A 53,122-nucleotide genomic window follows, 5' to 3' on the forward strand; every position below is an offset into this window, starting at 1 on the left:
TGCACAGTTTGACTTGATTTACATGATTTTCAAATTTTTGCACCGCGGACCGGCTGGCCGATTTGCATCGTTTTGCCAAACAGCGCTCGTACGAGAAAAAAAATAATTTGTACATTGTAGAAAGAAAAATAATTTGAGTTGGTTTCTAGCAACAGCGTTGTTCGCAGTATGCTGCATGATAGAATCGATTTGCGTAGTATTTAGCGGGGTATTTCCAGGAAAACCTTTAAATGTTTTGCAGAGGTATGAACTACACGTTCCGAGTAATTGCACGAAACAATTTTGGACCGAGTAATGTAAGTGCGCCCGCTCATGATACATGCACTACGCTTCCGGACGTACCACACAAAAATCAGGGGAGACAAAGATCGACCGACCAGAACATCGGACAACCCGGACAAACCCTAGACGATGGTCCGGCTAACGATACGGTAGGTGATGCAGTGAATAATCTGTCGCATTTCGTTATAAGTACAAGTATGTTTCTTTTACGTTTATGTGTAGCTTAAACTGAAACTGGAACGCCCTCAATTGCGGCACCTTAATTCAAGCCACCCCATCCAACCGACATAATATACCGATTGATGCTGAGTCTGCTGACCAGAACCTCTGCCAAAAGGAACAATCTTATTACTACAGTAGAAGACTTTAGAGATTTTTAACCGAAACTCTATGCCTCCCGATGTAAGTTTAGGTATTCTATTAAACTAAAGAGCATGTCTTTGGCGATCACTGATATGTTAATGGCGAACAAAAACGAGAAAAGTTTCTCGGGCTACATTCTTCTACAGCAGTGTTTAAAGATACTGGTGATAACAATAACAATCGCATTCGCGTCCAAACAATACGATTTTCATACTAAAGAAATGGTTACATGCCATTATAGACCACTCCTATTATGAAGTTAACGCAAGCGTGTAAAACGACCAACAAAATTAATTAAACGTTTATGTGGTATCTTACGACCGAAAACAATAATGGCCTAGTTACCAAACATTATTTAAAATAAAAATACTCGCTATTTACAGCAAGCCTACATAAGCACTGCAAGAAACATGTTGCAGTTTAAGAAACAGAAACCTTGCTGGTACGCGTGTCCATAGTCGCAAGTACTGAATTTAATCCATGATTTGTACAGATCTGTAGTACTTACTATTAAGACTGTGAAATCTTAAATTTAACTGTTTAGCGTCCTTACTCACACAGCAAAGCACTACCGTATTGCGTATTACGATAAAACTGTAAAAGAAACTTCTACATACAATCAGTTTGCAAAACATACGCAATCGTAACTCACAACAATTAACGAACACCCTCTACATGTAATCAAATAAAACCGAGAAAGAAAATCTACTGTTTCCCACGTCTATGTATTTACGCTTACGTTTACGGATTCCCCAAGCGAATGAGTGTACGTAATTCCGTTTTTGTTGCTTCTTAATGGCACCATAAGGCATAAAATCGGTTTGCTCCGTACGCGCATTCTCCTCCCAAGGCAAGGTGTTTCAGCCGAAAGCAAATTCATTGCAGTTGCAACGAGGTGGCTGACCTCCGCATGTCCGTGGGTTTTCAATGTTGGCGATAGTACACAGCCACCAGGTGGTACACAAGACTGTGCATGACACATCTAAACAAAGACATTTTTGAGACAACCGTAGGAATTTTTCATATACATTCTCGCTTACCAACACCGCGAACCGGTCCGTTAAAAATGTTTCCGCTGCTTTGTAAACTGGCTGGCGCATAACCTAGGCAGGAAGTCCACATTAATGATCTTTTCTTTGCCTGTTCTTAGATCCAGTTTGCGTAAGCGGCAGCGAGACAACGAAATTTCTCTGTAGTAGCTATTTCAACGCCAAAAAGGCTCCTTAACTGTGTTGCGCTGACAACCAAAAACTGCAAGGATTTTAGTATGTAAAACGGAGAATCGTGCGAGTACCTAAGTTTGGAGGCGATTCTGTGGTTGTAGTACGTTTTCTCGTGCTACTCTTCATTGTCGTAGTACTGCGATCCGAAGTAGCAGTAATCCTAAACGAACTGGCTTCGTTTCCTGCAATTATAATCCGCTTGAGTAAGAATAATAATCCGCTTGAGCAAGAACGCGGGTCCTTGCTGATGCCCTTAGTTTTTGCAACGTACAATTTATTGAAGCTACAATGTTTAGCAGATCAAATATCTACATCAACGGACACTGCACCTGCACTGTCCCTGCACACTGCAGGCGTCTGCGGCACTTTCTCAAAGTTTTCATCGATGCAGCCGTACGCTTTCTTGATTTTGGTCTCATCCTGGCTACTCAGCCGTCTGCGCTGACCAATCATCTTGTCTTTCCCGAATCGCGGCAACATTGCTGGCCGTTTCCGGCTGATGGCGAATTCGAAAGGGGAATAGTGCAGAATGGAGTCGAAGTCGTACTGCACCCCGTGTGTCGACATATTGGGCAAGATACGGTAATTCATGTTGTACATTCCGGGCTGAATATGGTCGACAAACACTAACCTGAAAGATGTTAGCGACATGTTTTGGTGCATGTTGTTTATACCAGCTAACTGTAAATACAGTACGAGTATACGCACAAAATACCTAATCATGTGGCGTTAGAAAAATAGTACTTACGTAGGTCCCAGTACCAGCTAACTGTAACAGTACCAGCTAACTGTAAATACAGTACTAACTGTAAATACAGTACGAGTATACGCACAAAATACCTAATCATGTGGCGTTAGAAAAATAGTACTTACGTAGGTCCGATGCTTATTTTATATCGTACTTTCCGTGTACAGATTATGATACAACTTGCACCGTACCACTCCTTTCATTTTATAAAGCTAGTGTACTGTACTATGACCTCATTTTAGATGATTTTAGAAGAGATTATCCTTTCGATTCTGTTATCGTTGATCAACGTACCGTTTAGCAAAAGTTTCCTTTACGTAGTTCGTTGTGCTACGTATTCAAATTAAACCTGGCGTTTTAGTTTAAGAAACAGAAGTATTAAGAATTAAGAAACACTCCTACAGAAAAAATAAGCAAAGCAAAAAAGCGGGACTCCTTTGCGGTTTGGCTAAAACTAGAAGTTGGTGAAACAGGCCTGAATGAAGAAGCATTACTGTGCTACCTGCTTAACTAACTGCAAGCTTTGAAGGAGTCACAGAGGTGTGAGCAAGTCGGTATAAATGGTATCTTCCTGCTGGCCAAAGCCAGTGAGGCGGCTCAATAAAATAAAAGTTTTGCGGCTCAAAGGAACAGCTGATTGTCCAACCCTTTATTAAAAGAATATTATCGACGTACACGTACGTTACTGTGCCACACTGTCCCCTTTATTACTATAAGTAAAAATAATCCAAATTTTTAATTTAACGCGAAAATTCCCTGTTCCCCGTCGATTTCTTGTGACCGTTCGATTTCTTTCTGGACTTAACACCCATGCTAGTAGCGGTGGCCAAGTTTTAACGTACTGTATGTTTTCTGGATACATCCAGGTGTTGCGACGCTTCGAGTTTTCTAATATATAATTACTATAATAGGCATGTGCCGCTTTGATAAGCACTTTATTATCTGTAGTATCGTATTTGCGGAGTTGGCTGGTATAAGCGGGGAATCAGTGAAAGAGCGCACAAACATCACCCAGGTTCGAAAGGGTAGTCGTTATTAATAAAGAACTACTCTAATATTTGCTTTCAGTATGATCCACAGGTTCTTTGAAGCCGGAAACGATGTGTCGGTTTTATTGCAGGCGTTCCCATGATCTACTCTACTAGAAGGGGTGTGGTAGCGGCTGTATGTCGTTGGAATTACTGAGCAGGCGAATGCATCACGGCCTTTTTCGCGGTTAACTGTATTGCTGTTTTCGCTTACTTTGGAGTAGCTTCACTGTATAGTTAAACTGATAACAGACGTTCTACCAAAACTGGCGTATTAAATTAACGCCCGATGCTGTGGGGCTGTGGAACGCCATACTACCTCATTACTTGTGCAGAAAATAATATGACGCTGGTAATGTACTCGTATTTTTAAAATTCTTGACATAATAAGCCGACCGCTTGGAACACTGCTTTCCTGTTAGTACTAAACGTGATTTCCTTTTCTAAAGTTGCTACAGCTCAATTTTATCCGCACAGCGGTATTTCAAAATTGTTGACAAACGAGACGGCATTGCGTGAACTGCTTCCATCATTTTGTAAAAGTGCTTGAGTGTTTGCTTGCAACAGGTAATGTACAGATAACAACAGGTCTCGGGTTCACTGATTTTTAACCATCAAAACAATGAAACTTCTTGCCGCTACCAGCCTATCACCAGTACTTCTATATAATCCACAAGCGAGGCCGCAGTATATCAGATTGCAAATACGAGACCGATTCTGCACTTAGCCACTGCATAGTAATATCTGCAGGCTTGCAGCTTTATTTTTTTTAAAAACCCTTGTAATTTGTATTTAGTATTTAATACTATTCATAAAGCTCCTAATTTAAGCTCGCTTTGGTGAGCAAACCCTCTTAAAACAGGCACGACCTACCCTGAGCTGGAATGTAGTTAGCGTGACTAGCTGGTCTCCTTTATGAAGTGCCTCCATTTTCTGGTATTAGCAAAACTAAAAGTACTGAAGTTATTGATTACGCATGCTTTTTTTGTAGTGGACACCGTATAATATAATCGTGATGTGTCAGTATTTGCGACAAACAAAACTCACAAGTACTCACCAACAGACAGTTTGACCTGCTTGAATACGAGACTCTGCCGGTAATACGCAGACACTCTCTGCCAAAGCACTGTCTACACTGCTTGATCGTGTGGCTACAACTTTGTGCCGTTCCAGTTACATATAGGATAAATTGCCTAGGATCTTGGACATTTAAAGTTTGTATTTGCGGTGACATTTGGGCGTGGAGAAAGTCCCATCTGGATCGATAGTTTCGCATCAACTGATAACCGTTGAATTCAAAGTGCAATGATGAGGGGTAGACTAATTCCTGCTGGGCAGAAAATCACGTCATGCGAAGCGTGGGTCTGGTCATTCGAGTGGCACGATCATGAAACACGTTGTGCGTGTTGCTTCCGCGAATCTGCAAAACTGCGGTCCTGCCAAGGATGCCGGTTGTATCGGTACTGTAATGAGAATTGCCAGGTACGAAGCAATACAGGCTTTTAAAATGAGTCAGCGGCTGAGTCTGTCAGCCAACCAACAACAGTTGGCAGATTCTGTCTTAATTTTTTGTTTGACTGTTTACTTATTTTAGAAAGACTGCGTGCTCGTTTTGTTTCTTATACCTTATGCCTTATGGATGTTTCGTTAGCGCGCTGACTGGAAGAAAGAGCACAAATCCGAATGTTCCTTGTTGAAGCGTATAAAAAACTACAGACAGGAAACAGAATCACAACATGATGTAAATCGGATGGTGAGGATGATGCGCTTAGCTTGCGACATGCAGGGCAACACCTCTCGAATATTTTCCACCAATTCAATCATTCTTCTCAAGATTATGAACAAAATTTTTGTAAGTATGTTTAGTATTATTGTAAGAAACTTGGCTTGCAGACAACGCGTTATTGTCCCAATTGTTAATTTTGTTAGTAACTGTACTCATATGTGTTTACAGAATATGTCCAAAGACACAGTCTCCGAAAGTGAGAAACAAATGCCAGCACAGCAAATTCTCAAGATTTTTCCGAGCGTTAACTCAATAACACGACAGTTGGTTTAACACTGCTTGCGCTTGTCTTGTGAATTTGTTCAAACATCGCGTTTGTTTTTACAGAAAACTGGAGTTGGTTAGAGAAAAATTGTTTGAAGGTTTACTGGAAGCCGCGTTTCCCACGGCGGTCGGTGGCCACTCTCTGCTGTCAGATTCCGATATTGCGGACATCATAAAGAGAATTGAATTACATAATCATCTTATTTATGAATACGATGGAGATCGTCCTCTTTTCTTTGGAATGGGTCTTTTTCCGGATGCCCCCAGTGGCTCGATGCCCGAAGCATGCTCCGATCAGAATGCCCTGGTTTCGTTCGATGGACGGACGCTTTTGCTGCACGCTCTGGATGACATTCCGGATTACAGCGGGCTACAAGACGTAAGTAAAAACGGCAGTTTGACATGACCGACAAAGTACTTATTTACTGAACTTGGCGTTGTTTGTATTCAAGCGGAAGAAGTATTGTGTTAATCGATTCACCATGTTCGGCAATCTGTTCTGAAGCTGGTCATGCTCATTCTAATCTTTAACTTTAGTCTCTGTTCTCTCTTTGTTACGTACGAGACGATTTAATGAAATACTAGTACATCAAGCTCGTAAACCGATGTTTTTTCGATCCTGATGTGCGCATTCGTATCTGCAGTGGTGACCTTGCATTTTAATATTCACAACCAAAAGTTATCTTTTATGCCATGATTTCGCATTTCTTGAGTTAAGATGTTGCGGCACTATAGCAGCATCGTTTGTTGTACAACTGCTGTGAATGCCGGTATTTTTGTTCTTCTGTGCAGGTGCTTTTGTACGATCTGAAAGACTTCCCCTTCCGATGGCCAGTGAAAGAACGGAATAAAATTTACGCAGATAGACTGTACGGCGACGTAGAGTGCACGTGTCGTAAATGTTCGGATGCATACGTAAGCGCATTATTATACTTATTCATAGTAAAGTGTTTGTGCGTCTCTAAGCATGGTGGATTAGATAAATTAATATTTTCTAAAATTTTTTATGCTGCAGGAAGCCATCATAAATCCGCTGAAATGCGCCACAAAAGGCTGTACAGAACGCATACCAAGCGATCACCGCGCGCTGCTGCCCTGTGCACAGTGTTGTGCTGTCAACGAAGTTAATCTCCGTAAACTCAAAAGTTTTTACAAAATCACGAAAATGACTTCGCCAATCACCTTGACATGTGGAACGCACGGGACAGCCAGGCGATTATGGTGAAGAAATTTCCACTGTGGAAGGAACTGGAGAAGGCTGATATTCTGCAGCCGGAAGCGCAGCTGCGCTTCGTTCTGGGTTGGGATGTGGCTCGAACGTGCAGCGAATCGGGGCGGTACCAGGAAGCATGGGAACTGTATCGTGATATGATCGTCTGTGTCCGGTAAGTTGATGAGGAAAACGGTTTGCAAATTCCATAATTATAATTTCTGCTTTGAATTTGTGTAGGAACGTGTCTCCTAAATACAGCTTCTATCGGGCGCAGTTTCTTCGCGAAGCGTCAGCGTGTGTATTAAATTGGGGAACGGAATTTATTGGAGGAAATAAGGAACAAAAAAAGCGGCTATTACCGCTGCTCCTGGATGCTGTTCCTTTAGCGATCGAATTAATGAAAGACGCTCTGGATACCTATTCAACATTATGCAAGAAGAGTGTTGTGACGGGGAGGATTGCATCGTGGTTACTGCTGCAAGAAAAACTTCAGGCCCTTGTTTTAGAATTTTCAGAAAAATCTCCCATGCAAACAGCAAAATAAGGACCGTGTTGTCAGAGCGGGACTCTCCGCCCTCCAAACTTGCTATTGCTATTTCTGGGAATCTCCACCCCGTACATTTCCTCGCTGTTTTGACGGATCTGCACCACAGTTTCACTGGCTGCAGATTCCGCTTTCCTCAGTTGGTGGTTTTTTGTGTGGCGGCAACATCGCCAATGAAGTCGACGTTTCCGGGTTGTTCTGTCGAGGATAGGCGCGGCGTTCCATACGACCCCGCGTTATAGTGTTTTGTGGTCGAATTCCTTGGTCTCCCGAATTCTAGTTTGCAATATTTTAACAAAAAAACTATACCATCCTGGTTTTTTTAACTATATTTATTGAACTTTATTCCGATGCGATATACAATCAACATGCTGTAATAATCAACATGCATGTAATCAACATGCTGTAATAAGCGCAGTGCAGATGATAAAAGGCGCATTAAAACACAGAAAACCATAATAACGCCAATAATATTTATGTAGCGCACATTGCACATTTCGTGGCACAGGTCACCATTCGGCGTTCAGCAGTACTGGAAAATCGTCGACATCGTCACACTAAAAAAAAATCGGGTCCGCAACCTTCGGAAGCCTAGTTGCGGCCCAAACAATTGGCTTTGAGATTGAATGCTCGGATTTAGGCGCCACTGAAATGAACGCAGCAGCGAACATATAGAGATAACAAAGATTCAACGCTGAACAGTCATCTAAAAAGTGCAATTTGTGCAAACGGTTATTTACCCTACCTGCATTACCTCAGGGCTCGCAGTGGTCGTTCTTATCCGCACCTCCGTCGCGGCATTTTTTACAGTTTGAAATCGGTTCCACATTACGGCCATCTTTGCACTTAAATAGCATATTTGACAAATATTCACCCTCTCCGACACTATAGCCTGTAAAGCATTAATAAAGTGGTGAAACGCTGAAACATTATGCACGCTTTAGTTTATAGTATGCGCGGAAACGTTTATGTTAGTGCAGATCAACTATCTGTAGTAACGCTGCACGCGCGTATACGGTATATGTAAGGGTTTCTACCTAAAAAACGTAAAAGCTGCCCGCAGTATTGGAGATTTGTCTTGCATTGTGACGTTGGCCCCGCTGTGACGTCTGCGAAAGCTGGGCGGACTTCTGGTGGGCCGCTGCCGGTGTATGTGATGTTGTCGCCGCACGTCATCGTGATGTTGCAATCGTTATCAGCGCCGCACGATGCAAAGGATTTTAGCCCGCCTGGAACACCCACCGGCTGTGTCCAGCACCAAGGGTCTCCGATTTTCATCGCTTCCCAGTAAGCGTACGCCCAGCACCAGCCATGAAAACAGCCGCATTTCAGATGGTCCGAGCATGCCATGTTGGTCCTCACTGAAATACAAAGTATCAGTGAAATTTACCTTTTTCTGCAACCGTTTTCTACATGATTGGGAATTTAGGGCTGAATAACATCATTCAGAAATTAGTCATTTATTTTCGCTAAACATACATGTTCTCTGTTCGGCAAAAAAGGCAGCAAGGTTCTGACTCGATATGCTCGTGTTGAGAGCGGAAGGCGCTGTGGTTACGGTTGTGGACGCACCCACAGGGCTTTGCGTTATTTTTTCAAAGTTATCATCGAGACATCCATAGGCTTTCTGCAGTCTCACGACATCCAACGGACTCATCCATTTGCGCTGACCCATTCTCACTGAGGTGCGGATCTTGGGAATTATGGCTGGCTTATCGCGTTTGATGGCGAAGTCCCAGGCTGCATAGTGCAGGATGGATTCGTAGTCGTACGGAATGCCATGTGTGGGCATACTACGCAAGATGCGGTAGTTCGTGTCGTACATTTCTGGTTGTATGTTCTCAGGATACACCTGCACAAACTCATCCCGATCTGGCCGGTTTTGCTCGTGGTAGAATCCGAGGGCATGTAAGAGTTCGTGTATAATAATGCCTTCTTTCATGCAGTTCCTGCTGAGTCGGACTTCGGTAACGCGGCGAGGAGTCCGTCCCACGTGAGACAGGCAACTAGAATTGTAGAAATGGATATCGATATAAGGTGTGCGAACGCAATACTTGGTTCTGCTATCCGTATTCTAAGTAAGCAATCAATATGTAGCATCATAATAGTACTAAACTAACAGTAATATTAAGGTCAGTTTAATAATATTTCTGGTAGTATGTATTGTACATACACTGATGATACACAAACAACGTTTCGTTTCATATTTGCCCAAAATTCGTGATAAACTGTTGGCAGTGTAATAGTTACAAGCATCCCTGCTGTAATACTAGTATATGTAGTTCAACCTGCTGCCAAAACATACAACGGTGTACGGTATACTGTAGTTACTAGTTACCCTCGTCCATATGGCACGATTGAAATGTGCTCCTCTTCATTTGCACATACTTTGAATTGTACACAATTATCTACTCGGCGCTCTATGGTTCGCAAGGCATTCAGAATTTTTCGACGATCCGCGTCACCTAGAAATAAAGTGATAAACTGAGTTACTGAAGTACAATGACCTGAATGTATTCAATAAAATTAAATTAACTTTGCACACATAACCGTTGGCACTGGCACAATATCAACCGCGTTTGACGATATCGTACAAACAGAAGCCGCATTTTTTACGCCGAATCTTAAATTGCATATGTGATAGTGATGGTACGATGAAGTTAATCTGCAATTTGCCTGTATCTTTCGTGCAGATTTACCAAAAGCTGGGTGTATGAAGTAAGGAACACCTTTCCCGCTATCAGGCCAATAATTGAACGAGACCCGGTGGTCTGTCTCATCCACGTCTGCGGATGCAAGCAGGGCATACCCCCCATCGTCCCAAATGATGTCATCTCCAGTTTCCGGTTCTGTTGATTCATTAACCGATAGATCTATTCTGCTCTGCCAGTCTGCAAATAAAATTCACACAACATTAAGGAGATTACGCATCTAATCGGATACAGAAGCAGTATTTTCTTATAAAACATTGGAGTTCTCAAACTTCTGCAATTTTTTCTTTAGGTAAATATTAGTGATATATCAAGTTTACAACTATGACATTATCACACACCTGTCGGTAAATCCGCGCAGTAACTCTGTATAAAATAAGTGTACAAGCATAAGGCGCGTAAACTAAGGATTAACGGAGCACTGTGTGCGAACATTTTTTTAAAAAAAGGTTATTAAGCACTCGTACTTTCACGCTCCTTATTACACGCCAAACCTGAATGGTTTGCAAAGAACTGCCCTACCAGGTTTATTTCACTTTTAGTCTGTATGTTGGCAAGTCTTCAGACACGATTAGCAGAACTGATTGCAAGTCTTTAATCGTCTATGGTCTTATCGGTAACATCTTGATACAAGTGTGAGTTAACTGTGAGAAGTATGTAAGTACCGGTGCTTACTCGACTACTACGTACTTTCTGTTGCGTTCTGGATTCGCGCTGTTGGTCGCAGGCAGCACTGTGAAAAATTTACTGGTTACACGAGGAAGATCTGTTGAATGAAGTTTTCTTTTGGTACTGCATTAGCCTGTACGCATTGCATTCTACCTAGTGTCGCTACGTTTTCCACTATGCCTTTGCCGATTTGCGTTACTCCGACTGCAGTGACGCCGACTAACTGCACTATGTTGGTACTGTGATTTATCCGACTTTGTTGTTGCTTATCTGTTCCTACAACCTTGTGAAGCAGGGAGAAGCTGTCAAAATTACGAGTACATGGACGCAGTTAGAGAGAGCACGCAGATTTATCAGAATACTTTAGACTTCAGATGACACCTGCGTGATACAACCAATATACCGTAGCGGTTGGGATCAGATAGTGGTTGTTTTCTGGACTCACTCAATACTGCCAGGACACACAGTCATAGTGCAGTTGTTTGTCGTCTGACCGGTTTAACCAAAATCAAATAATTACTCTACTACTCGTGTCCAGCAGCTGTACTTATATTGACCTAAGCTCCCAGCATCTTATTGTCCGTTCAACCATATTTATGTTAATTGGGTAACTTCAGCAGCAGTATTTTTGTTGCGAGTGAAACTGCGACCACCGCAATGTTCAGCACGAATGTTCTACGACTGGTGTTCAGTGCTCTGCTTATTGCGCATTGCCTGTTACATTTGAAACAGATTAACTGCGCAGAATTACCATCAGGTTGGCAGCACTCTTCGAATGGCATTACCCAACAATTTCGAATATGACATGTTCTCGGCGCAGAATGGCGACATCGAATTCACCCATCGGTCAGCGAATCGGAAGAAGCACTGACCAGAGCCGATATTATCTGGGAAGATGCAGCCACACCGGGATACCCGATGTTGGCCGCAGAGGAACCGGGAAGCGGTCACATTGTGTCGGGTAGCAATTACTGGCCTAACAGCGGACAGTGCATTCCATATCGTCTACACCCGGCATTCGGTACAGTAACTGTTTTTGACCAATATTTAATGCAGCAGTGTACCAATATTCAATTTACTTAGTGTAGTGCATTCTTATTTCCCACTTTTTCGCTTATATAAATCATGGAATTATTATTTTAGTGAAACTATTAGCAGTTGTTTCGTGAAATTATGTGGTTCAATTAGGTAAATATTTACAGACGAAGAAACCAAGCAGCGTATCCGTAACGCCATGAACACCATCGAGCGACGCACAGATCACTGCTTGTCTTTCAAGATCCAAACGGAGGAAACCGAATACATATCTATCGTTCCCGCTGGGCGAGGGTCAGTAAAGCTTCATTTACGGCGACTCTTTATTGCAGCCGGTTGAAAACTATAGATTGCATCAGGTCAGCAGTGCTCACAGAAATCATTGCACCTCGATAATTGATTGCATGTTCTTTAACAGTCGTGCTAAAAATAAAAAACTATAGTCAGTAAGAGACGTGATAATCTATTGTGTTTGATTGTAACTTGTAGGTGCATGTCGCACGTCGGTATAATACCTGGACGAACAACGGAAATCCGACTGGGAAGCGGCTGTATGAAAGACGGAATCATTCTGCACGAACTTCTGCATGCGCTCGGCTTCTACCACGAACAGAACCGACCTGACCGTGATGAGTTCGTCCAAGTATTCACCGAAAACATTCAGCCCAACATGTACGAACTGAACTACGGTATCTTGCCACATATGCCCACCCACGGTCTCCAGTACGACTACGAATCCATTCTGCACCATGCAGCGTGGAATTTCGCCAAGAGCCGCGACAAACCGGCCATCATTCCCAAGATTCGTTCGCCCGTGAGAATGGGTCAGCGCAAATAGCTGAGCGCCCTGGATGTCGCGAAGCTACAGAAGGCTTACGGTTGTATCGATGACAACTTTGAAAGAGTGGAGCGGAGATCGCAGTTGCACTGCGACGGGAACAGCAACACTGGAAACCAGGCTACCAGACAACAATTGTTAGTGATAGCGCAAATACTGTTTCGACAACTACGGCGGCAACCGCTGCAACTTCGAAGAAAAGTCCAGCGACGATACATTTCTCAGACCTAATGTGGACGATGATGGAAATGTCCGACACCGGTGTCAACAATATCCAAGTCTTAGACGGTCGTCTCCATCTCCGTCTGACGAAACGCAACAATTTCTTTGCAACAACGCAACAACAATACAGCCAAATGGACCCTCATCCGCGTATTGGTATTCAGTTTTCGCGGTGGGGTAACGCCGATGCTCCGATTGCTAGTTACGGGGTCACCAGTCGGCGTCTGCCAGCGCCCTTTTCAAGCGGTGCGGATAAGCAGCACGCTTTCTCGTTTTTCCTTGTTGCGACGTACACAACCTAGACATACGAATGGAAGCCGGGGAACGTGACGTTTTCATCGCAGCACAATCATCAGAGTAGCCACCGGGATTTATTGTTTAAGATATGGAGTTATACCGGGAATGCGCAGAGTATTCCACAGAAAACGCAACCTGTAACGATGAGTTTATGCGTTTATGTATAAAGATAACGAAGCGGGCGATATGGAGGATGTGGAAATTGTGGTGCATTTGTTTCGGTTTTTTCCCGAATGTAAGTACGAACACATTCGTTTACGTACTGAAAGCTTGAGTCTGAGTTTTGGTTTTAGTTCGCAGGTACGTTGTACAAAGTGGGACGCCGTAGCCAGAATTGCTCAGAAGAAGGGGATAAACGGGCAGCAGCTCGTTGTGGTTAATAATATTGAAAATCCTGAGATGATTTATCCTGGACAAAATTTGATCGTGCAGTTATAACAATTGCTCCTACACGCCACGCGAGAACGAAGGTGGGCTCGGAATTAACTTCCTTTTGGCAATTACTGTATACCGAACATGGCCGGAAATGGCCCCAAGCCATCACAAAAACAACAAAAAAACAGGAAAAAAATTTTTACACAGCAAGTGACACATGTCAGCGTTCAACATTTCCCAATTTACACCAGTTCACACCAGACTTGGGCCACCGTTTTGGTGGAGTGGGAAAAATCCCACCTTTTCCGCCCACCTCCACCTTTTTTGGAGGGCGGAGGTGGGTGGAAAGTTTGAAGGTGGTGGGCGGTGGCGGGGTGGAAAATACGAGCGCGGGCGGAGGTGGGAAAAATTCAAAAGTGGGAGGATAACGGGCCCCGCCAAATCAAATTATATTGTTTTTCAGCCACAACTCGGGAAAAAAATTCCGCGCTCCGCGCGGTTTTGATGACATCAGTGTCACTTTGGTGACCTGAGCACGCGAAAAATTAAATAATTTTTTTATCACGTGATTTCTGTACTATTTTTGAAGTGCAACACGAGCCAAACACGCAATAAAAACTGACGAAATTTTTTTAAAGCCAGTGGGCGGGCGGGTGGACAGTGGAAGCATTTATCGTTGGCGGGCGGAGGTGGGCCATTTTTTTAGCGTGGTGGGGTGGGGTGGAGCGGAAAATTTGTGGGGTTAGGTGGGGTGGGTGGAAGGTGGAAAACGCAAAGGTGGCCCAAGTCTGGTTCACACACACACATAACTGTAACAGAGGGACCACTTAAAAGGGGGGCGTGTCGCGTGTCGCAATACCCAGATTCCTGCGTCCCTCTGAATCTAACCCATTTAACTGGCCTTTTTCTTGCTGGTGAAAAATAATTCTGCTGCAAAAATTTTAACGGTTGTTGATTAAATCGTGCATCCAAATTTTGTTCGTAAACATACAGCAATTAGTCTAAAAAAGAAAATAAGGTTGCTGCGAAAAACGCTCTAAATGAAACTACAGCAAATAAGTATTATTTTCTGAATGCGTTCCCGTTGGAGAATTAAGTTTCCGTTGGAGAATATTCAGTTCGTGGCTGACTGGTTGCTGGTCCGGCGGGGGCGAACGCAGACCACAGTAAAGTATAGATAAAAGAAAACGGCAGGAAGCACAAGCGTCTTCTGAAGCGTACAAGTATGATCAAAACGTAAATGCTTATTTGCATTATGTTTTTAACCCGTATTATTGCAAAATGTTAGAACAATAAATTTGGAATAGTTCTGCCATCGGCCCAGCAGTAGTGAGCGGCGTCACCTGGTCGTATCCCGCAAGAGGTACGGATGCGCTCCGATGATTGCATTTTAGCCGGTTGACGATGCCATAAACAGTGCATAATGCGAGCATTCTGTATTCAGGCATGTCAGAGACCGCACACTCGAGGCGGTAGACACCTCTTGTGGCTTTGCTCTGTCGCCCGCCCGCGCACGGCTACTCCATTCGTGCCGCGCTATTACGCTGCTCACTCAGCGTATACTTTGTCTACGCTGACCAATCAGCGCATTTCTGCACTCTTGGGGGCGTAGCCCAGCGCCTACGAGCGATACCATGCTTTACGGCATCAGCTGTTGCATACCTGCAGCACGCTGCATCATTACATTTTTACTGACTTGCGCGCTCGCAGCTACTTTTCACAGCATACGCCGCATTGGCATTTCTGTGTTTGTTTGTGGTTGCTTTATTGTTATCACAATAAAGGGATATTTGCCCCATATTTTTGCTCTGCTTCCGTGTCCCATCTGACATGGTAGCAGTATCGTTCGGTTTTCTTTCCTGGAACCTCTGATCCCAGTGAAGGCACCATATCGGTCGAACTACGCTGATCGCCTATAAGTAGGCCAGCCATCCCGCGACCATCATCTCCTGCATCATACAGGTTTCATTGGAAACCTGCAGCGCGACGGATTATTCATACGGGTCAGGTTCATAAGTGGACCTCCCGCAGCTTTGGCTCCCCGCGCAAAAACTGCGTTGGGTACGATCCTGCTGACCAAATAAGCGCCCTACCGGGTCGCGTTCATACGGGTCAGGCTCATAAGTGGGCCTCCCGCAGCTTTGGCTCCCGACGCAAAAACTGCGTTCGGTACGGTCCTGTCACACCATTACGCCCTATCGGGTGCGCTTGGCCCTCACGGAAGAAGGGGTGAAGTGGAACGACGGAGCAGCATTGTCTGGAGCGAATAACCGCCGGTAAGACCTGCTGTGACGCGTAGGGTTTCTCGGAGAACTTTCGGAAATTTCGTGGTTTTTCGTAGAACCTTAACTTTAAAATTCGATAACTTTTGAACCTTACATCCGATCAGCCTAAAGATAGCTTTTTTGGATTCCTCGTAAAATTCTGTCCTAGAAAAATAGAACAGAACTCTCGAGAAAATTTTCTTTGATTTTTACCGAATTATCGGCGAAAAATAATCGCCATTTTGTCCAGCCGGAATTTTCGCGAAAAAGTCGCGTGACGTCAGCGTGGTTATTTTCCATAAAATTCTGACCAATCAGAACACGTGGGAAACTTCCCTGTGTTATAACAGTCGTAGTGACTCATACTTTTTTGCATTTTTGCTCACGGCACGCTACTCGTGACGTAGAGCTTTTTGCAAGACCATTTTGTACGTGACGTCACACTGGTCAGTAACGTAACATAGGGCCATAGGAAGCTAACGCTAAACCTGAGCTCTAGCGTACCTGACCAGCACCGACAGCGACCCAACCCGTTCCGGTCCGGACCATAACCAAAGAAACCTTCTAAGTCCCAATACCATGGGCCAAACTGAAAGCGCCTTGGCCAAGGTGATGCCATACACCAGCCATGAGCAACTCCAACGGAGATTGCTCAGTCCTATGGACGGGCGCCAGCCAAACGAATACACTAGGCCTCTCGGAAAGAACTACGCCACGCGCCAACCAACGGGGCCCTACGGGCTCCGTAGCGCCAGGCAAACCAGTTCCGACCCAGAAGAGCCAAACTCGGCCGGCTCAACGAGTTCGGTCGAGGCCAAAGCCAGGCGGGACAAACAAATCCTGCCAGTCGACTTGGAGACAAGCGACGAAAGCTTGGACGCCACCCGGGACGACACATTCCAGGAGGCATCCGATGAGTTGTCCGAGGCTAACCAGCCTCAGGACAGCCAACCTGGCGCCGATGGGACGGCCCAGGCCAACAGTGTCCCTCGGGACTTGGCACAACAACCGGCCATACCTGGTCCGGGCCAAGTCCAACTTGAGGCGCCAACGGCGGCCACAAGTGAGGAAAGACACGCACCGATGGACCAGGGCCAAACAACTTGGCCCGGTCCAACCTTGACGTCCAGGATCTGATAACAAGTCCAACCCTACCAGGTTCGGACCAGATCCAACCTGAGGCACCAACGGTGGCCAAAGGTGGACGCAAGGCCAAGGGCCAAGCCAAAAAGGCTGGTCCAAAGGCAGACGACCAGGGCCAACAGCCCATGAGTCAGTCGCCCATCATGTTCGACATCGATGGCTCTACACAAACAACGCCATCGCCGACCAATGACGTCATCGGCGCGTCTGGCCCGTCCAAACCGGACCAAGAGCCATTTGTGGACCTGGCACAATTAAACAGGGCCACAGCCAGGATGGACCTTAATCAGCCCACCTGGGACACACACAGCGCCAGCGTCAGCCCGCCAAAGCTGATCCAGGCAACCCGGCCCGAGGAGATCGACGAAGTCGACCAACTTCGGACCACAGTACGGGACCTGACTAAACAGCTGGCGGACATTGCAGAAGCAGCCCTGTCATCCGAACGTTGGATGCAGGACGAGATCTGCAAACACAAGGACCTCTCGTCCAAATCGGACGCAGAGGCTAAACGTGTCTCGGCCATACTGGCCCAGACCCAACTTGAGCTAACTCAGCTCAAGTTGTCACCATGTCCCAATGCTGAGCGAGACCAGCTCAACAGGACAATCCACAGCCTAGAAATGGCTGTGGCGGGACTTGAAGCATTGCTCACCTCTACGAGGACTGAGCTGGCCAAAGCCAAGGACGACTTGACTGCGGCCCGGACCACCATTGACGAAACCGATTCTGAGGCGGACCGCCTTCAGAATGATAATGATCGTCTAACCGACGACATGGCCAACCTGCAGGACGAAATCAACCGCCTGCGGAACGGCTATAATCTTCTTTATGAGAGCCACCAAAATCTCATGAAGACGATTCAGCAAGGAGGACTGATGAGCCAAACGGTTCAACAGAAGGAGGCACAAAACGTGCAACTCCAACAACAGATTGTTGCCCTCCAGAGCCAGCTCAATACCGAAGCGACCATTCGGGCACAACTTGAGCAAAATAGCACCATTGGACATCAAAACTTTGTCCAACTGGAGCAGGCCTTCGCCCAAGCCAAACAGGTGATCCAGGGCCAACAGGACCGGATCATTACATTGGAGGCCAACAACGCCGGCCTGGTCAAAGATTACCAAGCGGCCACCCAACGTATCACCGAACTCAACGAGGACCTGGAAAGGCTAAGCACGGAGAACGCCTGCTTAGATGCGGAAAAATCACATCTCGAGAACTTACACTCTGAGATGTCCGCGGAACCACCGTCCTACCATACCTTTCCGGACTCGGATACACAACGTCGACAAGAAAAAGTCGACGAGGCTTTGCGGCAGGGCCAACGCTTCTACCGAGAGCCAGTGTATCACCAGCAAAACTATAATGTTAACATGGCTGTGGAAGGACCATCGGTTGGACAACCCCCAACGGGGCCAACCATACCTGCGCCTCCCAGCCCGGTGGACCGAGGAACATCAACGGCGACAGTAACGCTGCCGCCACCACCAATCCCGGTCACCACATCAGCCACTATTGGTCCAACGACCATAGTGACACCTGCAACGCAGACTCATCCGTCTGCGTCAAGCGGGCTAGCCTTTGACCCAAGCCAGGCGATACCCAGCCACAACTACTTTGGGTCAAGGCCACAATATCCGTCCTTGTATCCATCGATATTCCCGAACATGGACTTCAACTTTAGTCCACATCCGGCCACAAGCCAGGCTCAGACCAGCGGCATGGATCCGAACCGGACCAGCCTGCCGAGCCCAATGTTCGGACCATCGGCCACACAAGGACAGATGGGAGGCCAAAGTGGTACACCAACGGTGCAACCACCATTAGTAGGCCAACTAAGCCTATTTGGCCCTCCTATCTCGGCGGCAGCCCAAACGGGCCAAGCTCAGCCACAGACGGGTCAAAATGTGCCCCAGGGCCAAACCATGCCCCAACCATTAGGCGGACCGCCAACAGCGGCCACGCTACCAGGACCAGCAGCCCAACCAGGCCAGGGCCAGAATGCGCCCATGTTGGTCCAGCTCCCGAATGGAGCATATGCATGGATGTCCTCTAACGGAGCCATCCAGATCATACCGGGACAGCCAATGTTGGCTCAACCCCAGCAGGTGCCGCAGATACCACTGCAACAGCCAACACCTGCCCCGTCGCCACCGGCCAGTCCTACTCTCTCAACCAGAGAACAAATAAGGGAAATGGCCCAGGAGATGGGAAAAGCTACCGCCAAGGCTCAAGTCCGCACCGCGTTGCCAAAATTTGATGGCAACAAAACCATGGTGAAAGGATGGCTCGCTCAGGTCCGACGGATCTGCAAGCAGTCGTCCGATCTGAACAAACCAGATCCGGACTTTATGAGCCGAATTTACATGGCCCTATCGGACCCTGTAAAGGAATGGTACACTGGCCAAGCCAATCGTGAAGACGAGGACGGCTGGCCAGTGGAGGAGTGGCTCCAAAAATTTGCCACTCGATATGGAGATGACAATCAGCAGGCAACTGCCATGGGAGAAATTACCCATCGGTACTATCAACACTTGACCGAAACCCCTGAGCAGTACTATGACGCCATGCTGACTCTCCAGACGCGCGCAGGCCTGGACGACACAATGACCCTTCACTTCTTGCGAGAGAATGTGAAAGAGCCAGAACTGCGCCGCGCTCTGGATATCCGGATACCAAAGTCACCGGCAGAATTCCGGGACTATGTCCGGCAGTATACAATGGGAAAGCCGGAGTACGAAGGGAAGGCAGGCCGCGGATACCCAACAATCCGAACGGCCATACAAACGCCACCAGCCCAAGTCGTACCACAACAACCGGCACTTTATCCCCCGCAGGCTACACAAGCCCAAATCGAGGCAACATATGCCGCCATCGCGGCCTTGAACTTAGCCTCCCCACAACGTGGACCCACACCGCCCAACGGCGGTAGTGGCGGCTATGGCCAGGCCCGAAACCAGGGCAACTTTGGCTACAGCCAGGGCAACAGCGGCGGAGGACCAAAGGGCAAGTTCTCCAAGGGCCAGAACGCCAGCTTTAGCGGAAGCCAAGGCGGCAATAGCCCTGGGGGACAAAACCGAAGCCCAGGAGGCCAGAGTGGCCAACGCCAGACTCTGAGCCCCGAAGAGGCCCGCAGACAAGAGGACGTGTACATCGACCGAGTCGAGCGCATGTTCGAACGATGGGCCAAAGATGGAAACATCACCTGTAGCCACTGCCTGTGGGGAAACCACGCAACTGATGGCTGTGGCTACGCAAACAGGCCATACGGCGAAAATCCAAACCGGAAGTGGTATTTGGATTGGCGGAGCCGTTACACAAAGGGCTACCCTACCGGGTCAGCCAACCCTAACCGCTTCGGCCTAGTGCCACCCAAACAACCCAGACCACAACGTGGTAATGGGGGGAATGGCAGCCGAAGACAGTCCACCGGCTCAGGAAATGGGTCTGGTGGCGGCAACCGGCAGAATGGTCCAAAGCAGGGATACCAGACGCCAGCCAATGAAAGGCCAGCGCTACCACCCATACCGGACCAGCTGGTAAAGCCAAACGGCGGAGGCGGCCCTAATCGGGCCAGCCCAACCGCGGGAAACGCTTAAGGTCGGGGAGTATCGGCAACTCACCTGACCTACGACCGGAACCTAAACCGCCGGACATAACCCCTGTACAGTTACTAACCCACATGGATCCCAAACTAACCCACATGGCTCAACAGCCTACTAAGGGATCCAGGCTTTGCGCCAAACCAGCGTCTAAGCCACCTGGCTCTAAAAGTGATGCCAGGCCGACAGTCGCACTGCAGGCGACCAAGTCGATTTTCGGAGCCTCAACTAACCCCGAGGCCAACCGATCACCAAAACTCGGAGCCGCAGCTATTGCTAAGGCCAACCGATCACGTGGCAAAGCGAGACGTCGCACCACGAATATGACGTACCCTAAATCGGCGTCAGACACATCCTCCGACAGCGCAACGGAAGGATGGTCCGTACAAGATACGGACAGTGAGGTCGGATCCTTAAAAGATTGGACAGCCGAACCCCTTGAGGCGTCAAGTCCCCGTACCTGCTGGCCCCAGACCGGTGGACGACCCCTCGGCACCACACCAACGGTGCGAACCATAAACAGCTCACGGACTTTCCTGAACACCAAAAATATGTTTTCGACCCTACGGGTAGCGGAAACATCACCGCAGGAAGAGTCTGTCCAACAGGAGCCTTCAGCACCTAAGTATGCTCCTGACGATCCAGGACCAGTGTCGCTAATCCCCATTGTACCGGTGATGCGGGAAGTGACAGTTGGCCTCGACGAGAATCGCAAACCGAAAACCGTTAGAGCATGGACACACAAAGTCCAAATTGGACCAGTCCACACGCTCGCTATGCTGGACACTGGAGCGGAGACATCCCTCATCAGCCAGCAATTTTGCACCGCCAATGGCATCAAAACAGAGCCATTAGAACGGAACACCAAAATCCTTGGTGTTGGCGGCCAAACCGCCTTTGTGGTCTCCCACTGCTGCACCGTACCGGTGACATTGCAGGGATACAAGAGCCACCATACGTTCTTCGTCCAACCGACGTTAACGGACGTGCACGTATTACTTGGCTGTGACTATCTCCACTCCAAGTTTACATTCATCCTTAAGCCAAACGAAGAAATCGTTTGGGACGCGGTAAAGTCTATCCCGATACCAGAGGCACCGGGACCCGATGATGAAGTGAGAGTTAATCGGCTTGATCACCCGAAAAGTTCTCCTTCTACCTGCTGGGAATGCCTGGACACCATTGAAAGCCTCATATGGGAGCTGCGCGTCCATAACGCAATCGAGCGTTACATGACCCGATTTCGTGCAGGCATACTTAAGCCAAATCACGGGATAGTAAAGACTATCTCGATACCAGAGGCACCGGGCCAACGGCCGGTGCCTGACAGAGAAATTAAAGAGAAATTGGTCCAGCGATACAAGACTTGGTTTACGGGAGTAAGAAACTTCCTGGAATACCGCGCTGACCGACTCTTTGCCCTAGAAGAGGGCTGGCTACAAGAAAAAGGCGCACCACTACCGTGGCCGCAGTTAGCCGACCAATATGGACCATTCGCCCAAGAACTGGACGATTTGGTCCAAGAAGGAGCTTTGTGGGAGGACGAACGTCTAGCCCTCGTGTGGGAATACAGGGAGTACCACATGGAAGCCCCGAGGGCACTCCAAACGATGTGCTCGGATCTCTTCCAAGAGATTATAACACTTCGAAGACAGGTGGCCCAACATTCGGACGTAACCGTCACTATTTGGCCAAAGTATGACCTGAGCCTGACTAACGTCAGGACCATACCGGAACCATTGCCAGAAGCAGCACCGCACATGGCGACAAAAGTGCGCTTCAATGATGGCCCACACCCAGAACAGGGAGGCCATCGAAGGGACACCAGCCAGAACGAGCAGGACCCTTCATCAGAGGAAGTCCAACTGACTTGTCCTCTATGTGGAGACGGCGTTGAAGCGGTAATACGGGCCATACAAACCCGTTCGACTCAACGGTGGGCAGGAGGCCGACCAGCCTCACCACTCCCTAACGGGAGCCGTCCAACCACTTTGGCGGAACCGGACGAACCTGAGAAGCAGGCAATCGCAACCGGGACGCCAGAGATCCAAACAGTGGATCTCACAGCCAAACCGGCACTAACAGTGACCGGCGGCGAGCCAACCTCTAACGAGGACAATGGCCAGCCAAAACCTGAGCAGGACGATAAACCCGAGTCTACCGACTCGGACGTCCAAAGCTCAAGTGACTCACCGGATACGGACTCCGACAACCAATCGTCGGAGGAGTCAAGTGATGACGAAGAGGACACAGAAATTCTCCAACTCCGAGCCGAGGCACCGGTAATCCGCAAACTGCGGACCGAACGTCCAATGGACTGCCTTAAGGAGGAGAGAGAAGTTGTCTTCGTCCACCAGCGGTACACTTTACCAGCATACTCAACCTGCTGGATCAAGGTCCGGTCCTATCGGACTATGGACCCGGGACGGCCAATCCACTTTAAGTCGCTGAGACGACCACACCGCTTGGTCTTACCGATCGAAGCGGAGGTCCAAACTCGACATGGCGAACATGCGTGGATTCAGGTCCAAAACAAGTCCCTGAGAGACCAAATCCTCCGTAAAGGTGCAAAGATTGGCCATATGTACTACAGTGACATATACGAGCCAGACATCAAGGAGGATGGAGTAGATGGGTCCATTCCCAATGCCGACGCCTTACCATGGACAAAAGTGGCAGGGAATAATCCAAACCGGTACCGCACCATTAATGACCATGCTATGGTCCGGGCAACTGCAAAAGTGGAACTCCCACCGGAGTCCATAACCCCGGTCCAAGTTAGCATCGACTTTCCCGTCGACCCGAGACAGAAACTTATGTACCTCGGAAGCCAAGACACCAAACGGAGTCTGGCCATGCTCGACGGACCAGTCCAGCATAATGGCACTAGTTTCACCATACTGGTGTCAAACTACTCCAAAGAGCCCCATATACTCCGGAAAGGAGTCAACATGGGCCAAGTGGAGCCATACGAGGAAATCTCGGATGAAGATTACGCCAAAATCAATTCCCTCCAAACCGGAGAGGAAGATCCAGAAGTGGAGCGCGAAATACGCGCCCACATCGCCAATGCACATTTTGGCGACCACCTGACCGAGGAGCAGATTGCTCTACTCCGTCAGGACTTATGGGAACTCAGGGCCATATTCCCGACGTCCAAAAAGCCATATGGCGACGTCAAAGGAGTGACCCACGCCATAGAAGTTGGCGACGCTGCACCAATCAAAATGAACCCAACCAGAACGAGTTGGAAGGGACGAGAGTTCATAAACAAGCACGTCCAGGAAATGCTGGACCAAGGCGTGATTGAACCGTCCATGGCAGCGTGGAGTTTCCCAGTGGTCCTCGCTTCAAAGAAAAACGGCGACGGGACCATGGGCACCCGGTTTTGCATAAACTACATAAAGCTGAACTCGGTGACCAAAAAGAATAATTACCCATTGCCCAATCCAGACGAACTTCTGGATCAATGTGCAGGCAACGCTTATTACGGCAAGGTAGATTGTCAGTCCGGATTCTGGCAAATCCCTATGGACCCAGCGTCCATGGACTACACTACCTTCGTGACTCCAGAAGGGATGTTCCGGTTCAAACGAATGCCGTTTGGCGTCTGCAATGGGCCAGCCACATTCCAAATGACAATGGACAAGATTATGGCGCCGGCCCGCAAACAAGGCGGCGTCTTCGCATACATCGACGACGTGATATTCTTCGGCAAAACATTCGAGGAATTTAGGAAAGCGTTCAGAAATACGCTCCTTTGCCTCAGAGACGCCGGATTCACGATAAAACCGTCGAAGTGCGAATTCGGAATGGAAAAACTCCAATTCCTTGGACACATCCTCAGCAAGGACGGTGTCCATACTGATCCCGAGAAGGTAGCGGCCATCGCCGAGAAACTACCGCCCAAGACCGAGCGTCAACTTCGCTCGTTCCTTGGACTCGCCAACTATTACCGGAAGTTCATTCAGGGCTACGCCCAGAAAACTTCCAAAATGTACGAACTCCTGCGGAAGGAAAGTTCGGTCAAGAACGACTGGACTGACGCCCACACCGCCGAGTTCAATGAAATTAAGAAGGCTCTAACGGAAGCCCCAATATTGGCCAAATTCGATGCGACCAAACAGACCACCATCGAATGCGATGCAAGTGGTGCTGGCATCGGAGCCATACTCAGCCAGGACTCAAGGCCAATCGCCTACGCAAGCCGTGGTCCTACATGGCGCTGAGAAGAACTACGGCGTGACCGAATGGGAATGCTTAGCCGTAGTATGGGCCGTCCAAAAGTTCAAGCACTATATCGACCACGGACCATTCACCGTTCGGACGGACCATAGAGCCCTAACGAATCTGCTCAGATGCGAGTCTAACCGGCCCGGCATCAATCCTCGTCTTACTCGATGGGCCCTCGCCTTACAGGGACGGGACATCACCATCGAGTACAAACCAGGCACATTCTGTGACAATGCCGACGCATTGTCCAGATGGCCACTCGAACGGGACGATGACAAAGGTCCACATGAAGAGTTGGACCAAGTCCCAAACTTCGAGGATTATAAGGACGAGATTCCAGCACGCATCATAAAGGTGCGCAGGCTGCAAGTCACGGATGAGGACCCCGCAACTGAATGGGACAAGCCTCTCCTTCCTGATTGTAATGCAATCAGTGACTGGAATGAGTTCAGCACGGCGGACATAAGGGTGATTAATGTACCGGCACCCACACCGGGAGAGCCAGAGCCCGAGGTCCCACCGTGTCCAGAAAAAGTCATGGACCGCACCGCGCAAGAACTGCGACGGATGCAGCACCGTGATCCAACTCTGGCCAAGAAAATCCATGAGTTGGAACATCAAAGCGAAATGGACAAGAGGTCCAAATTACCTGAACATTACCAGATGGACAAAGGTGTGCTCTACCGACTCACCGAAATCAATGCGAAACTCGAAAGGAGATTCGTTGTCCCTCTGTTTATGCGGAAAAACATTATCCAGTCCCTCCACGACGGAAAAACAGGGAACCACTTTGGATACCGCAAGACCATTGAAGCAGCCAAACTCCGGTACTACTGGGACCGCATGAGCTGCGACATACACGACTACATCGACCGATGTCAGACGTGTATTTTCGGCAAAGTACCGCGGCGAGCTACCTACGGTAAGCTGCAGCCGACCGAAGCTGTTGCACCTTGGTACCGCGTCTTTGCTGACTTCAAAGGACCTTTACCGGTGACTCAAACCAAGAAGTACCGGTACATCGCTGTGGTGGTCGACCAAATGACGAAATTCACCATAGCCCGGCCGACCAAGACAAACTCGGCCAAGGAATTCGAGAAGTTCTTTGTCGAAGAAGTCGTACTAAAGTACGGCATGCCACATACAATGCACTCCGACCGGGGCACGCATTTTACGGCAAAATCCTTCGCCAAAGTGGCGAAAATCTTCGGCATTGAGCAGACCTTCGGATCCGCTTATCATCCAGAGGGCCAAGGCCAAGTCGAACGCCAGATGCAGACCATCTGGGACGGAATTCGAAACTTTGGCGGCGCCGGCGACGAACATCGTTGGCACCGGGCCCTACCATACGTGATTTCCGGCATGAACCGTGCTGCTCACGCAACCACCGGATTCTCGCCATACCACATGCTGTATGGACGAGAAATGACCATACCGCAAGACGTCCTCGCTGGGACCAACGTCCCAGAAACATTTACGACTAACGAACGTTACGTCAAGAGGATGCAGCAGCGCCTGAACCGGGCGCATGAAATCGCGAAAACGCGGATCGAAGAAGGATTCCTCAGGGACGCGGCCATCTACAACAAAAAGAAGTCGCAGGCCGAGTTCAAAAAGCGGGACTTGGTCACCCTGAAGAATATGATAGACGGCCCGACAAATCCAAACAAGTTTGAAGGCGTCTACATCGTCATCGGCATACCCAAGCCGAACACTTACTGGATCCGAGAGCGGGACACTGGTGTGGAACACACCGTATGTGTCGATCGCCTAAAGCCATACCTTAATCCGGACGGCCCAACTCGCAGAATCACTCGCTCAACTAAAAAGAAGGGCGGCGACGCCGAACCGGAAGGTACAGAGTCGAGAAGGTGCAAAGACCAAACAGAGCCGGAACATAATGCAGAGCTCCCACATGCCCAGAGTAAACTGGAGAAATTGCTGGGAAAGCAGAGGCCTGGAAAGGGCCCGTCCAAGAAACTTGTGGCGGAACAGCAAAAGACTTTGCAAATCCCCGGCTACGGTCCACCTGCCTCAAAGACATCAGACCCAGAGCCACCAATAAAGCGTGGCCCAGGCCGACCTCGAAAGGCCAAACCGGATTTCGAGACACCGGCGCTTCAAAAGCTTCAAAACCAGCCGTTAGCCGTCATTGACCCAACTTTGGCCCCAGCGGAACCTGAAAAAGGGACACCCGCCACGGACAAGCCAGTGGTGACCGAAGAGCCAAAAGTGGCTCCGGCGCCTAAGGAGAAGCCCAAAAGACCAAAGACGCCTAAAAAGCCTAAGGCAACCCTTACGGCCCAGCAAGTCCTAGAAGAGGACGTAGTTGCTGATGATGAGGCGGATAAAGACTTGCTCACCCGTATAACCACGGGACGGGAAAAATCTGAGAAAGTCTCAAAGGGCAAAAAGCAGAAGTCCAATACGGTCCTACCGGACGTATCGGACAAGTCCAGTACAGTCCCACCGGATGTACTGGACAAGACGGTCAATAAGGCTGGACAGAATGACCTTAAATAATATCTGACATGGTAGACTTAAAATTAGTCTAACTAATCTTGAAATCTCACGATCGGCACCGTGAGCTGCTACCGAAACTAACCTTAAATTAACTAACCTAAATCGACTAATCTAACCTAAGACCAGTAGCTTAAAAATAGCTTAATCTGGTCCAATAACAGATATTTGTCATGGTAGCTTAGAAGTAGCTAGCCGTACATGGAACTAACAAGTAGGTAGGAGTCTAACACCGCGTGATTCGTCTCATGACAGCGCCCCATTCAACGATGGAAGGACGCCGACGTACTGACCGCTCAGATGACTCCGACCGAAGCAACCGTACACACCCATATTCACGACCGGAATCCCGGTCGGGCGGATCCTCCACTCGGTCGTCTAACCGGCTTCCGAGTGTCCAGGTACCCAATATCCGAGCTAACTTAACTGCTGAGCAGCTGGCAACTATGTCAGTCGGCCCCAATCCCCGGGCTGACACACCGCTACCGCGGGTCCAGCCTCTGCCACCTCGAGCCATTCCGCCACAACTCTGGCCGCCAGGGACATTCTCTGACGTCACTGGACTCTTGGTGAACGCAGCAGTAGCTGGCAGCCAGCCAAGCTCTACGTCGGGCCAAACGGTCCGTCGTTATCCTCACGGCCGTACTGGCCCACCTCAACCAATCCTGTATGGTGGCCTACCGACCACTTCGGCAAATCAGCCGGTTTTCACAACTGCGGCAGTCGGGCCAACGGTCACGACTACGCCGGTCCATACTGGACCGCGGCCACAGTTTACTCCGCCGCCATACTACAATCCACATTATGGATATCCACCATATCCTGCGCCTGGACCTTCAAACCAGCCGCAGCCAGATCCAAACCAATGGCGATACCCACCACCGTGGATGTATCCGCCAGGACCTTATGGATATCCACCGCCTTATGGCGGATATGGAGCATACGGCCAACCGCCGTATAGCCCACCATCAGCGGCACAACCTGACCCTACGGGCCAGGCGCCGTCTGACTCGTCCATAGAACCTCCACGAGTGGGACCGGAGGCGTACCACACTCCAGCGCCACCGGAACCCCAGCCAAGCACATCACGGCCCGACGGGTTACGTGATTACCCATTACGGGTATTCGTGGACGGACGATTAACGGTCTACAACCGGCCAGAAGAGGTTCCACCAGAATTGGCGGCCCAACTTGGCCTAGCCGAATTGGAACCAGCGGCACAGCCAACACCGAATCCAGTGTCGGCTGTCCCATCAACCTGTGTCATATCTGACATGGTCGAACCCATATCATCGCCAATGCCAGACGATGATGAAGATGAAGGGGACGTCCAGGCGGACCCAACCACTCCACCAATGAGGATTGAATCCCCTACAGAACTTTTGGCCGACGGCCGGACTCCACTCTACCAACTTCAGGACAATCTGAAGGAAGTAGAGAACGCCATCCAAGAATTGGAGGCCATGATTCGAGAATTGGACAGGCGCAGCCCTCACTACCGTGAGACGGCCCGGCGCATCATTCTCGATCAAGATGAATTCCGGCGACTCGCACATGATCTTAGCGAGGAAATTGCGACCCGCCAGGCTCAGAACGAGATATTCCCTTTGCATGACCAAACCGGTCAGGCATTGCTGGCGGCATCTCGCAGGCTGAGGGACCAGCTGGAACAATATCGGACGGAAAGACAGCTGAGGACCGAAGGATCCGCAGCACCAACGCGTCCGCCACCAGCACCATCAGCCCCACCGCCCCCATTGAACCCAACAGTCGTAGTTACCACTACGACAGGAGGACCTTCCGCGCCACCAGTGGCCCAGCCTACGTCTACCGACGAGGCTATGTTAACGGCCACTGGATTGGAACCGCGAGAACCAGCTTCTTCTCCGTACGACCTGAGGGCTTATCCAGACATACCGCCTCTGGAACGCGAACTTCACGCGGCGGAACTCCTAGAGGAGGCAATCCGCAAAGCCATCAGCAGCCTAAAAGGCACCGATGTCGCAACCATACGGAGAAAAGTCGCGTTGGACTTGGAATTCCAGCGCGTCCTGGAATACATAACCAGGATCCGACGGGCCATGCTGCGGTTTATGGACAAGCCATTAAACACGGCTAATGACGCGCCAACATTGCGCGACTTCCGTAACCGGCAATACCAGCTTGGCCTGATAGATGAAGCACTTAGGCGCGTGTTACCCAAACCCCGACCGGGGCAGCCAACACGCGTCGGACAAACTGGACTCCTGACGCCAACGCAATCCTCAACACGCCAACCGGCGGAAGAATTGAGGATGCGCGTCTCGAGAATTATGAGGATCTCGGCCGAACGATTTGCGGCCGGACCGGCACTTAGTCGACCAGCCAGCCCGTCGGGCACAGAAACCGACAGCGACATCGAATGGTTCGACATGCCAGATCCAATTCCAGTACCAGGGCTGACGGCCCCACCTGACCATTCAGTCGCGCCAGGACGACAGGTCCAACCTAGACCAGGCTCGCTGGCGCCGCCACCAGAAATTGCGGAACGGTTGGCACTCATTGGGAGGGCCATCGTCACCCCATTCAGACCGGCTTACACGGATGACTTTCCAGTGTTCAACCAGCCGGATAACATCAATCGACCGGCCCCTCGAACCACTCAACCGGCCCCTCGAACCAATCAACCGCCCCAGCGTACTATACGCCAACAATGGGACGAAGACCAGGCAGCAGCGGACCAACGGTTGCGCGATGCTGATACTGAGCCTGTTATCATGACGGCAGCTCAAATACTGAGCCAAAGGCACTTGATACAAGATGCTGAAGATGTTTATCGCCGTCTGTATGACAGGATAAGAGACCTTAGACCGTTCGACCCAGAAACGGTCAGGTTGACCCAACAGCAGCAAAGCTTATCCCAACGGGTGGCTCTGCTCAGGGAACTTACTCCGAACAGTACGATGCCTACCGGCCAATCGTTAACTGTTTTGGACCACACCACAAGATGGATCCGGGAATTTATCGAAGATTACTGGAAGGTCCAACGACCTGGCCCGTCAACGACGGCACGCCCCAGTGACTTCGATCCAGTGAACGAATGGCGACCATCACCAGTGCCGGCGCCAGCACCTTTGGCCCTCACATATGAATCAGTCGCCCCACCATCAGTTGGACAGCCAATTCCAACTGAGTTGGTCCAGGCCCTAACGGTGCCTGGCCCAACATCAAGCCAATCAGTGGACGCTGCCATACCCGCCACAGCGGACAGCAGCATAGAAGTCCCCCAGCAGGACGTCGAAATGGACGTGAGCCTGCCCGACAATACCCTTGAGCTTTTATCGCAAAAGCCGATTGAAACTGAGTCGACACCAGTCCAACTGGCTGGTGAACCGACAAGTCCAATGACTGTTGATGCGCCAACGGCGTCATCACAGCCCACACTGAAGCCAATCGAAGGCGACACATCAAGTGGTACGCTCATTGTCCGATCAACGGACAGGAAATCGACAGGAGGAAGGCCAGAACCAGCCACTCCTGCCACAACGAGCGGTCCACAGTCGCCCAGGTTCAAGAAGAAGAAGAGGACTCCCCCAGAAGCAGAAGAGCCTCCTTCGCAGCGGTCACTCCCACCTTGGGGAGGACCGCGGGAAAACCTGGAACTTAACCGTCCAACCAGGTCCACCCTACCAGCGTGGAGTGGCCCGCCAGCGGACTTAGACGTTCCTGGCCCTACCAGGCCTGGCCCGTCAATCCTTAAACCGAAGAAGGCGGAACCACCGACTCTGACACTTCGTGGTCTGACGACCAAGAAGAAGAAGTCGCCGCCAAAGAACTTTCCTGGCAAGGGACATGTGCTTTCACCACCGGAAGCGCCGAAGATCCCGTCAGGAACAATTCAGCCATTGCGGGACGAACCTCCAACGAGGCATCGTATCCGATTGACTCAAACAGAGTCATGGGATGACCCGCATAACCGGGCTGTTAGCGAGATCATAGAAGTTGATCTTCGCTTAAATCTGACCGAAGAGGACATGCGCCAGCGCCTACGCGCCGGCGATCCGGCATTAACGGACCATGAGATTGACCGCATCAACCGAGGCTGTCAGTTGTTGGTCCAGGAGCGCACAATCCTCATCAGAAAACTGATGGCCATGCGGAGCAAAAGCCAGGCCCTTCGCCAACGCAAGCTGCCTAGCGAAATCATTGAGCATGCCATCTACATACGAGGTCCACACATTGACCCAAGAGCATGGACCGTTGAACCACGCCCAAGACCAGGCCAGCCAGTGGAAGACCAACTCCCACCGGAAGAGGCAGAAAGTGAGGACGAACGTCCTCAGATGCCAGCGGCCTTCTGGGGCGTCATGTCCAGTGAAGAGTCGGAGAACGAATCGGACTTGGACGAAAATGTCCAAAGGGCGCTATATGAGACCAGTCAGGTCCGGCCACCTTCAACGAAGGAATCGCCACGCCGTAGCCGATCTCCATCCAAAAGGACTTCTCCTGGACGCGCCACATCAACTCCGGCGCGAATGCCCAGCATGCCGGCCATCGAACCGGCGCCCGCCAGGTTCACACCGAGCCGGCCAGGCAAGTCCCCGACCAAAGAGAGGATGGACACCACACCTCCTCAGCAGCAAACCATGACCATTACTGTGGAACGAATCGCAGCACCTACGGTGTCTGCAGGTTCATCACTTGAGCCAGTAACGGTCACGGTTAGGACCCCTGCACCAGAGGCCGCAGAATCGGCCAGACTGACGGTGCAGATAACCCCGGCTATCTCGGACCAAGAAGTGGAAGCCGACGCGGCCTTAATGCCTATGAGTGCTCTCACTCCTATCGAGCAGAGACACTTACTGATTCACGCTGACCATAATGAGCGCCGGCAATATCCATTCCTGCTCACAAAGAGACAGGAGGCCAAGGAGCAGAATCGTACGGAAGAGTACGATATGATCACGGAAATGCTCCGGTCCTTGGTCCTACGGATGATAGACGATTACCGGCGCCGCAGCAACCAAAATGCCTTCCCTCCACCGGGGGAAGACCTAAGAATGGCCGAAGCCCTGTCGTCAAACGCCCCACCAACCGTGGTACCGCCAAAGACACAGGCACCTGCAGCTTCTGAGCCAATGGATACTTCCCCGTCCGGACCTGTGCCTGTACAGCCAGACACGATCCGACAGGAGGAGCCACCGAAGGCCACTTCGTCGGCGCAAGATTCGACAGGCCAAAGCCAGTCCGGAACAGGGCCAACGGCCGCTGCTCCGATAATACTGACGAACATGCCTGCCAGCGTCGATGATATACCTTTTGGCCGTCCAATAACATTCCCCATAACCGGGACACTGGATAACTTGGCACTTGGCATGGGTGTCATCCACTCAGCTAACTCCCAACGGAGTAAGCAGCCAAGGAAAGCCAAGAACCCAGAGAGGGCCAAACCACCCTCTCGTCCAACTTCTCCACAACCGAGGGCCAAACCAGCCACTCGACCAAATTCCCCTCAACCGAGCGGAAGTCAGGCGGCCACACCCCGGCCAACGGCTAATCCAGAGGCCGAAAGGAACCGCCAAAAGAAGCAAGCGGCCAAAGATAAGAAAAAAGAGGCCAAGATCGCCCAGCTAGAGAAACGGCTGTCAGGCGATGAAGATGTCCAAGTCCTATCGGACAGTCCAGATAAACCAGCGGAGCCCACACCAGATCGCTCACGGCGGGACGAGGAGCACGAACCACACTTCAGGGCAGAACCAGCCTCAGAAGAAGTGATGCTTCCCTCGCCCTGGGACGACGAGGCCGAGCTACCACAACCTGGACCGGAAGCCACACATATAGAGATCCCAGCGGATCACTATATACGATTAACCGTGGCAGCCGCCAGGGCCATGAGGCGCGCAACAGGACGAGACATGTACCAATGCCTCGTCTGCGTTCTCAGAGCTCGCCTGAAATATTCAGAGGAATACCAAGGCCTACCGCCGGCGGACCGTGTACTAACGGCACCCTTTATGCGGCGGATGGTATCTCGCATTCTGGACATGGGACTTCTGGTCCGCACACACCGTGATTGGACCAGCCTGATGGAATTGCACGTGCCCCATCGGCCAGCGGGACTTTCCCGTACCAGGGACCTCCCTTTCCATCAGATATGCAGGACCATCGCTTACCTGCACAATCCAAGAGGTTCCAACCTGACCGACATCGCCAGGACACTCAACGCTCTCTACTACTATGGAGAGGAGAACCTGGACAAGCTCACTACCAGCTTGGCTGATGAGCTAATCGCGCTGGTCAGGGAAGGAACTTTGGAGACGACCAATGCACACCGGGCGGAGCCAATTCGCTTCACCATTCCGGGATTTATCCCACAGAAGACCCAACGGTCTCTGTACGTGTCACATGACGTTGACACAAAATGGGATCCGGACCGAAAGAAAGCGGTTGGACCGCCAAAGGACAAGCTGACCGGCAGAGCCAAGCAGGCTTACTTGATCTCCCAAGAGGCCAAACTGCCTGGTCCAAAGAACTTGCCGGCCGAAAAGCCTCCTCGACCATCGGTCACAAGGAGAGAAAGGGTCGCACGGCAAGAAGCTGAAGAAGAGAGGCGCGAGGCCGGAATCCGGCCCGTGCCAAGGGACACCGTGTCACTGCCAAACGCAGCTGGCCAGTCCAGACCTCCTTCACCAGCCCCATCAGCCACGTCTACAAAGAGTCGAAAGACTACGGCCAAAAAGGCCACGGCCACAAAGAAGGGCGGGGATAAAGGATACCCGCCACTGGGGCAAGATGTATCGGACTCTGAGGACTCCAAACCGGAGGACTCAGAGGAGGAACAAGAAGAGGAACCGGACCAGGACCAAACCATGGAATCCCAAAGGTCCGACTCAGATGACGATGATGACCAGAGCCCTGGCAAACTGACCATGGACGTCCCACCGGACCATGATATGGAAATCCCACCCGGTGACGAAAACCGGCCACCCAACGGTGACCAGGACATGGAGGACCAGGGCAGCGCAGAAAACGCTGGTCAAGACCAAAGCGGCGCAGAAGGCGCCGATCGGGAAAGTCAGGCCAGCATAGAAGACGCTGAGCCAAGTGGCAGCGGCGCACAGCCCTACCGGGACAGAGTGCGAGACTCCACCTCACCAGAATCAAATGACGGTGAGATCCATTGGACTTTACCCGACCCATGCCCGGCCAAACCGCGCATCGATTATGTGCCGCCACCGAGAACCTTGGTGGCGAGGAAATGGCCCGGCAGAGATCCTTCAAAGAAGCCGAAGATCTCCAATACGGACGAGACGTGGGCGTACATCAAGGCGGCCTTAAAGGCGTTGTCCCAAACGGGTACAACCCTTGCTACAGGAGGCTTGGCCTTCCAACTTATCCAGAAATGGAATGGCCCACCAGTCACAAAGTCCAAGGTGATGAAATACATCCGAATGGCCTACGAACAAGGAGCCGTTCTCCGGACCCATCTGCCTAACATGCAGATGTTTTACACGTTCCCACCGGAAAGACGTGATGATGCGCCTCAAGGCTACTGGGAATGGCGAAATGCCATCTTGGCGGTACTAACCACCACGCAACATCCCTTGGGCCTGACAAGAGGCGAAATGACCAACCAACTCCTTGGACGATACAACGTCCAAATCTCGACGTACGATCCCCAGCTGAGTGACGGGAATGAATATCCCTCTAGTCGCCCTAACGGGTTGTACTATCTCAGCGAGGACGTACGATACGTCGTCAAGAAGATGCTACGCGAAGGCTGGCTCGAACAGACCGTTGACGAGCCAGAAGCGCAGCAACGGTACCGGATGAAAAATAACCCACCGGACCGGTATGGCCCTCGTCCCACTGAATCCGCCTCCTTGGCCTCAACCAAGCCCAAGAAGAAGCGGCGCACTTACCACCAGTGACCTAGGCGTAGAATTCGCATAGGGTCTAGGGGGTGATCCCGATATAATTCACCGGGCAAGAAAAGCCTAGTTAACAAATCACATGTAAAACATAGGGACGTAAACATAGGGCGTAATTATCATAGGGACCTGTCATAAAAAGCGGACTTAACCTTATTCTGCAAGTTTCATTTCTGTTACCACAGAGAATGGGACTTACACCGCAGCAGAAATATGAACCGCGATGCTCGGACTGCAGACGCAACAGCGGCGATAACTTGACTTATCCTCACCGCCGGGACAATTCCTCACGGAGTTGTTCCCCTGCGCATACCACCTGCGACCGGGCTTTCGCGACGAGAATGACCGAGCCTACTGCTTCTACTTGGAAGTGGTGAGAGGCAACTTTGACGCGTACTGCCACATGACCAGCCGCGATGGAAGCCACTTGTTTCCCCTACTGAGGGACCATGAGCAGATAGAGATCTACGATCTCTATATGCAACGCAGTGGCGCCCGACAACCTGGCTGGAGCAGCACCGGAACTCCGATTCCTCCACTCAGCCAATCGGCCAGAGACAAAAAGGAGGAACGTGACCGAGAACGTCGAGCTCGTCACACGGGCTCCGACCAGTCCTCAGGGCGTGGCCCAACGGCCGCCCCGAGCAATTACGCACACCAGTCACATCCACAGCGGCCAGCATCAGGCTCTCGTTCCCACGGATACGAGTTGCCTATACCTATGGAATACAACCAGATCCTGGAAAACATCAACAAAGCCATGGTTGACCAGGTGGCCAAACAGCTGATGGAAGGTGGATTGCTGGATGCCATAAAAGGCCAATATCAGCCAGCGCCGTCGGCACCGCTACCGCGGAAGCCAGATGACTTACGTCATCAGATTCAGAGCCGCAACCAGGGCCAACCTGGCCGCCAAAGTCGTGGCCAGCCCGAGGAGCGCCAAACGCGCACATCACCCGGAAAACGGAGCGAGGCGGAGTCCAGCCTGGTTGTCGCTCAGACCACCAAGCGACTAGACAGAAATGTCAGCTCGGTGGCCCATAACATCAGCATCCAGATCCCGATGGAGACAGAGTCCGCACCGCCGTCATCGGACCCACCGGCCCGACAAGACGCAAGCGTTAGTGCTACGGACTTTGATCCTTATAAATATGCCGAGGACCAAGGCATCAATATCCGACCACTTCCCCACCGGGAGGTGACGGATTACATTATGAGAGCCATCCCATACCCCAGGGACAGATGGGCTCAAGTCAACGCCATGGTCCAAAACCTGCAAACTTTCGTCACCCGGTCCGGACTCGAAACGGAAATGCAGAAAAAGGAGTGGCCCCGTGACTTCAGCATGGCGGAACACACCGAAAATCGTGAGGGCTACCCTATGGTCCGTGATAATGCTCTATCGAGCATTACGGACGTGAACTTACTCGGACAGCCCATCACTAGACCGGACTGGAATGACCTGTGCCAACTGCACATTAAGGACGACCAACTTGATGTCGTCAAATACCTGGCCCAGTTCGTCCTACCGGACGCGAACGCCAGCTTCATAATGGCAGCCACCAGAGCTGCTATGGAAATTCCATGCAAACCGGTTGACCATAAGGATAACCCAGAAGTGCACGCTTACTCCTATAACGGCATGATGATACGCATCTTTGCCGCCAGACTTGGACACCTACGGTGCCACTGGGAACTCGAAGTTGCCTACCGGCAGGGGAAAATCATTCCCCGATTACTGACCCAAGTGGCCCTTCTCGGAAACCAGATCCACGAGGTCGAAGCGGGAGTCAAAATTCAGAGCGCCCTGAACGTTTATAGGAGCCGCGCCAAAGATTACCGCTATCGACAGCCAACGGACTTCGACGACGGTGCGGAAGCGTTCGTTAATCGAACGGCAACACGGAAACTTCCAACGAAGTTTCGTACTCAGCGATCCTCAACAGCATCGTCCGCACACGTCCAGACTCAGGCCGCACACTCTGGCCAAGAAGCTCAGCCGACCAGCGCCTCCAGCCAACCACGGGACAACCAGACCGAACAGGAACTGGCGGCCATGGAGGAAAGCGTCGTCGACCCGCTCAACCCTGGGCCAGGCGACGGCGACCAAGCCGGACAGGGAGGGCAGGAATAAGCTAACAGCCATTCCTGCATGTCGGCCCTAGAAGTGGACCGGCATCGGCTGGATCGGACTCGAACACCATGATGGGTACAATCTAACGGTTGTAGCCCTCGCCCAACAAACGTGGCTTACGGCCATGTATTGTCTACCTTACCGGACCTAAATCCCTGGATCTTAACCGGATTCCCCGGATTGGCTCTGGCTTAGCGGCTGGGACCATGAATTTGGCTCGGCCATCCCAGACCATCCGACGGAGTCCACCGGACCGAACTTGGCGCGAGCTAAGTTCCCCGGCATGGAAAGGATCCAGCGCCCAGAAGGCGGCGACGGCCCGCATCGAAGTTGCGACAAACCGTGGATCAGCCTGGCCCGCATAGAAATTGCGACAAGCCACGGCCAAGGCCTGGCCCATAGAAATTGGACCAGGCCCACTATGTGTCCAACGGACCATATGTGGCTCATGAGTCTAGTTGCCGTACTAGGCAACTGGGACAAATGAGTTGTGGGAGCCACATAGAAGTTGTGGTACGCCCACTTTGCATGCCATGTCCAACATCCTCACCATGGACCGCCCAGAGGCTCATCCAACAGATGCACCGCCCCGAGGCCAAACGAGGATGTCCCTAGTCAGAAGACCAACTCCTTTGTGGTAAACGCCTACCGGCGCCCACAACTTAATTTTTGGAGTTTGGCCAGGCCAATCTGATGTTTTCGTCAGAAGCCACTTAATTTTGTTATGGCCACGGTCTCAGGGAAATCGCCTATCCGACACGGTAACTTATCGGACATGGTTGCCACTTTGGCCCGTCCAACGACGTGGCCCACCAAAAATCGACTAAGTCTTTTGGCCCGTCCAACGACGTGGCCCACCAAAAATCGACTAAGTCCACATCCGAGGGCCAAACCTGGCCATACAGGACCCCAAAGTCCCACACCAGCCGGAGGTGAGCCATATCACAATGGGACCTCGTATCCCGGCCTAGAGCATGTCAGAGACCGAGTTTGGACCGCCCTAACGGGTTTGGTCCATCACACCACCTCGGTCCTGGGACTTAGAAAATTTTTCCATTGTGGCCCTCCTGGACTTAGAAGATTTTTGGCCCGAGGCGCATGACCAAACCAGCATGCAGGGCCAAACCCGACCAAAATGGACCACCTCAACGGGACTGGTCCAAAGCACCAATTTTGGCCACCGAGAAGGAATCCGACAGGACTCCCACTCCCGCCATACCTGGGACAACCCTAACGGGTCAGGTCCAACAGAGGCATCCCGGACCAAAGCATGGCCATCCTAACGGAATTGGTCCAAGCACATTAATTTGGTCACAAAGGCACCTCTCCTGTCCAGAGGCATCACTCTGGCCCATCATGGACCGCCCAACCGGGCTTGGTCCACCATACATTAACAAGGAAGGGGACAACTTGTCCTTGCGCATGCAACCGTGCCTTCCATATACCGCACCGCTGGATTTACTCCATTGGACCCCTGTGGACATCTCTGGGAACCGTCGCCCCGGATTCACAGGACCAGACCAATCCTACCGGATAAAGCGGACCGTTGACTAGGACCCCTGTGGACTCAAATGGCCCTGTGGTAAACCTAGTCGGAATAAGCCATTTTTCGTCTAGTTTTTTAACCATACCTGGTTTTTCTAGACTTATTAACCAAAGAAATTGATGTTTTTATTTAGCCATTAACCAAAGGAATTGGCTTTGGGATCTCTAACTATGATCTTTACTCTAATTCTCACTGAAATTGTGATTTTTCTATTTCGATGTTTAACCAATGAGCCTTATAAACCTTTATTTTTTTACTTGTTCGACCAAAGCAAGCCTTCAACCACACTGGAACCCCCAGCAACCAGAGTGCACTCCAGATTTCGGCCGTTCGGTGCACTGCACCGCGGGTCTGGAGCGACCGACCCTACCGGGTTTAGAGACAAAGTGGCATCCGGCCCTACCGGGTATCGGATCCTGGCACCCTACCGGGTTGGCCAGGGGCAGAGTCGGAAGGTGCTCGCAGGAGCTCCCACTCCCGCCCAGAGGCATGTCAGAGACCGCACACTCGAGGCGGTAGACACCTCTTGTGGCTTTGCTCTGTCGCCCGCCCGCGCACGGCTACTCCATTCGTGCCGCGCTATTACGCTGCTCACTCAGCGTATACTTTGTCTACGCTGACCAATCAGCGCATTTCTGCACTCTTGGGGGCGTAGCCCAGCGCCTACGAGCGATACCATGCTTTACGGCATCAGCTGTTGCATACCTGCAGCACGCTGCATCATTACATTTTTACTGACTTGCGCGCTCGCAGCTACTTTTCACAGCATACGCCGCATTGGCATTTCTGTGTTTGTTTGTGGTTGCTTTATTGTTATCACAATAAAGGGATATTTGCCCCATATTTTCGCTCTGCTTCCGTGTCCCATCTGACAGGCACATTAGATGAACGCTTATCTCCGTTCCAATACACGGAACAAGGGCAGATACGAGGAAAATTCAGACAGTAGGAGTGAGGAAAGGTCACGGCGACGATTTGGTTGCAGCTGATTAGAACCAGCGCAGAGGCCATACGTATTGGTACAATAGCACTCGCGTTGTATCGAAACAGCAATCGAAAAGTATCGAAACAGCAATGTATCGAAATAGCGATCAATAAAATCAATACTGTGCAGTGTGAATCGGCTCACAACATAAATGCATAATGCACCGTCAATCACAGTTTCATTATTAAATTCCCAACCATTTTGCCGGCGATATACGAGATTCAGTTATACTCACAAAATTCTGAAAACGAGGAGCATTATATTTTACGATTTAAAAATAGCTTTGGTCAAGAGTCACCATGACAGTTATTGTAGCAACAACCGCGTTGCTTATATTATTTGTTGTTATTAAGCCTGCTTGTGCAGCCACGACAAAGTGTCCCTGCCGGACGTCCAATCCCACCTTGGCTGCCGGAGATTCTTCTCCGGCCACGGAAATTACACTTCTGGATGACACCGCAGAGGAGAAGGGGAGTCTGAACGATGCCGGAGGGGCATCCGATCAAGGAAAAACAACTGGAAACGAAGAAAAGCGGACGTACACACTGGCCGAGGTCGGTGCCTTTGTTGTTGTGGCATTCGCTTTTGGCTGCGCAATCACCGGCTTGGGTTAGTAACAGCAAATATGCGAACAGTAATATTAATCATTATTACTATCCTAGTACCCTAATTGATAGCCGATTACGATTAACTTAACGAGAGAGACTAAAACAGGATAAGCGCACAGCGGCATAACTGCTTAATTTGTGCGTGATGGGCGAACTGTGGGAGCTCGAATCGTCACAACTTGCAGCTTTGTCAAACAATTTTCACTGAAAAAATATACGGGTCGTGTAAAAAAAAAACTGTCATTATTTACTACAAATATACAGATCGATATAACTATTTTAGTATCCGTAAAATATAAAGTTGAACGTTGAAACAGGATGCACTGAAAAATAATACTTTAGAGTTTTTCTAAAAGAATTTCAAAAAATCGATTTTTACTGAAATAAAAATAGGAAATTTTAAACAGGCCTTAATTCTTAAAGTTTAAAATACGGTAAAAATTTGTTGGCAGTAAGGGTTTTTCAATACACTGGTCATGCTCATACTAAAATTTTATTGTTGTTAAATTTGTGTATTAACTAATGATTTCTTCTTTATATTATCAAGATTCAGATCTATATTGCCACGAATGGGATACACCAGAGCCGGCAAACCAGAAAAGACTGACCAAAACCAATATTATATTCTGAAAGCCCGTAGTCGAAAACCCGGCCAGATGGTATTCATTTCTTTTAAAACCTCTCCCGCTTCGAGCGCCACAGCGGAAGAGGTTTGACTACCTTCACCAAATGTAACTAAATTATTATAATAATAATTATCATCGTGGTATTTTTAACCAGGCAATGTTGCCACGTAAACCAAATAAAATATAGTTAAAAAATGAAAGTATGAAAATACTTTCATACTTTCATTTTCACTAATTAAATACTTTCATACTTTCACTAATTAAAAATATCAGAATCAATTTAATTAGCAGACCGTTGGGCGTTGGCGTTATTGCAACAAGAACGACTACATATCCAACGTTGTCATCGAGGACCATTCTAAACCAGTGCCGGCCAAGCAGCGACAGACAGAACTACCGCCACTGTTCAGTGCACAAGCCCGTTAGTTGACCGAAATACCACTACATTCTAGTTAAAATAGCCCGCTAAGCCAGTGGCCGAACTGCCACTATGGATAGCTATGTGAGCGGTTGACCGAGCTGTCATTACTGTCCGATGCCGAGTGACCGAGTGACCGAGTGACCGAGCTGTCACTACTTTTCAGTGTAAAAAGCCCGTTAGGGAACGAGTGACCGAGTTACCACTACTGTCCGGTGCACAGAGCCCGGTAGGAGAGCGGGTGACCGCGCTGTCACTAATGTCCGGCGCAGAAAGTCCGCTAGGTCCACTACATTCTAGTTAAAATAGCCCGCTAAGCCAGCCCAAATACCACTACATTCTAGTTAAAATAGCCCGCTAAGCCAGTGGCCGAACTGCCACTATGGATAGCTATGTGAGCGGTTGACCGAGCTGTCATTACTGTCCGATGCCGAGTGACCGAGTGACCGAGTTACCACTACTGTCCGGTTCACGGAGCCCGTTAGGTGAGCGGGTGACCGCGCTGTCACTAATGTCCGGCGCAGAAAGTCCGCTAGGTCAGCGGGTGACCGGGCTACCACTGCTGTCCGGCGCAGAAAGCCCGGGAGGTGAGCGGGTGACCAAGCTGTCACCACTGTCCAGTGTACAAAGCCCGTTAGGGAACGCGTGACCGAGTTACCACTACTGTCCGGTGCACGGAGCCCGTTAGGTGAGCGGGTGACCGCGCTGTGACTATTGTCCGGCGCAGAAAGTCCGCTAGGTCAGCGGGTGACCGGGCTACCACTGCAGTCCGGCGAAAAGAGCCCGTTCGGTGATAGAGTGCTGAGCTGCCACTATTGTCCGTGCACAGATCCCGGAAGGTAAGCGGGTGACCGAGCTGTTGCTACTGTCCAGTGTACAAAGTCCGTTAGGTGAGCGAGTGACCGAGCAACCACTACTGTCCGGCGCAGAAAGCCCGGGAGGTGAGCGGGTGACCGAGCTGTCACCACTGTCCAGTGTACAAAGCCCGTCAGGGAACGAGTGACCGATTTACCACTACTGTCCGGTGCACGGAGCCCGTTAGGTGAGCGGGTGACCGCGCTGTGACTATTGTCCGGCGCAGAAAGTCCGCTAGGTCAGCGGGTGACCGGGCTACCACTGCAGTCCGGCCAAAAGAGCCCGTTCGGTGATAGAGTGCTGAGCTGCCACTATTGTCCGTGCACAGATCCCGGAAGGTAAGCGGGTGACCGAGCTGTTGCTACTGTCCAGTGTACAAAGTCCGTTAGGTGAGCGAGTGACCGAGCAGCCACTACTGTCCGGCGCAGAAAGCCCCACCAGTCCACCACTACAGTCCAGTTTACAGAGCCAAAAGATACGAATAAAAACGATTAAAATAAAAATTCGAACAGACCAGTCGTAGAACTCAAGAAACGGGAAGCGAAGCCGAGATGAAACAAGTGACCGAGCTACCACTACTGTCCGTGCACAGAGCCCGGGAGGTGATACGAGTGACCGAGCTTTCACTACTGCCAGTGTACAAAGTCCGTTAGGTGAGCGGGTGATCGAGCTAACACTGCTGTCCGGCGCAGAAAGCCCGGGAGGTGAGCGGGTGACCGAGCTGTCAGTGGCGGCTGTCACTACTGTGCAGTGTACAAAGTCCGTTAGGTGAGCGGGTGACCGAGCTACCACTGCTGTCCGGCGCAGAAAGCCCGGGTGGTGAGCGGGTGACCGAGCTGTCATTATTGTACAGTGTACATGAGTGACCGAGCTACCACTACTGTCCGGCGAACGGAACCGGTTAGCTAAGCAAGTAATCGAGCCACCACTACTGACCGGACATACACCGCTGGGCACACACCAACTTCCAGTGAAAAGAGCCAGTGAAGTGATGAGTTACCGAACTAGTGATCTAGTGCACTATCACTGTTTCGAATTTCACACCTTATAGACTGATATTTCGGCTTTCTTTTCGGGTAGGGGATATCATAAATTATCTGTATGTACAGCGAAAGGGAATGGTTTCAAGGTCGAGAGAATCATGAACTGATTTTCATAGAAAATTCGTGTTTGCCCTATTGCATGTACCGATCATGTTTCGACGAATACACTGATGTTAATCTAATAAATATTCATTCAAATTCAAATAAAATGGCCATGGACCACAAGAAACGCTGAGGCGAAGCCGAGGCTGTTTCTTGTACATATTATCACTTTGCCAATGTAGAATTAGGTAAATTCGGGAACAGAATCCACACTCCATACGCCGATTACGCTACTGCAGTACCGGTTAAAGTATACGAGGATACACGCAGTCAAACCGACAGCAAATTTTTTCAGCCAGACCAACCGACAACCGTGCATATAGTGCAAGCAACTGCCAGCCATCCACGGACGACTGTCGCCTTTACCACGCATACTGTGCAAACGATACCTCCTTTCCACGGGTGGCTGTTGTGTGAAACAATAATCTGCTTGTGTGCATGGTTGTCGGTTGGTCTCGCTGAAAAAATTTACTGTCCGGAAGAAAGCGTTTCTTTATACATTCCTGCATGCATTAGTTTGAATCACAGTTTAAGTGGCAGTAAGACAGAAAGATTAAGTTCAATCCAGAACTAAAAAAGTAATTAACATTTTTTTGTTGCCAGCTTGCTTTCTTTGCTGGACGAAAAAATTGGATTAAGTAATATTTTTTCGTTTTTCACTACAGTACCTCCTACTATTTACCTCGGTAATTTACAGAGCTCTGTAGTCCTGAAACGCAATTTCCCACTGTTAGCTGATACGATCCTTCTTGTAACAACAGATAAATTTGGAGAAATCTCATTTTTGATCTGCTTACTATGGTATGTAACCTGTTTTTAATGGTTTCCTTCTAGTTGTGGCGTGTTGTATCCGTCGCCATAAAAAGAAAAGGCGACTGCATCCAGACGCACGTCAACCAGCAGCAAATCGAATGCGCATGAAAGGAATTCCAACGGACGTGTAAAAGAAATGAATGTTTTTCTTCTCCAATATGGAAGTAGCCAGTTTTTAATTAATTATGCCTAACTGACTTTTTGTCGCAAATAACAGCAACAACAGAAAATAATTATCAATTGTATTTGCTAAATTATTCATTATTATAATAATTAATAGATGACTGGTAAATCATAATCCCTACAATTTAACTCATAATACCAATAGTTTTGGAAGACAGATAGACCGCATATGCAAAGTGTGTTGTACTAATTATGTACCGTATAAGCTAATAATAAATATTTTATCTGTGTATTTATGGTGTAACTTCTTGTCACTACGCGTCAAACTCATTCTTTAAGCTGTTGTTCGACCTGATCCCACACCTCAAGAAAATTTCAGGCTAAATTAAACCATTCTTGTATCACGGTTTTTTCGTGCCTCCCCGCATAGCTCTTCCGGAAATGTGATAATCGGCTATGGCGTATGCAGTGAGTAAGTGCCGTACTTTCGTCGTGATCGCCGTTGGAGATCGGTAACTACCTCTGTGGTGCTCTTTCGGATTTTTCATTCATTTGCGCAGGCGGCTCCATGTACAATAGAATCAATACTGATATTAAAATAATGAAATATCAATCAATACTGACCTGAAATGAATAATTATATGAAATTAACGCTCATATTCTTTATAACCGGTACTCCGGCAGCATGCCTTCACCGAATCTGGCCAGATCTAGCTGTACAGTTGAAATTTGTTGGCAAAAAAATAAATCCACAAAGCGTCAAATTTTCTGCATTCCGATAAAGCAGGGCAGAACCAAAACGACTTATTCCGATCGCGAATGAATATATATATATATATATATATAGTATATATATATATATATATATATCTAGTGCAGACTGTATATTCACTTCGCGATCGGAATAAGTCGTTCCAGTACTGGAATATATATTTTTGTAAAACATAGCGGAAGTACATGGGTTATTTTGTACCAGTTTGTTTGCATGTACAGCGGCGAATTTAAGGGGGCTCCCGGGGCTATTGCCTCCCCGTGATGTAAAAAATTCGCAAGAGGGGGTACGTTGCGAACTTTTTACGCCGGAGGTCGCCGAAAAGCGAGAGAATACTCCCCCTTTGGTGCAAGTTCTCTAGCCCCCCCCCCCCCCGTCCAAACCCGCCTAGATTCGCCACTGTGCATGTAGACCTTTGGAAGATCGTGTAAAGCGATGGTAACCGCGTTAAAGAAGATCTAAAAGAAGTTGATTGCTGTTACAATGGTTGTAGCAATGTTTTCCATAATGTTTTAATTTAAACGCTGTTTACACAAACCGCAATTAAACGAGCAAAATTTGCCCAGACTATATAACGTCAAGATAAACCATGTTATTGCGAGTACAAGTACTCGTACAGTCGTACTCATTTACGCGGTATAACTCCAATGCAAAGGCTGTGCTCGCTCCATTTTTTAAAGTCGTCGATACACTCGTGTCTTCTTTAGCTTTGCGACATCCAATGCGCTTAGCCATTTGCGTTAATCTATTCTTAAGGGTAGCGAATCTTGGGAATGATGATCGGTTTGTCGCGGCTCTTTACTATGTTCCAGGCTGTATAGGGCAGGATAGACTCGCAGTCGTACGGAATTCCGTGGGTGGGCATATGCGGTAGGATCGCGTAGTTGGTGTCGTACATGTCTCCTATAATGTTTCTGAAATCGCTTGGATGGACTCACCGCGGTCCGGGTGAAGTTTTTCCGTGATAGCTACCCAGCGCATGCAAAAGTTCGTGCAATATACTGTAGCCGCTAGATGAAGTGAGACCACAGAGTCTGGTGTACGGAAAAATGCAAGCCCAATATACACACTTTGCTCCATGCAAAAATCAAACTGTTTTACACTGCTACTACCGACATTTTACATGTTTTACTGTTTTTTTTGGTTATTTTCTTATTCTTTGCAACGAAAGATAATTACTGTAAGAGCAGAATATCAGAGATCTGATAGTTTTCTGTTTATAAATCTGATTTGTTGTGGTTTTTGGGGTGCCCTGGCAAGGGCATTACAGTACTCGTGCTCAATGCCCGACGAGTGGAAGGCAACGCCCGGATCTAACAGTGGTCTCACTTCATCTAGCGGCTACAGTAATACCCTCCTTCATGCAGCCAGTTTCCACTTGAATTTTGGTCGCGCGCCCCGGAAATTGGCCGACATTTGCAATACAACTAAATCAAAAGAACTGAGCTATTGTGTTTTTGTCAGTGTTTACGTTCAGTATTTGCAAATCGTTCTGTTATTATGCAGATTCTTTTCCAGTGGGAATCATCGAGATGTATCTTCTTCGCTGGCCCGGGCTTTAAAGGTCAAACAGTTGTCGGTACGTCGTTCATTTGTACGATAACGTTCAGGGCACGTTGTCGAGCGGGGTTGTATGGAAACTCGTGGCTTGCGAAAATTATAGTAGACCCGGGCGATCTCTGATTATTTTTTGCTAACATAGGCAGAACTCTAATCTAGTTATACGGTTTATACCGTAAGTAGAGTATCGTATGATACGGTTTGCCGATTACCGTAACGGTAGTTTATCATGACGGTTTCTATATCACCGTTAGAAGTTTATGTCTTCCCAAAGATAGATAACAACTAACTTCCCAGCACAAAGATAACGTTCGACACAGATGCGGAGTCGGCTCGGGCTCGATCCGCTCTCACTAGATTTAAAATTGTGTAACCCGCTTGTGGGGTAGCATTCTTATTTCTCTTTTATCTGCTTGGTAAAATACTTTAATAAATAGAGCGATGTTTTAAGTGCTTATTTCTTTTTACCAAACGGTATTCTACCAATTCCACGCCTCCCAAGATTCTACCGGGGATGCCCAACCATACCAACGCTATCTATTGTTACGTATTGTAGTAGAGTATCCGTTTAATTTTCTCGGCGCTATTCCACCAACATCTTTCGACTGACAATCTGATACTTCTGAATTTCTGAAATCAAGGAATCCGAAAAGTGAAAATATGGTTTTAAGTTGGACAGTTTTCTTGCATTCTGCTTGTCATGAATTGTGCCTAGTGCGTAGTAGCACTGCCTTCTGCCTACTTAAGTTAGGCATATGTAATCTGTACTTTGCCAACATCTTAGGGAATACTGTAGTCCTGTATTAAATTAAATATTTTTAATAAATATTTGTTGCACGCATAGATCTAAATAACACAAAGAGATACCGATAACTATTGTTTAGGTTGCTAAGTTGCGAAACTTTGTTTTTTCCTCATTCGAGACCTTTCCAGAATTTACTGAAAATTTCTAAGAGCTTCAAACGCTAAGTACTGAAAGTTTGAAACGTTTTTGGAAACGTTCCGGAAACCAAAAGTTTTTTCCAAGCTACAGGTAGGAAGCTTTGGAAGATGCTGAATTTTATAGAACTATCAAAAGCTTCCCAAATTGAATCTCGAATTAAGAGGCATTTTCCAAAACATGATTACGTAGGGATATATGAATCTATTGAAACCCTAAGTACTGAAAGTTTGAAACGTTTTTAGAAAAGTTCTGCAAACAAAAAAGCTTTTTTCGAACTACAGGTAGGAAACTCTGAAAGACGCTGGGCTTTATAAAAATATCGAAAGTATCACAAATTAAATCTCGAATTAGAAGATAATTTCCAAAAAATAAGGACGTAAGGATATATGAATCTATTAATATATAAAATATTCTTAGGTATTTGCTATATAGTGTCAGCCTTACAGTTAGTTTTTATCTACATACTTAGCAGCAGAAATTTGTAAAACGGATGGATTATGAAGTTGTGGAGTAAAATCCACTACTCGGTGAAACATCCTAGGCAGATTAACATTCGGCTGTTCTCGAAACATGGAAAAAAATTTTGCTGGAGCATTTTTGTCGGCCAAACTGAAAAATAATCTGTGAAACCTACTCTACCTGGAGATACTGTATTTACGGTTCAAATTACGTTGGACGTATTTGTAACCCGCGTGCATGGTTTTGCAAATACCGGCAGATATCGAATCAGCCAAATACTAAAATGGAACATGGGCTGATACGCAAATACGTTGAAGAAATACGAGTACTCTCTGTACTTGCATGTTAGGCTACTAGTCACTCCATGAACTTGCTCTATTGTCAGGCCAGGACGCAACTTGTACTTGCCGGTACTGCGCTTGTTACATCGCGCAGTTGCCCTTTTTCGTGCTTTCACCGCAACGTTCAAGTTAAATTTTTTGCTGTTGCTGTCTGTTCAGTGTTCAATAAACTTACGCAAGTACTGTTACTTCTACTAAAGAAATCAGCTGCAAAGAATTGCCATAATGTTGATGGCATTTTTCAAATGAGATTTCTAGAAAATTACAGTTTTCTCTGCACAAAATGGCGACATCAAATTCACCCACCCGTAAGCGAATCATAAGAAATGCAACCAGAGCCGATATTATTTGAACAGAAACGACATAGGGTTACGTGATGCAAACCGCAAAGGAACCTGGAACGTCGCATTGTGTCTGGAAGCATGTAATGGCCTCTGGTATTTACTGGTATACTGTACGAGTATATGTACTGTAATATAAAAGAGCTGTCAAAGAGCAAGGAAAAAACTGTGCTTGCTGTCGTCACCCGGCCGGAATATGACGTTGCAGCAATGCATACGGTTAAATCTGGCGCGGTACGTAACCACCGTGTTTAGCCACTACGTAAAATACCTGCCGGGTGACGGCAGCAAGTACAAGGAGTGCTGGCCTAAGCAACTGTCAGCCCCTTTTATTTATCGTTAGTACCGAAGTATTCCATACTCGTATTGGTCCTACCCGGCATTCGGTACAGCACGTACTTCTATCAGCAGCTCGCATAAAATGGATGTGCTACTGCTTAAACTGCTGACAATTAATTGTGAATGGTAAAAGCTGAGCGGTTGTTGAGAAAAGCCGAAGTACCCGTTAGAATTTCACACAACAGCAGAACTGCAGTATCTACTTCATTTCATTCGGCTATTTAAGCGTCGAATGTGCATTTAATTTAACAAAAATAACAGTGCATATCTCGGTATCTGCTTACTTATATTACTTGGTTTCGGGTCAGTCTAGGTACTAACAGCGATGCTGCGGTACAGATATATGACGAGCACTTCGTCCTAGCGAGAATATCTACCAGTCAAAGATGCAGTCACACTGCAGTCATCGATTTTCCCCTGCCCCGGCCACACACCCACTATTAATTTCTTCAATCGTGTTTAACCGTTCTAGCACTAGTTGGATCTTTTTGGGACTTCCAAGATTTCAAAAATTTTAAAAATTAAGTGTAAAAATATTTTGTTCGGTTAAATCTCAATGTTTGAGTGTAGAATTTTTAGCTCTATCTTTCCTACTTAAAGTCTAACAAAATCTGACCGAAATAAAATACGGAATACCTAAACGAAATTTTGCTACGAAATAAAATGATGGGGAGCTAACTTCAGCTAAAATACCAAAGTATCTGAGATGTCCTTCCAGTGCCAAAAGCTGGCTCTGGAACCATACAATTTAAGGAATAATCAAACATCATAAAGTATATTAATTTGTGAGAGCATAGTCAGGTCAAGCGCACGCGAATCGTAACAGACTCTGTAATTACTGCTACCCGTGAAAATGTTTAGCGTTTTTGACCAAACCAAATTTTGGCAGACCTGGTCCCTTATCTTTAGCTTGCGCGTGTGGTTACTGCTCCATGTGCTTTACACTGAGTTACGGTGCAGCCCCCCAGACAGGTTTACAGTAATCCCTTAACTTCGATTACTATATTGCACGCTGGTTTTTGCATCTCGGAATCATATGGTGGAAAGTGGAAACAGCCGGCTTTCCGTGCGATATATTACTGAGGTTTCGAAGCGTGTCGGCATGGCCGGAAGTGCGCAGATGCAGCCGATCGAGAATCATAGCTTAAGGCACAATTGCTCACTGTCGGTACACTCTCTTCTCTCCCCTTTAAATTATGGATAATAAAATATCTGTCGTAAGCGGTGCTGCACAGGATAAAAAGAGATCTCTAAAAAAACGTCCGCCGAAAGCGTCCAGTATTCAGACGTTTTGGCGGATTTAGGCTTCCCCTTAGGCGAGCTCCAGCGGGTATACTGCACTAATTACACCATAGTAGTTTATACTTTTCTAGATCTAGTAACAAGTTAGGAAAGTTTCTGGAACTGGAAGGGTATGCATTGTACCGGTGCACGAACGAAGGAGTATTTTACCCGAAATTCTGCATACTGCTAGAGGTTTTTACCACAAACCGTTTAAATCGTGATGATGAAATGAAACTACAAGCGTTCGCTGAACACATTCAGCAAGAACGAACGATCTGAATTTTATATCTTGTGACCTGCCCAATAGTATCAGCGCACGGAGTGCGTAAGATTTCGACTTCGCTTTGCAGGACTGCGGTCTAGGAGTACGGAAGCATTAAGTCTATTATTATTTCCTTACTATCCTGATTCTCCTAATTCAGATCTATATTGCCACGAATGGGATACACCAGAACCGGCAAACCAGAAAAGGCTGACCAAAACCAATATTATATCATGAAAGCCCGTATTCGAAAAACCCGGCCAGATAGTATTCATTTCTTTCAAAACCTCTCCCGCTTCGAACGCCAAAACGGGAGAGTTTTGACTATCTTCACCAAATGCAACTAAATTATTGTAATAATAATTATTATCATCGTGGTATTTTTAACCAGGCAATGTTGCCACGTAAACCACCTAAAATATAGCTACATTTGTAAAAGAATTGTAGTCATTTCTACTAGTACAGTATTTAAAGTATCAGAATGAATTTAATTAGCAGACCGTTTAAATTTTACGACAAGAACGACCACATATGAACGTTGTCATCGAAGACAATTTCTGCACGAGTGCCGGTCGACCAAGTGACCAAGCTACCGGTACTGTCCAGTGTACGGGATCGACCCGATAGGTGAGCAGGGGACCAAGTTATCGCGGTATTGTCCAGTGTACAGGACCCGATAGGAGAGCAAGTGACCAAGCTATTGGTATTGTCCAGTGTACAGGACCCGTTAGGTGAACGGGTGACCGAGCGACCGGTATTGTCCAGTGCAGGGAGCCCGTTAGACGAACGAATGACCAAGCTACCGGTATTGTCCAGTGTACGGGACCCGTTAGGTGAACGGGTGACCGAGCTACCGGTACTGTCCAGTGCACAGAGCCGGTGAGGCGACCGAGTGACCAAGCTACCGGTATTGTTCGGTGAACGGGACCCGATAGGTGACCGGATGACCGAGCTACCGGTACTGTCCAGCGCAAATAGCCCGTTAGGCAAACGAGCTAGCTACCGGTACTGTCCAGTGCATGGATTCTGTCAGGTGAAGGAGTGACCAAACTGCCGGTACTTGCCAGTTTACGGAGACCGTTAGGTGAACGGGGGACCAAGCTTGCACTACTGTCCAATGCACAGATCCCGTCAAACGAACGAGTGACAGAGCTTCCACTACTCAGATTCATCAGGTTGAGATTCACAGATTCCTGGATTCAGTTGTGAAAATTTATGGTGATTTGAGAGATCATGAACTGATTAAAAAAATGATATTAAAATAAAACCCGTGTTTTTATATACCTCGTAAAATCCGTTTTTTTGCGCTAATACGATGTACCGATTATGTTTCGACGAAATATAAATGTTATTCTAATACATATTCACTAAAAACTAAACAAAGTGGCCGTTGATCACAAAAAACGCGGAGGCGAAGCCGAGGCTGTTTCTTGTAGATTATAGAACACCGTCCTGGTTCTACACTATCTGTATTTGCCGTCCGGATTCGCCATATTAGGTGGAGCAGCTGACGATATTACTGCACCGCAATTCGGCAAAAACAAGATAGCAAGGCGTGCTGGTCAGGTAATAGCCAGAATGAGACAGCTTTAAAAACTATTTACTTATGGTTGATAATTTCGAGAAAGTACCGTATCCTCCGTGTGCAGGCTACCAATAGTACGACAATATTACGATAACAGATGCGTCACGCAACGTAGGTATTTATTATCCCATTCTGTTACAACCACCGAAGCACTCGGGAAAAGAGCTGCGGCGGAAAGTCGCGGTAAACTTTCGTTTAACAACTGCGTATCCGTTCCTGCTATCGAAACTTTTTGCTATTCCTGCTCTTGTCTGGCTGAAGATGATCAATTTCGATTGGGATGCACGATCAATTTCGATTGGGCTTTGTGGCAACGTCCGTAATGTTAGTACTAGTTGATGTCACTGGTACTGCGGTAGCGAGAATGGTACCGTTACTGGTACAATAGTCAGCTGTAGTGGTAGCATTTATGTTAAAACACCGGTATTTTTAGCGAACACACAAGAATATTGTAATCTAGCGCCTTTATGCGACTAGGGCTTGCTCATATGTATTTGCAATTTTGCAGTGTTGACTTTTATCAACGTTGGCCAACCCATATGACACTGTTCTGGATCACAGATCCGGGCTGCTGAGTGGACGGAAATTACCGAACCTGCTCTGCTAGCACTGACGAGTAATTTACGAAGACAACATTCGCAGTTACGCACATACAGTCTGTAGTGAGCGGGATCAGTACAGTACAGCTTACCACTGTGCACCGTTCGGCG

The 53,122-nt window shown here is 48.6% G+C and overlaps 4 protein-coding genes and 1 long non-coding RNA gene across 7 annotated transcripts; 3 read left to right on the top strand and 2 right to left on the bottom strand.

Annotated features, from left to right (window-relative positions):
• Nucleotides 1–1,082: 1,082 nt before the first annotated feature.
• On the bottom strand, nt 1,083–2,648 carry LOC129586611 (zinc metalloproteinase nas-14-like). Of its 2 annotated transcripts, XM_055479940.1 has the most exons (5): nt 2,617–2,648; nt 2,198–2,499; nt 1,940–2,050; nt 1,686–1,748; nt 1,083–1,627 (listed from the first exon to the last, which is right to left on the bottom strand). In XM_055479940.1, exons 2-5 carry the CDS (start codon nt 2,466–2,468, stop codon nt 1,506–1,508), a joined length of 567 nt encoding a protein of 188 aa, XP_055335915.1. In that variant the 5' UTR covers nt 2,469–2,499; nt 2,617–2,648; the 3' UTR covers nt 1,083–1,505. The 2 variants fall into 2 exon arrangements, with proteins under 2 accessions (XP_055335915.1, XP_055335914.1); XM_055479939.1 differs by lacking the exon at nt 2,617–2,648 and having other exon boundaries at nt 2,198–2,549.
• Nucleotides 2,649–6,845: 4,197 nt separating this feature from the next.
• On the top strand, nt 6,846–7,880 carry LOC129586612 (uncharacterized). The gene is made up of 2 exons (XM_055479941.1): nt 6,846–7,079; nt 7,145–7,880. The coding sequence occupies exons 1-2, from the start codon at nt 6,883–6,885 to the stop codon at nt 7,449–7,451; spliced, it is 504 nt and encodes a 167-aa protein (XP_055335916.1). The 5' UTR covers nt 6,846–6,882; the 3' UTR covers nt 7,452–7,880.
• LOC129586608 (astacin-like metalloprotease toxin 1) lies at nt 7,769–10,709 on the bottom strand. Of its 2 annotated transcripts, none has more exons than XM_055479932.1 (7): nt 10,504–10,709; nt 10,151–10,342; nt 9,790–9,916; nt 8,931–9,457; nt 8,489–8,812; nt 8,206–8,343; nt 7,769–8,097 (listed from the first exon to the last, which is right to left on the bottom strand). In XM_055479932.1, the coding sequence occupies exons 1-6, from the start codon at nt 10,595–10,597 to the stop codon at nt 8,207–8,209; spliced, it is 1,401 nt and encodes a 466-aa protein (XP_055335907.1). In that variant the 5' UTR covers nt 10,598–10,709; the 3' UTR covers nt 7,769–8,097; nt 8,206. The 2 variants fall into 2 exon arrangements, with proteins under 2 accessions (XP_055335907.1, XP_055335908.1); XM_055479933.1 differs by having other exon boundaries at nt 8,197–8,343.
• A 779-nt stretch (nt 10,710–11,488) lies between these two features.
• LOC129586468 (astacin-like) lies at nt 11,489–12,982 on the top strand. Its single transcript, XM_055479730.1, has 4 exons — nt 11,489–11,588; nt 11,652–11,852; nt 12,034–12,160; nt 12,356–12,982. Exons 1-4 carry the CDS (start codon nt 11,489–11,491, stop codon nt 12,702–12,704), a joined length of 777 nt encoding a protein of 258 aa, XP_055335705.1. The 3' UTR covers nt 12,705–12,982.
• A 168-nt stretch (nt 12,983–13,150) lies between these two features.
• Nucleotides 13,151–44,757, top strand: LOC129586638 (uncharacterized). Its single transcript, XR_008690162.1, has 4 exons — nt 13,151–13,458; nt 13,517–13,693; nt 40,305–40,547; nt 44,425–44,757. It is a non-coding gene; the product is annotated as an uncharacterized LOC129586638 (long non-coding RNA).
• The last annotated feature ends 8,365 nt before the right edge of the window (nt 44,758–53,122 follow it).

This window comes from Paramacrobiotus metropolitanus, unplaced genomic scaffold (assembly GCF_019649055.1).
Source record: "Paramacrobiotus metropolitanus isolate TYO unplaced genomic scaffold, Prichtersi_v1.0 Parri_scaffold0000021, whole genome shotgun sequence".
Lineage (NCBI taxonomy): Eukaryota > Metazoa > Tardigrada > Eutardigrada > Parachela > Macrobiotidae > Paramacrobiotus > Paramacrobiotus metropolitanus.

Bases quoted from the DNA above. Each gene is read 5' to 3' on its own strand.
- LOC129586611 (XM_055479939.1), bottom strand. From the start codon at position 2,531: ATGCACCAAAACATGTCGCTAACATCTTTCAGGTTAGTGTTTGTCGAC. The intron at 2,051-2,197 runs GTGCAGTGTCCG...TTATAATTGCAG, and splicing joins AGTGTGCAGGGACAGTGCAG to GAAACGAAGCCAGTTCGTTT. The intron at 1,628-1,685 runs GTAAGCGAGAAT...GTCTTTGTTTAG, and splicing joins CGGACCGGTTCGCGGTGTTG to ATGTGTCATGCACAGTCTTG.
- LOC129586612 (XM_055479941.1), top strand. From the start codon at position 6,883: ATGTGGAACGCACGGGACAGCCAGGCGATTATGGTGAAGAAATTTCCA. The intron at 7,080-7,144 runs GTAAGTTGATGA...GAATTTGTGTAG, and splicing joins GATATGATCGTCTGTGTCCG to GAACGTGTCTCCTAAATACA.
- LOC129586608 (XM_055479932.1), bottom strand. From the start codon at position 10,597: ATGTTCGCACACAGTGCTCCGTTAATCCTTAGTTTACGCGCCTTATGC. The intron at 10,343-10,503 runs GTGTGTGATAAT...TTTTATTTGCAG, and splicing joins CTGCGCGGATTTACCGACAG to ACTGGCAGAGCAGAATAGAT. The intron at 9,458-9,789 runs GTAACTAGTAAC...CTACAATTCTAG, and splicing joins ATCGTGCCATATGGACGAGG to TTGCCTGTCTCACGTGGGAC.
- LOC129586468 (XM_055479730.1), top strand. From the start codon at position 11,489: ATGTTCAGCACGAATGTTCTACGACTGGTGTTCAGTGCTCTGCTTATT. The intron at 11,589-11,651 runs GTTGGCAGCACT...TTCTCGGCGCAG, and splicing joins CTGCGCAGAATTACCATCAG to AATGGCGACATCGAATTCAC. The intron at 12,161-12,355 runs GTCAGTAAAGCT...TGTAACTTGTAG, and splicing joins ATCGTTCCCGCTGGGCGAGG to GTGCATGTCGCACGTCGGTA.